The sequence below is a fragment of the Pelodiscus sinensis genome, chromosome 5 (genome assembly GCF_049634645.1).
Source record: "Pelodiscus sinensis isolate JC-2024 chromosome 5, ASM4963464v1, whole genome shotgun sequence".
Lineage (NCBI taxonomy): Eukaryota > Metazoa > Chordata > Testudines > Trionychidae > Pelodiscus > Pelodiscus sinensis.
In genome coordinates this window covers 66801107-66873195 of record NC_134715.1, presented here as the reverse complement: position 1 = coordinate 66873195, position 72089 = coordinate 66801107, and the positions used below count along the sequence as shown (strand labels likewise).

Sequence of the window (72089 nt, the reverse complement as noted above, 5' to 3'; positions counted from 1 at the left end):
TGTAGCCAGAATTCATAAATACATTTCCTATGGCATGGTAAAGCTCTGCTAAAACAAATGGTAAATCAAAATATTGTTCAAAACAAGTCTAACCATATTGTAAACATAAAAATAAAAATCAAAGTTTGCCTCCTTGTGTCAATCTCTTTCCTCTTGAAAGAGTACTCGACTGTCTGAGGCACCATCCTCAAGCTACTACTGACACTCAGCTGGAGAAGGTAGCTGAGAGAAGATAGCTGAGAGTGTGTAGGCCACAACCAATAAGCATGTACATCTTCCCCCTTTGACTCCAAAGATCTCACCAAAAAAAGGTAATAAATCTCTATGTAAGTATGATCTGAAGGAATGCTTCCATTCCAGCAAGTTGGGATGAAAGAGAAACCTTTGATTTATCTATGTAAATGCAGTTTGCTCCTGCTTTGCTAGATTTGTTAGGTATTCAGCAGATGGAGTGGTATTTTGCTCATTGTAATCAACTTAATTTGTGACCCAACACCAGCTATGTTTCTGTTAAATGTAGGTATAGTTAAAATTTGTGACAGATGTTTGTAATTTTGTGGGAATACAGAAAAATAGTACTGTGATAAATTGTAATAAATGAAAGGGCTCACAGTTAGCTGAAAGATTCTTGCAAATATAGGGGATAAACTTTCAGAGCTCTAAGAGGAAAATGGTTGAGGGAAAATTATTCTGGTCAGGAGGCTATCTGGTTGCCTGTACCTGGACTGGTTTGATTTCTTTCCTCCCACTGTTCAAAAAACAGCTAAATAAGCATCATTAGGTGCCTCTTTTCTTATGCTAATTGTGTTGGAGTTATGTTTCTTCTACCCTGTTTGCTAAGAGTTGAAATCACAGGGAGCACTATGACCAGTGTAGTGAGTAAGATGCATCCCATTTCCCCCCACTCAGGATGGGAGATGAACTCTGCAGATGCACCTCTGAACTCTGGGTCTGCCCTGACCCAGGGTAGAGAATGTGAGCAGGGTGAAGAGAAGGGCTAGGCATGTGAAGGAGACATTCGTGGTGTGTCTAGACTACAGGGTTTTGTTGACAAAACTATACCTGAATTCATACTGCCTCTGAATTCTGTCGACATAACATCGACAGAACTCAGCAGTTTTGTCGACGGCTGTAAACCTCATTCCACAAGGAATAACGCCTTTTGTCAGAGTTCTGTCAATAGAAGGCGTTATTGCAGCTACACTGTCCTTTGCGTCTACACTGTCATGCTGACAAAGTGGCTTGCTTTGTCAACAGAACTGGATGTAGTCTAGACGCTCTTTGTCGACCGAAGCTTTGTCAACAGTATCTGTCAACAAAAATTCTGTTGACAAAAGCCTGTAGTCTAGACTTACCCTCTGATTGCTGAAAGGAAAAGGACATTTCCCAATGTACTTGGAGTGGGACTTTTACTCATGGGTTTTGTTTCTGAACCCTCTTTCGGACTTCAGAGGGGTAGCCATGTTAGTCTGTAACTTTAAAAAACAATGAGTAGTCCCGTGGCAACGTAGCAACTAACAAAAATACATATATAGTATCATGAGATTTCATGGCAAAACTCACTTCTTTAAATAAGATGATCTGTTTCCACAAAATAATGGCAAATTACTTCCCTCCCTTTTCTACACACAGTCTCTGTGCTCGAGAGTGGGGAAGCATTGCGTCTCAGAGGAACATAGCTGTGGTGTGTGAATTTCACAGGTTACAGAGTGAGGGCTCAAGGCAGTTCTGTACTGGATGGATGGTGGGGAACCTTGACCAGATAATTTGTGTGAATCTCTATAAAAGCCCTTACTGTGAATTTTAACACTGGGATAGGCAATAACGGCAAAATTAGGTAATGTTTTCAGAAATACCTTAGGGTATGTCTACGCTACAAAGTTAATTCGAACTAACAGCTGTTAGTTCGAGTTAACTTTGATAGGTGCTACACATACAAATTGTTAGTTCAAACTTAATTCGAACTAGCAAAGCGCTTAATTCGAACTAGGTAAACCTCATTCTACGAGGACTAACGCCTAGTTCGAATTAAGTAGTTCCAATTAAGGGCTTTGTAGACACTTAATTCGAACTAGTTGGAGACTAGCCCTTCCCAGCTTGCCCTGGTGGCCACTCTGGGCCAAGCCAAAGAAACTCTTCTGCCCCCCTACCGGCCTTCGAGCCCTTAAAGGGTCATGGCCTGGCTACGGTGCCCGTGTCAGGTGCAAGCCTGCCAGCACCCACCCAGCATGAGCCAGCCAACCGCTACCACCCAGCCCTCTGCCTCTTCCCAGGACCAGGCTGGAAGCTCCCAGGAGCCTGCCCGGGGCTGCAAGAGGCGGGCGCCTGCCTGGTCTAGTGCGGAGATCGTAGACCTCATCTAGGTTTGGAGGGAGGCCTCCAACATCCACAATCTCTGCACTAGGCACAGGAAAGTGACCATCTAAGGCAGGATAGATGCCAGCCTGGCCACCAAAGGCCACATGCGAACCCAGGAGCAGGTTTTTATGAAAATCAAGGTTGTCCAGTGATACCCCCGACCCTGAACCCTGAGCTTAGAACATAAGAACAGCCGTACTGGTCAGACTAAAGGTCCATCTAGCCCAGTCTGCCAACAGCAGCCAACACCAGCTACCACAGAGGGGATGGACAGAAGACCATGACCAAGCCAATTGTCTCATGCCATCCATCTCCAGCCTTCCACAAACAGAGGCTAGGGACACCATTCTTACCCCCTGGCTAATAGCACTCCATGAACCAACCTCCATGACTTTATCTAACTTCTCTTTAAACTCTGTTCTAGTTCTAGCCTTCACAGCCTCCTGTGGCAAGGAGTTCCACAGGTTGACGATCAGCTTTGTGAAGAACTTTCTTTTATTAGTTTGAAGCCTGCTACCCATTCATTTCATTTGGTGTCCTCTAGTCCTTATATTATGGGAACTAATGAAGAACCAGCGTCCAGACCAGCTGTTTGTCGGCTCAGCGCGATAGTCTGGACGCTCCGTTGCCGACATCAAAGGTATTTGTCGACCACCCAGGTAAACCTCATCCCAGGAGGCATACCTGGGTGGTCGACAAATACCTTTGATGTCAGCAGGGGAACGTCCAGACTATCGCGCTGAGCCAACTGCTGATCAGCTGTTTGTCGGCTCAGCGCAGCAGCCATGTAAATTTAAATGAAGTGGCGATTATTTAAATCGCCGCTTCATTTTACTATGTCCGGTAGCCTAATCTACATGCCTCTGTCGCCAGAGGCATGTAGTTTAGATGTACCTTTAGAATCCTAAAGAGATGTCTGGGAAAAATCCTAGGACACTAATCATATCTCTGGTTATTGTGGGTCCACACCCAATCCTCCATATCCATTAAAGGCTATATAACCCTGAACAATTTGTGACCAAACCAGGAGAACCAGGAGGAGGCATTTTGTCTCAGAAACACAAGTCTAAGTCACACATCTTTCCCCATTTCCTCTTTGTTCCTGAAGTGGTTCTTACAAGACGTGCAATGTTGTCAACACTTTTAATTTTCTCCTTATCAAAATGTAGCTGAAATATTTCATTTTAGAAAATACTGACCTTTATGAAATTACTACTCTCAAGCTCAGCTATGCTGATTGGCAAGTATGGAAGGTGATGTCAAATTTCCAATCAGTCTCTGCACACCCTCTGCCCACACACTTTTAGGGACACAATAGGCAGGTTCTATTGCTCACTGCTATCCATGCATCTGGTCCCATCATCTGGATTGCCACATAGGGATAGAGGAATTTTACTCCAGGTACAGGAACTTTATCTAAATCACAAACTTGGCCTTAAATTGCACATTTTCTCCTTCGAGATGGTGTCTTAGCCTCTCTTTACCAGAAGCTGGGAATGGGCAGCAGGAGTTGGATCATTTGATGGTTACCTGCTTTGTTCATTCCTTCTGAAGCACGTTGAAGTGGCTTCTGTCAGAAGACATGATATTGGATTACATGGAACTTTTGTCTGACCATATGGTTTTTATGTTCTTAATTGTTATTGCTTTATAGATAGAAAAAACTGTGATGTTTAGCTTATCTCCAAAATGCTCTCTCTCAAAGGAGTTATAGTTATTATTAGTGCTTAATAATGATACATCGGTGCAACTATTGAAAGTGCATCACATTATATGCATGTCTTCCCCCCTCAAAGTCTTTTAATAGAAATACTTGATACTCAAAGACTTATCATCAACTCCAGCCTCAAGTATACTAGTGCCTTAGGAAAATGAAATTACAGCTATGTAGGGTTGCCAACTATGAGCTATTTCGAGAGATGTTTTTCTAGCATGATGTAATGTCATTTTCTTATAATATCCTATTACCATCTACTGGATTGCTTTCAATAGTCACCAGGAGATCAAAGTTGGCTCCAGGGGACTCCAGGTCACTTCTGGAGGGCTGGCACTCTATAGCTCAGTAACCTTCTTTCCCCGCATCTAATCCAAAAGATAAAAAGAAAAGACAATCTGAACTGAAAATCTATACTCAAGATTTTTAAAGTTAGCAAGCAATTGTGTGTGCCTTAATGTGTGTCTTGAGACTCCCTAGCAGCACCTAGTTTTCAGAATGTACTGATATTACTGGTGATTGATGAGTGTGACTGTCTGAAAATCATAGAATCATAGGACTGGAAGGGACCTCGAGAGGTCATCGAGTCCAGCCCCCCGCCCTCAAGGCAGGACCAAGCTCCGTCTACACCATCCCTGACAGATGTTTATCTAATCTGTTCTTAAATATCTCCAGAGAGGGAGATTCCACCACCTCCCTTGGCAATTTATTCCAATATTTGACCACCCTGACAGTTAGGAATTTTTTCCTAATGTCCAATCTAAACCTCCCTTGCTGCACTTTAAGCCCATTACTCCTTGTCCTGTCCTCAGAAACCAAGAGGAACAAATTTTCTCCTTCCTCCTTGTGACACCCTTTTAGATATTTGAAAACCGCCATCATGTCCCTCCTTAATCTTCTTTTTTCCCAAACTAAACAAGCCCAGTTCATGAAGCCTGGCTTCATAGGTCATGTTCTCTAGACCTTTAATCATTCTTGTCGCTCTTCTCTGTACCCTTTCCAATTTCTCCACATCTTTCTTGAAATGTGGCGCCCAGAACTGGACACAGTACTCCAGCTGAGGCCTAACTAGTGCAGAGTAGCGCGGCAGAATGACTTCACGAGTTTTGCTTACAACACACCTGTTGATACAACCTACAATCATATTTGCTTTTTTTGCAACAGCATCACACTGTTGACTCATATTCAACTTGTGGTCCACTATGACCCCTAGATCCCTTTCCGCCATGCTCCTTCCTAGACAGTCGCTTCCCATCTTGTATGTATGGAATTGTTCCTTCCTAAGTAGAGCACTTTGCATTTCTCTTTATTAAGCCTCATCCTGTTTACCTCTGACCATTTCTCTAACTTGCTATGGTCATTTTGGATTATGTCCCTATCCTCCAAAGAAGTTGCAACCCCACCCAGTTTGGTATCATCTGCAAACTTAATAAGCGTATTCTCTATCCCAATATCTACATCATTGATGAAGATATTGAACAGTACAGGTCCCAAAACAGACCATTGCGGATCTCCACTTGTTATCCCTTTCCAGAAGGATTTAGCACCGTTAACAACAACTATGACTACGGTTATCCAGCCAATTATACACCTACCTTATCGTGGCCCTATCTAAGTTATATTTGCCTAGTTTATCAATAAGAATATCATGCGAGACCGTATCAAATGCCTTACTAAAGTCAAGGTATATGACATCCTGTAGCTAGACAGGAACCCCCCTTGTAACATCCATTTTTGCTTGCCTGGAGCATCCAGGGGACACAGAGCAGAAGGCCCAGGCTGTGTGACCGTGAATGGCTGTAAACAGAGATACGCCAATTGCTGACCAAGAGGCTGCCAAGGAGTGTCCTTGACTTAACCCATATTGATACAAACACACATCCATCCGCGGGGGGAGGAATCTCTCACCCAGTAAAAAAAATGTCTAGTATTCACAATTTAATTCTCTCTCTTGCAAGTGTAAATTAACTTGAAACTTGCTTGTAAGAACTGGCGCCACAAAATGGACCAGTACAATTCGGCATCTTAGATAAGAAAGAAGATACAAGCCCTCAGGGGTATATAGATAGGTCCAGCAGCGCATTTTCTCTGAGTGTCAATCTACCATCTATCTGCTAGTCGGGTTAGGTGTTTGATCTCCCGAGGTTCCAAGGGGACGCCCACCTCGTATTCGTCTTTCCTAGGAATTGAGAGACCAGCCCTAGCCTAACACGCTGGAGTCGAGAGGCACAGAAAGGAGTAAAAATTGTACCTGGATGTGGTCCTTTGCTTAAGTATATATATACACACACACAGTGTTAGAGCTCTTTAAATAGTAAGCTGTCACTTAGTACCATTATTTCTATTTTCTATCTTTACCTTTTTCCTGTAACCATTTTTAAAATCTATATTTATATTTGCTAGCATTTAAGAAATAGAGCAATAGCCATTGTAACCATATGGTTTTATAAGTCTTTTAATAAACCTGTAACAGTTTAAGCTTTAACCTGACTCCTTCAGTTGCTGTAACAGAACCAAGCACAATTTAAAAGAACTTCAGCCGGTCATAAAAAGGACAGACATAGGGAGAGCTTGGGCATTTGGATCTGTGTCACTCCCAGGTGACAAGATCCGTTGAGGCACCTTTTCAGCCTTTCCTAGGCTGCCCGCTGCGAAAGAACTTTGTGTTCTAGCAGCTAAAATCTAAGGTGTAATAAGCTCTTCCTATATAACGAGGCGTCTGTTGGCCTGCTGGCCATCCTCTGTGATGGGACCCCGGTCCTAGCAGTGAAGATATGGACGTTAAACCTTTTCTCAGAAGCACACACACACACACACACACACACACACTGCCCTGACCGTCGGCTGACACATCCACCGCTTCTCCCTTATCCACAAGGCTCATTATCCTATCAAAGAAAGCTATCAGATTAGTTTGGCATGACTTGTTCTTCACAAACCCATGCTGGCTATTCCCTATCATTTTATTACCTTCCAAGTATTTGCATATGATTTCCTTAATTACCTGCTCCATTATCTTCCCTGGGACAGACGTTAAACTGACAGGTCTGTAGTTTCCCGGGTTGTTCTTATTCCCCTTTTTATAGATGGGCACAATATTTGCCCTTTTCCAGTCTTCTGGAATCTCCCCTGTCTGCCATGATTTTTCAAAGATCATAGCTAAAGGCTCAGATACCTCCTATCAGCTCCTTGAGTATCCTGGGATGCATTTCATCAGGACCTGGTGACTTGCTGACATCTAACTTTCCTAAGTGATTAACTTGTTCTTTGTGTATCCTATCTTCTAAACTTACCCTCTCTGCTTGTATTCACTACGTTAGGCACACCTCCAGACTTCTCGGTGAAGACCGAAACAAAGAAGTCATTGAGCATCTCCGCCATTTCCAAGTTTCCTGTTACTGCTTCTCCCTCCTCACTGAGCAGTGGGCCTACCCTGTCCTTGGTCTTCCTCTTGCTTCTAAGGAATAAATAAATAAATACTGTAATTAAGTAATCCTGACAATTCACTCATGTCACTCAATGCACATTCTCCTACCCAATCTAAATTATGCCTCCCTTCTGTATTTCAAAATTTGGGATTTTTACATGCATGTAGAAAAATAACATATAATTTATTTAATTAGAACTAAAGCTTTCAGAAATAATTTAATCCCAGGTCATATTAGCATAAAACAGATCTCCACAGATTTTCTGTTAGATGCTGACTCAGTAGGAAGATTTGTTTTTATAAAGACAAAACATTAATTTTTTGGGGGTAATAGAATGCAACTATTACATTGGGTCCATTTCCCTGTAAGTCAGCAGTAACTGAAATCACCAGTGTAAATCGGAGAAAAAAGATGAGGCCCATTAGGTGAAATCAGGGCTCAAACTTTGTCTGTGTCTACACTGGCATGAATTTCTGGAAATGCTTAAAACGGAATACTATTCCGTTTTCAGTTTTTCTGGAAAAGGAGCGTCTACATTGGCAGGCTGCTTTTCCGGAAAAGCCCCGTTTCCGGAAAAGCGTCCGTGGCCAATGTAGACGTGCTTTTCCGGAAAAGAGCCCCGATTGCCATTTTCGGGATCGGGGCTTTTTTCCCGGAAAAGACTACTGGGCTGTCTACACTGGCCGTTTTCCGGAACAGTGTTCCAGAATAAAGACTTATGCCCGAGCGGGAGCAGAATAGTTTTTCCGGAATAGTGACTGATTTTGTACAGTAGAGCATCGTTGCTTTTCTGGAAATTCAAGGGCTGGTAGTGTAGACAGCTCACAGCTTATTCCGGGAAAGCAGCTGATTTTCCGGAATAAGTGGCCCAGTGTAGACACAGGCTCCAAGTTTCAAGAGATTTCAAAACCAGTGTAAGTTTTGGTATTGACAACCCTGGTGCAATGATTACATCTATGTTCTTTTACATTTCTGTAAGCATATGCAGACTTTGCTAGCTGGTACATTTATCTATATTTGCCAATCATCATTCACACAAATTCTCTAAAAGGAGTAATAGTGTATTATTTGCTTAAACTGCAATACATCGTTAATAGACACCTTAAAGAGGAAATAGGTTTTACAATCCCTGTTTTCTTGGGGGACCATATGTCCCAAAGAGAAATTGAGACACTACCAGCTGGGCTTCTAGGGTAGGAGTTGTCCTGAAATTAAATTCCATTCTGACTGGGATAGTCCCTTTTTTAAGATGTGTCCTAGAGATTCCAACTTTTGGAGAGAAAAAAAATGAGGCATTGGCCCCTTTGCTCTTGTTGACTTGATCAGTTGGCAAGAGCAAGCAGCATTCCAGCATGTGGCTTCTTCAGGTTCTAGCAACAGGGTTCCAATGATGGGCAACTTCTTAGTAGGGAGAGAGCCAGTATTCTAGCAACCAGCAATAGCATCAAGTGGGAGCTCTCAGTGAGTGGCAAGGAGTATCCCCATTTTCTTTCTGGGAAATATGATCACCCTACCTGAAATATTCGCTTAGTGAAAGGTGTGAGGCATAGGTGATGCCTGAAACTAAGGATGATGGAGGCTGAAGTTGTTTCCATTCTATATGGGGTTTATTGGTTAAATGGGTCTCAGCATGCCCTTTCCATATAAACATGTAAAACTAGGATCTTGTGAAATAATTTTCCAAAATGTCCCCTTAAAATCATTATATATTGAGCATATATTGACATTAAATATCTTTGTTTTTAAAAGAAAATCTGCATTCCTTCCCTATACAGAAATTATGTGATACTAAAGGTTAATAGCAATTATTGAAAACTTAAAAGCAAATATTCAAAAGTCAGTAAACTAAAATATTAAAGCTCCTGGAGTAACAAAATTAGCCAGGTTGCACATCTGTATATTTTATTCTATATATTTAGCAACATGGGGCCTCATCATGCAGATTATTACGAACAGATTTCAACAGAACTACTCACAATTCATAAGCACATGCTTAGCATTAAGTCAATGTTTTTAAACAGTGTTTTAAGTAAACATTTATAGAGGAAAAACAGGAACAAAAAAACCAACATGTGCACAACGTTATCCCAAGAATCCTATCATTCTTGTTTCATGAGAAGTATGTGCAAGTAATCTTAGAACCTCAATATTAAATGTTCAACAGATTATCTGTATTGTGTTATTTTGCTTCAGAAAAAAGAATGGCCCAAAATGGATTCAAATTACCAATTATACACCAGTAAAGCTTATAACACTGGCTGCATGTAAAAAAAAAAAAAAAAAAAAAAAAAAAAAAAAGGAATCAAGGTCAAGTGAATATGCAGTCTGATCCCTTTGTGTGTGTGTGTAAGTTGATGCAGTTACTATGGCAACTATCCTTGATTATCAGGAGGAGCAAAGTGTCATGTTTTTTCATTTTTCTTCTTACTGTATAGCCTCCCTCTAAGGAACATGAGTGGCCAAGGAAGATGTATTTGTATGGATGTACAAATTTCTGTTTCAAAGAGCTTTATAGAATTTTATCCATTATGAACTTACTATTCCACACTGAAAAAGTAAGCAGCAAAGTTTACATTTCCTATTTATGCTTGCATAAATAGATGCAAGACCACTGATTTTAAAAGTATTGAATTCTTTTATATCAGTTGTAAACTTGGCCCAGTCCTTGGAGTTTATACAGAAGAGAGGATATAGCAAATTATATCAAATCCATAAGCCTATATTTTCCCCACATGATTTTGAAAAAACCTCCCTTAAGTATGGGACTTCCCAAGATAGGCTGTAGTTGATCTGTGTAATAGAAGCTAAATACGGCTATAAAACTTATTAAATCCAAAGTATGTACCTCCATTTGCTGTGCCTTACTTTATCTCTTTGAGCATTCTCTAGGTGGCAACAGATCAGTATTTTCATTGTGCCACCTAACACCACCTAGCACAGACCAGGAAAGCTAATGAATCTCCTAGCTAACTGAATTCCATAAACTCATATTTGAAGAATCCCAGTTTCACCACTTTTGGTAACCCTAAGAATGTTCAGTCTCATTTTCCCATAGCACTGAGATTACACTTACTCTTACAATTCAAAATTGATCTCTATTGCACTTCTGGTCACAAAGAATCCTATCACTTGGCTCAGTGAAATTATTCTAGACTTCACTGCAACCTCTGGCAAGGAGTTCCACAGGTTGACTGTGTGCTAAGTGAAGAAAAAAATTATTTTTTTTGTTTTAAACCTGCTGCCTATTAATACATGAATGTATTTCAGTACTGACAGATGTTAGGGTAAATACGGTGAACTTTTGATGGAAACAGTTGAAAGTATGTACTAATCCAGAATGTATAGACAGAGTAGGCGGAATTTCTGACTTGCAAAAGTTGCTGCAGTTGATAAAAAGATCAAAGCCCAAGTGAATAATTTGCTTTGCTATAATATTAGACATTGAATCAAAATATGATGCACTTAGTTTCCTACTATCAGAGGGGTAGCCGTGTTAGTCTGAATCTGCAAAAGCAGCAAGGAGTCCTGTGGCACCTTACAGACTAACTGAAGTGTTGGATCATAAGCTTTCGTGGGCAAAGCCCCACTTAGTCAGATGCAAGGAAGATGTCTTGCATCTGACGAAGTGGGTCTTTGGCAATTTAACAAAACTAGATACGAAAACATGTTATATGTAAACAGTTGTACCAAATGCAGTGATTTCAGGCAGAATTTTCTATATCAGCATGAAGCTAAAGCGGCAAGGAGTCCTGTGGCACCTTACAGACTAACTGAAGTGTTGGAGCATAAGCTTTCGTGGGCAAAGCCCCACTTAGTCAGATGCAAGGAAGATGTCTTGCATCTGACGAAGTGGGTCTTTGCCCACGAAAGCTTATGCTCCAACACTTCAGTTAGTCTGTAAGGTGCCACAGGACTCCTTGCCGCTTTAGCTTCATGCTGATATAGAAAATTCTGCCTGAAATCACTGCATTTGGTACAACTGTTTACATATAACATGTTTTCGTATCTAGTTTTGTTAAATTGCCAATCTTTAGTCAAATACCACAATGTACTTGCTGTGACTGAGTTAACCCAGAGAATTCATTCCCAGGTATCTGGCTGGGCTGGTCTTGCTGACATGCTCGTGATCTAACTAATCATATCATTGCCATGTCAGATTGGGGGTGCCTGCCTTTGCAGCATGGGACACAGGTCACTTCCATGTTTAAATTAGAGTAAATGGTGGATTTTCTGTAACTTGAATCCTTTAAATCATGATTTGAGAACTTCTGTAACTCAGAAATTATGGGTATACTATAAGAGAGGGTGAGAGAGGTTCTGAGGTCAGATTAGATTATCACAATGGTGCCTTCTGGCCTTAAAAATCTACGAGTATATGGCAGATTATCATTTTATTCTAAAATAATTACTATTATCTTTGAAAAGTCATGGAATACAGGAGAGATTCCAGAAGGCTGGAAAAGGACAAATACAATACCTATCCTATCTATGAAAAGTGAATAAGGACAACCCAAGAAACTACAGATCAATCATATTAACTTCTGTACTAGGAAAAATAATGGAGCAAATAACTAAGGAAAACATTTGCAAACATCTAGACGATAATAGGGTGTTAGGTATCATTCAACATTGACTTGTAAAAAAGCAATTCACGTCAAACCAGCTTGATAGTTTTCTTTGATAGGATAAGAAACTTTGTGGATAAGGGAGAAGCAGATGATATAGTATATCTAGACTTTAGTAAGACACGTGATGCAGTCTTTCATGAACTTCTCATTAACAAATTAGGGAAATACAAGCTACATGGAGCTACTATAAAGGTGGGTGCATAACTAGTTGGATAACCATTCCTAGGGAATACTTATCAATGGCTCAGAGTCATGCTTGAAGGGCATAACCATTGGGGTTCTGCAGCGATCAGTTTTGGAGACCAGTTCTGTTCAATAGCTTCATCAATTATTTAGATACTGGCATAGAGAATAAGCTTGTAAAATTTGCAGATGATACCAAGCTGGAAGGAGTTGCAAGAGCGTGGGAGGCTAGGTTTATAGTTCAAAATGATCTAGTCAAACTGGAGAAATGGTCTGAAGCAAAGAGGATGAAATGTATTAAGGACAAATGCAAAGAACTCAACTTACAAAGAAATAATCAATTGCATACATACAAAATGAGAAATGATGACCTAGAAAGGAGTACTGTCAGGGGTGGTTAAGACCTGGAATAAATGTCTTAGGTAAATTGTGGAATCTCCATCCTTGGCGATTTTTAAGGGTATGTTAGACGAACACCTCTTGGGGATGATCTAGATGATGCATGGGTCCTGCCATGAGTGCAGAGGACTGGACTTGATGACCTCTCAGTGTTCTTGCCAGTTCTATTATCATATGAATTCTCAATCTACCTCATATACTCTCAATACTTCAGAGATTTTGGTAATTACAAAAAGTTGTACATACCAGTATAGTAAAGGTAGGCCAGTAAAGCCTTACAACACAATGCTCAGGTGCAAAGATGGGTTACTGTTAAGGCTAGAGCCATCACAATAGAGATGGAAAGATCTGATTTCATTATGTCTGTAAATTGTTGCTTACTGTTGGTTGAAAGCAGAGAAGACCTCTACTATAACTCCATAGACTCCTCAATAACATACTTTTGAGATTAGCTGACATTTTGACATTTTCTAGTGTGCAAAACTGATCTTTTTAACATTTTTACAGTAATGATAATAAAGGAAAAATTCCTATTAATTTTAATGAGTTTTAGATTAGATCTTATCTCAGGGCTGGGCATGATGCAGCCCAGGGGCCGGATCCGGCCTGCCTAATACTTTGATCTGGCTGCTTTCTGCTTATAGCCAGCTGCCCATGCCACTGAATTTCTAGGCAGTGGCTCAGGCAGCCAGATCCTATTTAAATGGCTCACAGCTCATGCTTGTGATGCTACCCTGGCAGAAGTCATAGATGCGAGCCTGAGCAGCTGCCAGGCAGTGCAGTAGAAGCAAGGCTAGGAGCCATGAGCTGTTTGCTGTGTTTTTAATTCAAAGCCTGCAGCCCCAGACATCTTGGGGGAGAGTGGGGGAAGGGAGAAGCTAGCACCTGTCCCTGCCCCTTCCCAGGTAGAGCCAACCCTTGACTACCTAACAAAACTCATAAAGTGGCCCCCACAAAGATGATTGCCCTCCCCTGCCTTAACTTCATTATATTTAATAGGTAATATTATTAAAGTGTAATATAATTTCAAGAATCCAGCTGTACCGATCAGCTAAATATTTGTCTTTGGGGAAGTTTAAAATAGTAAAACTAACCTGTTTGAGTTACGCAAATATCAGAAAGTTTCATTTAGGAACAGGAAACCACTGTCATATGTTCAGGGAGAACAGACTATTTCAGTCCAAAAGATGATTTTTTCAGACTGGTATGTAACCGAAAGCAGGAGTTTATAAAGAATGACCCACTCTATACGACCCAATTAGAACGATCACTGACAAATGAAAGCCCTAAATGTGGCCATTAACAATTTCTGTATCTGATGTAACTGGTCAGACTACACTTTCCATTATTTAAATTTGCAGGAAGATTTGAACATCTCAGCTTTGGAAGAACTCCCATTATAAAAGATTATTTCCTGCTAGAGCTATTCTACAGCTCAGGTTTTCAGACAGTTTTTATAAAGTTGTAATCCTTAGGGATTTCCCCTTTGTTTTTCATTTGACAATTCTTCTTTTTTTATAAGGGTCATAAAAGCAACAGCCTGTAAAATCTATTTCAGATTTTCTTGCTCAGTTGTACTAATCTTGGTATCTTTTTCATTTTATAAGAGGCTGATGTCTTCCTTTTTTCAATTAGAATTCTCTGAATGATTCTTCATGATGTGGAAAGTCTTCATCTCTTCAAGGAATCTGATTCAGTTAACCTAATGTGACCTCAATTTTGTGCACAATAGAAATAATTTGTTTTCTTTACCTCTACCTTTTAACACAGTCATGCTTAGATGATCTTTTCCAGTAACCTTACTAGGAATATAAAAAGGGAATTTAGGCAAAACATTATAGGAATGGAAAAGCTAATTGAAATTTCAATAAAAATTAATTGCCACAACCCACTGCAATAAAGAGGCCACACTATCCTCCTTTATCCATAGTGTACATTTCCAGAAATATGCTTAAAAATAGAAAAAATAGAAGAGATAAGTAAAAGCGGTTTATCTTAAAGCAGTTTTTCAATAAAAAATTAATGTGTTAACTCTTTTGTCAGTACAATACAGTAAGTAAATCTAGAAGGCTAGAAAATACACTATTTACTTCAGGCATGTGGATATTTAGGGAGACATGTCCCTACTGGCTGGGAGATATTCACTCTGTCCTCAGCAGGGAGCTGCTTCTGTCACTGAAGGAGGAGTGCTCCTTCTCGAGCCAAGCAACTACATGCATGGAGCCCTGAACCCCTGGCTGGTCAGGGATCGTTAAGCAGCTGCTTCTATGTAGCTTCGAGGGAACTTTGCTTTAGACCAAACTGATTCCTGGGTATACATGGGAGAAGAGAGCCAGCAATGACAGCACTCATGGTCTAGTAACGCCTCCCCTTCCCTGATCATTAGTAGAGCAGCTCTGTTGAAGCCACCATACCCAACCCTTCCCCATCATTGGCTGCTCCGAGAGTTCCTTTATGTTTGGGTCCCAATTCAAAGCAGACTCTATGGGAAAGTTAGCAGCACCACTTTCCTGCTGTCTTTTCTTATCCTTTGCCTGTAAATAATGGGCAGCCAATGACTCAGCCAACTGTGGAGGCTAGTCACTGGCCTCTCTCTTCGGCCCCCGTCTTCAATCCCACTCATCCCTGCAGGAGTCCAAAGCATGCCCACTGTGGCTCATGACCCCAGCACTGCTTGACTGGGGGCAAAGAGGCAAAGCCCCAACCCTGGTATGCCACAGCTTCAGCACCCACAGCTCCTGTGCTGTGTGGCCACTGCCCCAGAGCACTGTGCAAAGGGTCCAATCCCAACTACTTGAGAGAAGTACACTGGCCTGAGGCAGGGGTCACAATGGGCTGTTCGGGGATGGCTTAGCCTCCCCCTGCTTATAATAACTGCTGCCCATTCTAGTCTATCAATATTGTATTAATCCATAAATGAGCCAGACAGATTGCCATTATGTGTCAGTGGGACATGGGGACCTTTGCATGATCTAGTGACTAATTTGCCAATGTCGCAGCATCTACTTAAGATGATATTTTCAACGTATATAAATAAGGTAAAACATTATACAAGTGTAAGGGGACTGTTACCCCTTACTAAAACTCTGTGGGAGTTTTTGGTTTGCCAGCTCGCAGTATCTGAAGGGGAAGAGTTCATGAGACTGACTGACCCCAGAGTCAATGGAAAGCAGCCAACACTCCAGCTCAGCCTGATTGACAGGTTGGACAGGCCAGTGAGGAAGGGGAGAGGCCAGGCCCCGTCCTCCCTGTGAGCTGGGATTGTTCTGGCTCTCTCTCTCTGAACAAACAAGCTGTGTGCAGAAGAGGTCCTGCAAAGACAGAGAGCTGAAAAGAGCAGTGCAAGCTGTATGAAGAAGTCCTGCAAAAGGAACAGAGAGCTGAGACACTGCTAAGAGGCGTGCAAGCTGTGCTGAGGGGCAGTTTTTGCAGCAGCAGAGCCAGGCATACAGAGCACAAGGAATGCAGACCCTGTGTTGAGCAGCAGACTGGCACGGCTCAGAGAGCAAAAAGGAACAGAGAAGCAACACAAGCAGCTGGAACTGGCCAAGCAGCACAGCCTGCAGCTGGATGTGGTGAGCACCTGGGACCAGCAAAGTGTGGGGAGAGGCTCTGGACTGGGAGAGGGGTCTGGCCACTTCGAGCTTGAGACTGTGTGGTCACTACCAGAGCTAGCGTGTCCAGCCTGTAGCCCCCCTGCAGCATATCCAGGGCCTCTAAGAAAGAGACTGTGGACTGTCCTTATACTCTGCAGGCTGCTGTTTTGATGTCCCTGTGCTACAGAGCAGAGCTGTGTGTTCTCATTTAACCACTCTCGTTTTTTTCCTATTCTTTTCTCTTTAATCCGTTGTTGTTTAATAAATTGTATTTGCTTTGAACCTTATGAAGTGATCACTGGGCCAAGAAGGCCTGCAGTGTAAAGAGAGCACCTCGGAGTGGGGACACCCTATCTCCTGCCCCTAGTGACTACAAGGTCAGGGATTAAGCCCCAGGAAACCTGGGCCCAGCCTTGTTGGGGTTTCAAGGGCTCTGCTACTCAGGAGAGTGGAGGGGGAGCCCTCAGGATCAGGGAGCTGTGGAGTAAAGGAAGTGGGAGCGGGGACTCAGATCCTTTCACTGGTTCATTTCACCGGGGTGTATAGAAGCCAGGAAAGTTCCCCACAATAGCGGGACCATTCCCCCGCTTACACAAGCATACTTAGAGGAACCCTATAAGAGTTTCTGTAATCTATCATCTCATTGTATAAGAGTCTCAAAACAGGTCAGAGCCTCTGCTGCCCAGGGAACTGGCAGCAGGTAGGCAAGCAGACCAGCCAAGTTGGGTGGAGGGAGGCGAGGCAGGGTGCCTGCTGAGGCAGCCTGTGGCAGGAGACCTCCTCTGGTTTGGTAAATTCTCTCATTAAGGACCAGTCAGGTCCTGATGGTGCCAGACCAAAGAGGTCCAACCAGTACTCCCCTGAGTAATTCAAACTAATTACTTCCCAATAGTTCCCAGGGCTCTAAGTCAAGGTAGTACATCCACATTAACAGAGCCTGCCTCAGACTAATGTTGAGGCTTCCCCGTAGTGGAGGCACGCTATTTCAATTTTGTAAAATCAGGAGTTAAGTCAAAATTAGTTATTTCAAAATAGTTTCCTAGCATAGACATGGCCTCAGAGTAGTCTCAGGGCTCATCTAAACTATAACCAGGTCCTATGACACCACAGATCAGTTTCAAAAGCTGGGGATTGCCAGAATGAAAGGAGACCTTGGTATCCTTAGTTCCTCTGCCACACTCTCTAGTTCCTGGGTTGGTCTATAGCAGAAGAGCATTCACCTATTTAGCAGTAACTGTGAACCAGATGGGTTAGACTAATTTTAATGGAAATTTTTCTCGAGTAAGCATTGCAGGATTGGTTATTATATACATGTTGGATGAAATCCTAGCTCTGGAGAATTCAATGGAAATGTTGCCATTAACTTCAATGGAGTCAGAATTTTTCCTATTCCCTCCACTTCTCTCACACAATTCTTGTCATAGCATAATCTAGAAAATATAAGTTAAGACAACTGAATATCAGAGAAAAAAAGCCTCAGTCAGTGGAGTCAAAGTCACCAAAAAAAAATTAGTCTGACACTATGTCTCTTAGCATCTAATTCTGGTCTCCTCTCATCTACATCATGTTCTTCATTGTGTATCTTTCAGTTCAGGTAAAGAAGAAACACCTTGCTCTTTCTAATTGGGCCAATTGCCTGTCTAATGTCTATGCCAATAGTAATTCCATTGTCCTCAAGGGCTACTGAAGCCATTCCTGATACATAGCTGGAATGGTTGTGCCATTAATAACCACCCAGACAACAATGGAAATATATGTCCATTCTTATTAGCATTTTCACCAGCTGATACTTCACAGGTTTCCAGGGGAGTTTGTTACAGTTGTTGTTTCACTTGGGTAATGTGTCTAGCAGCTTAATAAACTTGGACCTAAGCTTTGACAGCTGGGTAGAACAGAATATGTACTGAGCCATTTTGCCTGCAGTTTTTTGAATAAGTATGTCATAGCCTCATATTTTTAGCCCATGCTTGTTTAAAAGAAAATTCATTTGTTTATGAGGACTTTCTTCCTTTGCTTTATCCAAAATCCACCTTGCTCATACACGTATCAGAGAAAGGAGTAAACTGAATGCTAAGAATATGTTCAGTTATAATATTTCAGTTCATCATTTTTTTTAAATGTCCCAAAATCTCAAAGATACATTATTGCTGAATTCAAAAGAAGCATAAATTCCTAGAGATAAGTGTATAGACATAATTTACTGATTTCAATTTAACAGTCTTTTAGAAAGTAATTTGTTTACATAAAGGTAGCATTTCCATAAAACATATAGAAGGAAGACACTTGCAAAAGAATACATTTGTTTTTTTAAATAACTGGCTCCATAAAGCCCATTTCCTTTCCCCTTTGAGTTTTACAACAAAATTATCTGTAATGTTCCTCTTCAGATTTCTGTAGCACTCTATTAAGAAGAATTTAAAACTTTAAAGTGCCTTTCACAGGTAATTTTATTTATTTAAGTAGAATTGTGGCAAATTATTTTCCTACTTCTGGATCACCATGTGCCATTAAGGTATCATATGGTGATGTTAAGTGTTTGTTGTACCAAATATCAGAGGTTTTTTTAGTATAAAAGGGTTTTTCTTTCAAATACTGGGAAGCACAAATAAGGTGCACAAAAGGAACTAAAATTCAAGGCTAAGACTTTTAAAGAAGCAAGTAGGTACATAGTAGAGTTTGTTGACATCACTGCAAGGGAGACTTATAAGTATCTGTAAAGATGTAAGGAAAAACTCTGTGTGATCATGAGAGACTTCAATTTGCATGACATACTGGAGGTGTCATGCTGCCAGTGCTAAAGCATCCTTGGAATTCTAAACAGTATAGAGGAAGCCATACATTACAAACTATACTATAGTGTGATTCACACAATCTAGTTTAGAGGCAAAGTGAAAATAGCAGTAAAAATTAAATAAACAGAAGAAATAAAGTTAATAAAAAATATAACTCAGGTAAAAAAAATTGCTCAGGGAAGCCAAAAGCTATGTGGGCGGGGAATCTATGGCTAACCTAATTAAGAAGGAATTTATACAAATTTATTAGCAACAAAGAGAATCCTTATAATATTATTGGCTCATACTTTATAGAAGTGTTAGAATTATAAACATTCTGTAACCACTAGCAATGTCTTGTAAATAAGGCGGACCAGACCTGACCAGTCAAGTTGCACTGCTCTGGGATCAAAGAATGTAAGCCATCCTTACAGAATAGGGGACTCTATCCCAGGAAATTGATGGGGAATTTCTGAAAAAGATTTGGCATGGATAAGCAACTGAACACAAGCTTCCAGTGCAATGCTGTGATTAATGCTGTGCTAATGCAATCCTGGGACTCTCAGGTAGGAATAGAGAAGTTATTTTACCTCTGTATTTGACACTGTTGAGACCACTGCTAGAATACTGAATACCATTCTTGTGGCCCACAAAACAAGAAGAATGTTGATGAAGTGGAGAGAGGTCAGAAGAGAAGCCACAAGAGTGATTAAATTATTAGAAAATGTTCCTTATACAGATAGGCTCAATGAGCTCAATTTATTTAGTTTAACAAAGAGAAGGGTTAAGGGCTGACTTGATTACAGTTCAGAAGATTCTACATTTCCTGAGAGTAATTACTGAAACAAATTAATCATTGGAAAAAATGATGGACAGCCATGGTAGATTCTCCATCTCTGACAATATTTAAATCAAGACTGGATGCTTTTCCTAAAAGCTTTGCTCTCAGAATTATTTGGGGGAAGTTCTATGGCCTCTGCTATACAGGAGGTCAGATGAGAAGATCCTAGTGGTCAGTTCTGTCCTTAGAATCTATGAAAATCCTACTAGTTGCTATCCCTATCTTTAGGCACGTGTGAAATCAGTGAATAGAAACCAGGGCTTTGACCCTTTAAAACAGCTAGCAGCAGTTGTATGTTGCATGCTTGCTCCTACTGAGGTACTCTACAGAATATTACATATAAAGATTTCCTGCCTCTTATGCAAAGAGAGCAAACAGAACAAATAGAAAAAAGACCTTGGATCAGGAGAGGGAGTTTTCCTAGTAGGTAGCAAGGGCTAGCAAATGGAAAGGATTTGTTTTGCCACTTCCCAGCTGGAGAAAGTCCAAAGTGTTTTGCATTATCTTCTTTTAATTAATAGCCCATGCTAAGGAAAGGGCCAGGGACCTAAAACTGAGTGGTGTACTTCCACACTAAACACTTAAAGGTCAAAGTGTTACACTAGGACCAGCATGTAAGGATTAGATAGGACTGTTGTGATAACTGGACCTAGAAATTTGCCTTAATTGTAAATTCCACTGTAAGAAGTGAATGCAAGGTCATACGGTATCACAATAAGCCATCACAAGACATTTTGATAAGAAAAAAAAGAAACACAGAATGTCTGAATTAATCCAACCAAAAGGCCTACTGATATAATTCAAGGAATCTATTAACATCGTACCTGGTAATCAAACCAGTGAAACGCCAAAACAAGTGATCCAAAATTGGCGTGTTGGAAGCGGGTCTAACTGGTGGACAAAATAATGAGAGGATAAGTTACTCCACCAGTCACCCCCTTTTTTGGGATCCATATAAAAGTTAGTGTGAGAGAAATATTAGCTACTGGACCAAGATTTACAGTCCTGGCTGCCACCTATGCATCTCCTTGGTGCCTAGACTTTCTTCATCCTAATCCAGAGAAATATCCTGATCAGACCAGAGAGAGGCATCCATTTGATGTCATCTCCATCAGCACCTTTATCTTTATCCTCATCTGGGACATGAGACTCTGTTTTTCCCCCCCTCCCCCCATCCCTCACCACAATCCTTTGCCTCCCCTACCTTATTTTGTTTCTTTTCGAAGTCTCTCCTTTTTTTAGTTCTGTCTAATAAAATGGCGTATTTTGAAATACTAGTGTAAGCTTGTGACCAAAATAAAACATTAACATGTGATACCTCTGACAGCCAAATACTAGTACAAGTTTTCCATGTCTGAGAGGTTAAGACTATATGATGGGCCTGTGGCTACCTGGCCAGCAGCTGGTATATGGCTCTCCAGGAATGTTAGGGGAGCAGGGACTTCTTCCCTGGCCCTACTGGAGATACAAGGACCTCTTCCCTGGACCAGCAGGGACTACACTGCCCGGCCCATTGGCAACTGATCCATGGCTTCTTCAGGACTGTCAGAGTGACGGGGATGCATACGCTTGCTGCCCCCGTAGTCATTCTGGCATATAACTATCCCTGTTATCACACCCTTCCTTTTCCATTTCACAAGAAGGATCACATTCTGTGAACAGCCCATTATCTTGGCACAACCACAACCTAACCTTGCCTTGCCTTAAGTTATGATAAGATGAAGCGGCATTTCAAATTTGCTAGCACTAGCTCTTACCATTTTGGAGGAGGTCTTGAATAATATACGGTAGAAAACAGGCTGGTATGAGCCCATCATATTCTCATTTCCCTCAAATGTAATTCACCTTATGTACAATTGTGGTTTATTTAGCCAAATTATAATATATACATTATGTCTAATTTAGGGCTGTAGATTAATCACAATTTACTCACCTGGTAACTCAAAAAGTTAATTGTGATTAACAGTCCAATTAAAAGTATGATTAATCACAATTTTTTAAATAGAATACCAGTTGAAATTTACTAAATATTTGGATTTTTTCTATATTTTCAAATATATTGATTTCAACTACAATGCAGAATACAAAGTATACAGTGCCCACTTTATCTTTATTACAGATATGAGGTGAATTAAAAATACTATTATTTTTCATCATTTTTGCAGTGTAAATGAGTACTGGTTGAACCTCTCTCAACCAGGACTCCCTGGTCTGGCAACACCACTATTTCTGGACCAGGGAACACCAGAGGCAGAAGCCCTGTGGGGGCCAGGAACCCAGCCAGGCTGGCTGCAAGAAGGAAAGCAGCTGGGGGCCCTGCCACATGAGTCTAGCTGAGCTGATAGCAGGGCATCCAGATGCCAGTGGGCTCCAGTCTGCTGTGATGGAGCCAATAACCCCAGCAGTGTGACTGCAAGGCTGCTGCAGCAGGGCTAGCAGAGCCAGGAGCCCTACCAACAGGTCTGGTACTGCCTGGGTAGGGCTGGCAGGGTCGAGAACCCTAGCGGCAGAGCAGCAGTCTGTCATGGGGAGAAGGAGGAGTGTGGGAGTCCCAGCAGTGGGACTGTGGGCTGGTGGGACCAGTGCTGCCGAGCAGGGATGGTGGGGCAATGATCTGCCATGGTGAAGCTAAGAGCCCCAGCGGCAGGACCGTGGATTGCTGTGGCAGGGCAGCAGTACTGCTCACATGTGGGGAGCCTGCCATGAGGCCAGGAATGGAACCAGCTGGGGCACCAGTGGCAGGGAGCAGAAATGACCTCTCCTGGTCTGGCAAATTCTCTCCTTCTGAATCACTCAGGTCCCCAGGGTACCTATACTGTAATGCAATCTCTTTATGATGAAAGTAGAAGTTATAAATGTAGATTTTTTGTTATATTTTTACATAACTTCATTCAAAACCAAAATATAAAAATTTAGTATTTAAAAATCAACTCAGTCCTACTTCTCCTTCAGCCAATTGTTAAGAGATAATGCTGTCCACTTCTTATTTGCATCATCTGAGAGAGAGAGAGAGAGAGAGAACACACAGGCATTTGCATGGCACTTTTGTAGTGCCATTGCAAGATATCTTCTTGCCAGATATTCCTTTTCATGCTTTGACCACTATTCCAGAGCACATGGTTCCATGGTGATGGGCTCATAAAAAATAATGCATTAATTAATTATGAAATAATGTATTAAAATTACAAAACTCCTTGTGGGAGAATTGTGTGTTTCCTTCTGTTTTACCTGAATTATGCCATATATTTCATGCTAGAGAAGTCTCAGATGATGACCCAGCAGATGATGTTCATTTTAAGAATACTTTTATTGCAAATTTGAAAAAATGCAAAGATATCAGTGTGAAATTTCTAAAGATAACTACAGCACTCAATGCAAGGTTTAAGAATCTTAAGTGCTTTTCAAAAATTTGATAGCAACAAAGTATGGAGCATGCTTTTAGATCTTCAGTTTCTATATATTACATATAATTTTCTATTAAGAATAAAGTATTTTTTAAATTCTCCTCTGTAGGTCTCTTATCACTTCCTTACCTTCATTATCTTGTGTGTCATATGTCCTGTAGTATTCAGATGGGGTATATGGACCCATCTAAATACAACAGGACACAGAACATAAGACCCAAGAATCTTGAATAAACTAGTGCTACAGTAGCACAATACATTACAAGATATATTATCAACCAAAATTTCTAAAATGAACACCTTAATTACAAATGACTGAAATTTAATAGATTCTGGAGGATTTTTATATACCCATATATTGTAATTGCATAGATTTGTAATTAGCAGAACATGTCTCATAATATAACATGACAAGTTTAGGGGCACAGAAAGCATTTGATCACTGACTTAGTTATATGCTGTCCATTGTTAAAAGCATACTGTACTATTGTTCAGTTACATATGAAATCTAGTGAAGTCTATAACAAGAATGGTCTTACTGTGTCATAACAATGATTCACCTATCCAGTATCCTGTCTCTGATAGCGGCCAGTATCAGATGTTTCTGGCATTTGGAAGTTTAAGGATACCTGGTGCAACCATCCCATTAATAGCCAAGTAACAATAATTTGTTTATGTCTGCTGCCGATTCACTTTCTTCTCTATTCACTTGCTCCACACCATTCACAAGTCTATCAACTTCTCTTAACTCTCTGTTTTCTAAGTTGAACATCCCAATCTTTTTGATTTCTCCTCACCTGAACAATGTTCTATACACTATGCAAGGTCCTTGCCCTGGCTACCCTTCTTCAGCCACTAATCACCAGAAAATCCTTGCTCATGCAATCTCCCATGCCTTTTTATTGCTTGTGCTATGTTCCCATCACCTTCTATTTACAAAGCTGTGTTTTCCCAGCAGCTTACCACTCCTCCTTCTCCTTCTCCTTCTCCTTCTCCTTGGAAGCACACACAGCCACTCTCTGATTTCTCCCTCTCCATTTCCCCTCTGGCTGCCTTTTATAGCCCTCTGGTTACTGAGGCCCACAGCTGCTTCCATTTGCCCTTCAGGCATGGGCTTGCTCAGATGTCTGTAATTGGCCTTTTCAGCCAGCTTATCCTGGCAGAGCTCTGGCTTAGCCAGGAGTCTGTCGTGACACCTAATAATTTTTGTTCCCTGTGTTACCTTTCCCAATTTCAATTTATCTTTTTTGTGATGAAGTGACCAGAGCTACACATAATATGCAAGGTGCACAGATACCTGGATATATACAGTGTTTTATTTTCTATCCCTTTCCTAATGATTCCTAACATTCTTTTAGCCAATAAGCAGATGTTTTCAGAGAAATATCCACAATGACTCCAATAACTTCGAGTGTAATAGCTCATTAAGGCCCATTATTATGTACGCATCATTGGCATCATGTTTTCCAATGTGCATTATTTTGCATTTATCAGCATTCAATTTTATCTGTCATTTTATCAGGCAGTTTTTTGTGATCTCTTTGTAATTCTTCAAAGTCAGCTTTGGACTTAACTATCTTGAGTAATTTTGTATTGCCTGAAAAAAAATTCACCTCAGTTTTCACTCCCTTTTCCGGATCATTTATGAGTATGTTGTACAGCACAGGTCCCAGTATACTTCCTTGGGGAAACCCATTATTTACCTCTCTGCACTGTGAAAATTGATAATTTTTCCCACCCTTTCTTTTGTACGTTTCAATCAGTCTACAAAAGAGGAATGTATTTCCAATACACAAATCCTTTACTGTGTTAATAAACATGGTTAGCTTAGAATTATTGAGAGAATTAGCAAATTTTAATATTTTGGAGGTAAGTTTAGAATGTACTAGCACTGAAAGATGAAGGAAACATTTTGTTTAAAAACAGTTTATCTTGTCATAGAATTCTTCATTTCTGCCCCTTCAGTTCAGTGATGTTCTGATAAGGGACATCTGCCACAGTGGAAAAAAAATAAAATGTATTGTTACTTTAAAGTCCTTGCTTGTACTGAATTTTTGTCCTATTATAAGCTGCAGACTTTTGTAACTACATGCACTCATGTATTGGAGAAGAACTAGTGCTAACTTTTCTAATTCTGTGTATTTCCTAGCTTAAAAGAATATCTATCTATCTATCTATTCTTAACCTGATAGCTGATGTAGTAACCAACCATGGAAAATATAATTTTACATTGATATTTATTTAAATAAGGAAATAACCTGTTATCTTTCTCACAATTTCTAGTGGGGAATAAATGTCAGAAAGTTTGCCTCATGTTCCAAATATTTAGTTTTGCAAGCTACTCTTATGTAGAAATCAGTATCATTTTTATATTTCCATACTAAATTCAAAGGAGATCACAAATTTCACAAGAATATTTTCTGTGGTATTCAGATACTTCCAATTTTAGTACTGTTATAAACCAGGAAATTCAGAAGTAGTATCTGAAAAGGGACAGAAAAGTAAGCTTACCAATTATTTTCAAGCCTCTAACAATAAACAGATTGGTCAGTGCAAGTTTAGGGCAAAGAGCTGGGATTTCTGGTTTTTAATTTATCTAGTTTGAGTCACTCATCTCTAACTACATCCCATGATGAGGCTTCTTTATGGTCTTAATAAGGGGTGAATGGTGCCACAATGGGCATGGATTCTTAGAGTATATAGTAGTTAATTGGAAATGCAATTAAATGATACAATTTTTATATCATGAAGACTCACATTTCTGATTTATGTAACATTTTTAAGCCATTGAAACCATAATTGTTCTTCAATTGAGTTTCTTATGAGTCATTATGATCTCAATAATGGTGTATGAAACACTCATATAGAAATCCATGTCAGGTCTTTGGATGCGATACAACATTAAAACAACTGCTGTGGGTTTTCCAGTGAGACCATAATGGAATAAAACACTCTTCTTTCAGAATAACTGCATTTGTTTTATACACACAAGTAACACTTAAACCACCTTTCACTGATAGCTGTGTTCAGGTGGCAGATGCTACTTAACATATGACATGCATTTTAGAGGATGTAATTTCACAATGTGGACTAACAGCCTTTTAAATTTTATAATAGAAATAATATTTCAACACTTAGTAAAAATTCTACCACTCTGACTCATGTGTATTAACCAGGAAACCAATGGGATTATCTGCATCACTATGTAAATAATAATCTAAGTATTTCATAAACTGCCTTCTTAGAAATAACTTACCTTTTACCCTGAAGAAATATATAAATATGAAAATATGTAGGTTAACCTAACTCTTGGAAAAGGTCAACAGCCAAGACTAAATCCTGAGCTATTTACTTAATCCTTATTTATAAGGGAAATACCATAGATCAGCTTTTACTGAAAGGCAAGCACTAATCATGCAAGTCAAATACACAATCTCTTGAATGCAGGTGTGCATTCATACATGCACAAATTTCACTGTTGCATGTTTCAGTAGGAAAAAGGAAGGCTGCACCCCACTGCTCCTGCAGATCAATTCCTATATTTTTCCAGGTACTGTAATGGAAATACAAATGTTTTTTAATACTCAAAAGCAGATAAACACTCAGAATCAACATAGAAAGCAAGAAGAATGAGAGGAGCGTTAAAATGTTCCATTTCTATTAGATAATTTAATTGGTTGTATTCCCTTCCCTACAGTGGTATAGTATGGGAGATATCTGTTCGGGTCTGTGTCTGACCAAGACAGACATATTTGTGACTAGGGCTGTGTCCAGACTCAGGGTTTTTTTCGAAAAAAGTAGCTTTTTTTGAAAAAACTTCACCTGCGTCTAGACTGCAGCCGCATTCTTTCGAAATTAAATCGAAAGAACGCGGCTTTTCTTTTGACGGCGGTAAACCTCATTGCACGAGGAAGAATGCCTTTTTTCGAAAGTGCTCTTTCAAAAAAAGGCGTTCTTGAATGCAAACAGGGTTTTTTCGAAAGAGAGCATCCAGACTGCCTGGGTGCTCTCTTTCGAAAAAGCGGCTTGCTTTTTTGAAAGTTCAGCTTGCAGTCTAGATGCTCTTTTTCGAAAGAGGCTTGCAGCCTAGACATAGCCTAGGTGAAGTAAAAACAGCTTCTGCCTTTCTCTTCCCCAAATATTCCTTTAAATATCTTTTAATAATTTCACATGACTTTCAGATTTCTCTGTATTCCATCTTTTATTTAAAGTTTGTTGTTGGTGGGAAAAGAAAGGATCTATATCCCTCATCTACTTAAAAAAAAAGTTTAGGCTTCTTTTCCTGCCCCCACCCCTGAAATATTAAAGTTCCAGCTCCACTTATATCACTAGTGCTGTAGTCTTATCACATCTCATCCTGTCCCACTGGCTTTTCCAGTTCTACTGTTTCCTTTATATCCTTCTTCTATGTTCATTCTTGTGCTTTTTTTCTCTGAGTCAGCAGTTTTCCTGGAACACTTTCTTATCCCACTCTGCCAGACACATACCTTTTCCCTATGTACACTCCTCACCCTTCTGAAAAGTTCCCGTCCTGAGAGTCCTACAAAACCACAACAACAACAATAACCACCTCTACCAATAGTTGAAAAGTCATCCCCCACCTGAGGTGCTTTCCAGAAACAAGCATTAGCATGATAGGCTTTGCACACCCCACTTTACCTTTTGCTCACCTATGAAAGGTGAGCTATCCAAGACAAAGCATGCCTCTATGCATCATTTTTCTCTACATACATTAGAGATTTGTGTGTGAATCTGTGAGTCCATCCGTGCATGAGTCTGATCAAGAACTCCTCCTTAACAGTAAGGGTACATCTACAGAGCAGGGCTAAAGTCAAATTAAGCTACACAACTTCAGCTACGTGAATTTCATAGCTAAAGTCGATATAGCTTCATTCAGCTTTTGGTGCTGTTTACACAGCAGGAAGTCAAAGGAAGAACACACTTCCTTCAACTTCCCTTACTCCTTGTGAAATGAGGGTTACCATGACTCAGCCTGTGTCCAGACAAAGTAGCCTTTTTCCGAAAAAACTTCTCCCGCGTCTAGACTGCAGCCGCGTTTTCGAAATTAAATCGAAAGAACGCGGCTTTTCTTTCGACGGCGGTAAACCTCATTGCACGAGGAAGAACGCCTTTTTCGACGGAGTGTGTAACTAACAATTTACTGGTGTGAGTGTACACACACACACACAGACTCCCTTTGAGTGTGTGTGTGTGTACATAAATGCATAACAGTTTAACCCCTGAACCAACAGTAAATATTGTCAAAAACGTTTTAAAGATAACATAATTGGGGGCAATCCCCAAGGATTTGTTACTATCAGAGGTACAAATGCAACAGAATCTTGCTCATGCACACTGTGGCAAAGTTTTGCTGTGCCCCACGGGTCCTGTGATCCTTAGGCGGTTATTATATGCTTCAGAGGTTCACTGTGACCCTCCATGCTGCCTGTCATGTTTTTCTAGAAATCGGGGTTACAGCTTATTTAACTATTTTCATCACTGGCAAAGTCAATGAATGGGGAGAGGGAGATCCTGCCCTAATTCTTGGACCTCCTTTTCCCAGAATTAGTTCTTTCTCTGGTGCAGGGAAGTTGGAGGGAACACAGGCCTCCCCACTACTCTGGGTTCCAGCCAGGGACCCTAGGCAGCAACAACTGCTCAGGTTTTTCCCTCTAGCCCCAAGACAGCAGCCTTTTCCTGTGGCACTTCCCCAATCACTCCCCTAGTACTTTTTATCTGGTACCTAACTGAATGTTTGCCTTCTCTGCAAACATACTTCCTCCTTCCTTATCTGAGGAAAACCTTTTATAGCAGTGCCCCCAGGCTTTAATTGGCTGCAAGTGTCTGATTAGCCTGCATCTTCAGGCCAGCTATTAACTAGCCTCAGGTGTCTGCCTGCCGTAGTTATGGGGCAACAGACACTGGGAGTTTAATCAGAGAATAGAAAACTGTTTATCCAGCACTCTGTATACCTGTCTTCCATTAGACTGCAGCAGCCTGGGTCTGTCATAACACATACACACAATCCCCCAGAGCTTTACTCTGAGAGGATTTACCCCTTTCAATTTCTGTGGAATGATGTCCAAATCCTCTGTAGAACACATTAGCCCTTTAGAGATGGGAAACACAAATTGTCTCAGTTTCCTTCAAGCTCTTTACAACATCCACCCACAATTTATATAACATGCAGCAAATTCTAATTCTCTTCTCCTCTGGGGTAAGAGAACCTGTGGACTAAATCCACCAAAACTAGCATTACCCCTGGAACACAGTCCTTACAAAAGACCCTTCTTCTCCTTGTACTAGTCTAGTGCAGTATTCTTCAGTCTGATTTCCATTCCTCCCATTTATAAATTCCTCCTCCACCTACGTTTCCAGTACTTCTACTCTCAGGCTACATCTACACTACAGGGTTTTTGTGCAAAAATGGCTGGTTTTGCACAAAAAACTGGAGCATCCACACCTCAAGCGTGTTTTTGCACAAGTAAATTTACAGTAAAATGGCAGAACGGAGGGCTTTTTGTGGTGTAGGTATTTCTCCTTTTATGAGGAATAACTCCTTTTTGCGTAAGAGTTCTTGAGCAAAAAGCTGTGTGTGGATGCTCATCAGGGGTTTCTTGTGCAAAAAGAGCCTAACAGAAAAAGCACAGGTGCTCTGATGGCCATTCTGTTAATGGCAATCAGAGCTTACTTGTGCAAGAGCATCCATGCAGTGTGGAACCTCTCTTGCGCAAAAGTGCATTACTTTTGCGATGTGCTTTTGTAGTGTGGATGCACTTTTGTGCAAGAAGCTTTTGCGAAAGATCTCTTCCTGCAGTGTAGACGTAGACTCAGAGAAATACTTTCCTCCCAGGCTACTTGCTCACAATGGAAATAGCCTAAATAGTTTCAAACAAATACTGAGCATGGCTAATTTACATCTCATCCAACTTCTGGGATACTCTAGCCCATCAAGCAGCCATGCCACACAGCTCCCACAAGTCTGTATCAGCCACAGTACACAAAATAAAAAACAAGAAATAATGTACCCTTACCACTGTTTCATACCTTATTTCCACCACTTGCTACAGTGAAAACCTGTGGGCTATACAAATGTAAACATTTAAAAAACATCTGACAAAGTCAAAGACAACTGTATGAATGAATTTCCTGCTAAATTGCAATAGATGAAGAATTCCTTAAAGATAACATGGTATGTATATGGAAACAGGGAACACTTCTATTCTGTTTCAGATTCTGATCCAACCAAGATGTGGATCTTCTGAAATTGTCCTCCTTCTTCAGGAAAAGAGAAAGGAAAAAGTGAATGTTGCCTAGGTTACCTTTTCCTTGGCATGGAAATGGTAACCTAGGCAACCTTGCATGTACACATTGTGCACATACATACACACTCACATCTGGGGTCCTGTAGATAGGTGGGATAATGTGTCTTCACTCCCTTCAATCAGTTCTGAAGCATCTTTAATATTGCTTACATAAATGGTAAACAAAGCCACATAATTTAAATACACGTAAATGCAATTGTCTTGAATGGGCTGAGATTCCTTTGGAGTATACCAGACTAATACATTTTTTTTCCATATTGGATGCAGCTTCTCAGTCCCTCTCACTAGTGTAACTGCTCAGTACACCACAACCCTAGCAATGGCAGGTGCATTGCAACTCAAAGACAAGCACCGTAGATGCTTCAGCAGCTAGCCTTCTGGCTCCCCATAACCACTAAGACTCATAGCTAAGGAAGAGTATTTTACTAGAGCTGGTAATAAAGGGAAAGTTGCAGATACTCTAGGTACAGAAGCTTAGACCGTTACAGTTCAAAATGAGCAATAGTGATTGTTTGGGCTCTGGGGGCAGACCCAATCAAGCATCCGGGCTCTTTGGACCTAGTACATGGGGGCAGCTTCTCCAGTCCAGGCTCTATTCCAGTAAACTGAGGCTTGCAGGGTCCCAGGCCAGACCTTTCTTATTGGGGCCCATCTATGTATATGCCCTGCACATCCCCACCTGCTCACCCATAGTACCCCACAGACTTACATCCAGCTTTACCATCTGACAGTTCCATGTGCAGATCTCACCACTGTTCCTCAAGCTTCTCTCCAGCTCCCTGCTGCCACTCAGCTACCACCCACAAAGAGCTGGCCAGTTCCTGGTTCAGGATTTTTCCTTTCACAATGCTGGCAGAAAGGATAGTACTGTGGGAAAGAGCTGATAGCAAATGTAACCTCCTTCTTTAGAAATCGATCACATTAGACTCTTGCTAACCAAAATCTCTGTTTCCTGAGTGTACTTTCTTAAAGGACTTTTAAGCGAGCAAACCAACCAACCAAAAGATAAGACCCACATCAGAACTTCTTGGGCACGTGTACACGGCAGCTGGGAGCATGGTTTGTAACTGGAACAGATGGTCTAACACCTACTCCACTTACGCTACTGCTCTAAAAAATAGCAATGTGGATGTTGTTGCACAGACTACAGCTTGGGCTAGAGTCCAAGCTCACCTGACCCCTGAATCTGAGTGAGTGGCTAAAAAGAGCAGCTGCCTGAGTTATAAAATCCACACGGCAATTTTAGACACTAACTGGAGCAGAGCTGGCAAGCATCTGTCTACCCAGACCGGTAGGTATGGTCCCAGTTTGCAGTGTAGACAAACCCTTTATTTCATGTCCCTCCAACCTGCTGTTTCTTTGTAGTTGTGAACAGCATCAATAATAAAAAAACATCTGGTCAAAAGCCTAGAAAGAGACCCTTTCCCTGCTCTCTGTGGCAGCAGTCTGCCTGATCTCAGTATTCTACCAGGCAGAGCCAGCATATTAGATACTTTCAGATTTAAAAAGATAGCTCACAAAGCCAAACCACTTGTTTAAACTTGCTGGTCCTGGCTAAACTTCCATAGCAGAGGCCAGGCTATTTCGTTTCTTTACAGGGATGAATTTGGAATGTGATTTTGTCAACTCAAAAGGGTTCCACTCTTTAGCATTGAGACCGTCAGTACACTTTGTCACCCAGGAGTATGGTAATATAGAAAAACTGTGATTGATAAAAGGTGCAGGTTGCACCTCCCTTAGCTCACAGACATTTACCTCCCCCCCCCATTTCCCCTCTGTTCTGAAATTTGATTGGTCCTTTTTATATGTGTTCACTTTTTTTTTATTGTATCCCTTTGGTATATATGGTCATGCCTATTTTCTTCCACAATTTGATCTGAGAAAGTGGGTCTGGCCCACGAAAGCTCATCATCTAATAAACCATCTTGTTAGTCTTTAAAGTGCTACATAGTCCTGTATTTTGTTTCTCCCTTGGTCTGGCACTCTCAGGATCTGACTGGTACCAAATGAGGGACTTTGGCAGAGGTCAATTCCAGCCCCTTCCACCCAGCTCCATCCCAGCTCCAACTGCTGGTCCCCAGTCACTGGCCTCTTGGACTGGCCACTGCTGCCTGCCCCACTCAGGCTGCCAGTCCCGCTGCCGCAGGACTCAGTCTGACTGCTGACCTCGGGCTACTGCCAGCCCTAGCTGGATTGCTGGCCTGCTGCCTGAGCTGCCTGCTCCACTGCCGCTGGCCCCAGCTAGACTGCCATCCCCAGGCTGTCGGCCCTGGCATCCTGCTGCAGCCACCTGCCCTGGCCAGGCTACTGCCCCCTCTGTGTCTGCTGCCAGCCCCTGTGGGGCTGATATTGGACACGCTGCAGCTGCCACGGGGCCCTGCCAGGCTGCTAATGTCCACCCTTAGCTGGTCTGCTGTCGCTGGCCAAACTCCCAGCCCCAGCTTTGCTGACTGAGTCCCAGCCCCCAGAGCTCTCTGGCCTGGAAACATCCGTGGTCCTGCTGGATCACAGATCTTGCTGGATCAGAGAGACTCGTTTTTAAAGGATTGGCCTGTACTCTCTTTGCATTGAATGCTTGTTCTTGGATCAAACAATGCTTCCACTGAACAGCTAGGGATTGCACTCAGAGCCAGACACTTCAGTCTTCAAAGTAGCTGGGTCACCCAATGCTAAAATGTTATCATTTTAAGGAGAGCCATATCTTTTTAAATTTGCACTCATACAATGGTTATTTAGATGATGGATGTGATTAAATATTTAAGTACTCTCTTACTGTGGATTACTTTTTAGCCAAATAGATCTAACAAGGCAGCCTACGCATATCACTCATTCCTGGTATTCTTCAATTATTTTCCTAATTTATCAAAAATACATAATACTGCCAGTTAGACAAGGATGGAGTTATAGCAGTGCAGGGGTTATACGTTAAAGGCCTTGAGCTAAGTCAGCCAGCTGCATATTTGACATCGAATGAGATACTCTGGCATTTAGACATTAAATATTGAGTATATGACATTTTAAAAGGCAAAAGCACTTAACCCACATATAATATAATTAAGTTTTTCAAGTCACTATTGCCCATGCCAGCTAAGCCAAAATAGCAGCAAAAATTTGTCGAATAGAGGCTATAAAATCACCTAGTCAGTCCATTGATCTGTATAGTTGCCATATTCACATAAGTTTCTCGTGCTTCATTCTGAAAGGTCAAAAGTTCCATGGAATGGTTTATGAATTTAGCTATACTTGTCCATGCATATTTCTGCTTGCACTTTTAGACCTAAGCACTTCATACTTATTTTACACTGTGATTTTTTTAATAATATAAAAATGTCTATATTTAGTCATACATACTCTTGGAATTTATTCTTCTACTCAAGCAGAAATTAATGCATGAACTATGAAAACTCTCAAGTATCTTGGAATTTGGACAAGCCAAGTCATTCCGAGTCCTGTCTTGGCCTCTCAAAATTAAAATCTATATATTTGCCAGAAAGTCAAAGACTATATATGAATCAACCAGGGAAAATGGATCACAAATTATTATAGAAGGACAAAATGTGATTTATTACAGGGTAAATGTATCACAAATAATTTATTCTGGAACTGTAATTGATTATTCTTATCCTCTAATATTTTGCAGGGATCAAAGTTCAAGTCTGAGATTCAGTTCTGCTTGTATGGACAAATGCTTTTTAATTGACAAAGGCCATGTGGTAAGAAGTTACAGGGTTGCTAACTGACTACTTGGGTTTGAGATTGAGAATACTTGTTTTTATTTTAGATTCTGGAGTGATTCAGAGATTGGACAACTTTTTTTACTGAGTGATAAATAAAACAGAAACTAAGAGAAAGGAATGTTGAGAGTAGTTTTCTACTTCAAGTAAGTATCACTATGGGAAATTAAAGGAGGGACTGAAATAGAAATCCTTGAAAGCACCTCTTAGTGATGTGGATAGGAGCCTATTTGGACCAACCTTCCAGAGCTTTCAAACTACTCAAGGCAAAAAGGGGTAGAAAAGCAGAATTACCTTCCTTTGAATTCCATTCCTTTATCTCTTTTCTAATCCCTAAAGTCTTCCATTTAATAAGAAAGTGAGCAAAAATACATTCACATTTAAAATGACATTAAGAACAGTATTTAATTCTACAGTTTTTCTAGCTAGACTATAACATTACCTATTCATTGCTGTCACTGACAATTTAAGAGCTGATCATCAAAAACAAGCCTGATAGAAACATTACATAGGAGAGTCTCCAGTCTCATTTAACCTTCTCCCAATTACTACAATTTATCATTGTCCACCAGGCATTGCAAAAATATTAACAGATCTTGTAGGAAGATTAAGTTCCCAATAATAAATTTAGTCTCCACATCACAGATAAAATTAAATAAGAAGTTTCCACATGAGACCAATAACATTATTCAAACTCTTACAAAATGATGGTTTTAGTGTTTCCATTCAGTGAAATTTTCATTTCAGCTTTATGGGAGAATATATTTGAACAGGGACTATCTTCATATCTACAAATATTGTGAATAAACCAGCAATCCAATGGCATTGTTGCCAAATAATAAAGGACATGCAAGTTTGCTTCTGGTACAGGCTGGATCCTGTTTAGGTTGAATGTGTGTGTTTTCAGAAGTTCTTGCAGTTATGGGAGTACTTGGTCTCTGAATGTTTTTTAAAAAAGTCAGTAGATGTCTGATTTGTTTTGGAAGGTTGAGTCCAACTAGATTGCTGGTCAGGGTCTATCTTCAACCTCTCCCTGATGAGGTCAGTTTGTACCTGGTTTGTCAGGTCTTTGTGTCTGACAAAGGTTTATGCTGTCTTCCTCCCAGCATAGTCAGCTAGCTAACTTTGGGGAAGGGCAGCCTTCTTTCTGGTTGGTAACCCTTTTTGTGACAGACTCCTCTGTAAGCTTACTTCCTCCAAGTGAAGCAGGTTTCACGGATGTGCCTATTTAGTAGTCACTAGGCCCTAAGAGCTTCCAGTACTGGTCCCTCATTCTTCAGGTCAGCTAGGGCATGGAGTGCTGATAGGAGAAAATGCTTAGTGTTCCAAGAGGTTATTTAAAGGTAGTGCTTGTAGTCCTTTTCCTCATTTAATGTGTTTCTCTGAGAAACTTGTAATGTTGACACGTGAGTGAAATTTTACTTCTTTGCATAAGGACAATGCCATGACTGCCAGTAGAAAAAGCCTTATTGGTCACCCTTTAAATTCATAATACAGAAGATACTGACTTATTCAGTAGACTCTCTCACTGAAATCAATAGGAGGATTATTTAACATTAGCAGCTGCTACAGTGCTTAGCATCTCAAGATTTAGCTGTGAATTACTAATTAACCACCAGATAGTATGTCCTAGACTGAGAAAAACTGAAGATTTATATCTTGCTGCTAAACTCCTGTCACTTCCTGTTATCAGCAGCCTGCTATACTATCAATCTTTTATTATAATCCTGCTTGACTGATTTTTAATAAAATTAAAAATACTAATATTCCACCGATATTGCAGTTTTCTTCTGAGCTTACCAAAATGATAAAGTTTTGAATGTAGGAGTTTTGTTAAATATAAGCTTCTGGAAAAGCATTAAACAAAGATATAGAAGAAATTCCCATGACATGCCAGTGAAGTCAAGCATTTCTTATCCAGGAAGACTTTTGAATAAAGAATTGAAAGAGAATGCAAGGCATATATTCACCTAGCTTTGTTCTTCTTGCTTTTTTTTTTCAGAGTTGTAGTTCTGCCCCAACATCCCAGGTGAGGCAAACACTGAAGCTGAGCAAAGAGTTTTACAAATAAATTATTTCACCTCTTTTTAAAAAAATTGAAAAACATTTACAGTTTTCTTACTTTTGAATGTATTCACTAGGTCATGTCTCCAAATAAATCATAATATGTTTATGAGCATGTGTACATATTCAGTATCCAAATTCAAGCTGGGTTGTTTAGATTTGACGGGGTACAGAGGTCAGGGCACTGTTTCTGTTCCCAACTGGATGAGTGAAATTCTTCAGCTCAGGCTTCTAGTATGGATATAAGTTCAAAATTATTCTTTGAGAATATGTTTGTTTCATCCAGCTCTATTTGGATACCTTCAGTAGATACCTACACACTGAATGGCTATGTCTAGACTACGCCCATTTGGCGCAAGAAATATGCAAATGAGGTGAAGCACGGAATATCGCCATGCCTCATTTGCATAATTAATGAGGCCCCATTTTTGCACAAAACCCCCCTCTTGCGCAAGAGCCATTCTTCCTGAAAAAAATGCAGGTGCGGTGATATTCCACGCTTCATGTAAAAAATACATTTTATACCGTTCTCTTTTCTCATTTTAAAGATGTATGTTAACACATTTGTGAGGCCCTGATGAAGTAAAATCTAATATATAAAGGAGAATGTTTGTAAGTTTGTGCACTAATAACTTAGCCACTATAAGAGCTACAGCAACCAAACTTTGCATGGAATAACCTTTCATCCAGGAGAAATTTTAAGGTGCTTTTGGGCCTGAACTCAAGCTGCAAAAATCAAAAAGTAACCTGCCACACTGCACTGCAGGGGCCAACCCACCCACTTGTACCTACCACGTGTGGCCCCCAGCGCCGTCCAGGACTTGCCCCCTCCTGCTCGTGAGGTTACATAAGCAACCCTCTTGTTGACTATATGTAAGACACTAAAATAAAGGACATTAAAACCAGATAGATACTAAAATCAAAATGGAATCTGTGGACTGAGACACAAATCAAAATGGAGTTGTGGTGCATGATAGGAATTCTAAAATGGCATCCATGATTGACTTGAGACTTTAACTGCCAAAATCCATCGTTTGCACACAGCATCATGGCAATGCACCAGAGACTCTAGTTTTGCACCCAGCACTACACCTCTGCACTAGAGACACTCCTGATGTTTTCCCACCTTGGAACCTTTAAAAGCACACACCCCTGAGAGGATCAGGTTCATTTGGTTGGTTCACTCCCGTTTGTCCGCAGCTTCCACCAGGAAGAGGTGCTGTTCTTGAAGACCATGGCGAAGGCCAGGACCTACTTCAGGACAGACCAGACCCAATTCCATCGCTGCTTACAGGGTGCTCTAGTTCACTACTGTGGCAACTGCCCAGTGTTGTGGGCTCTAGCTACCTGCATCACCGATCCGAGCCCACCACCTAGTTCTACTCTGATTATTGTGGCGAAGGCCCTTTTCCCGGAGCCAAGAACCATTTATACTGGGTGTGTGTGCAATTTACCTACTGTCACACCATCGACAGAAGAACATCTACATTTGGACTCCCCAGTGTTTCTCCCCTGAGGCTACCCAAGCCAACGGGTTGAAGGTCCTGAACCTCGTGCAGTCATCTGGCAGCAGACAGGCTGAGTATTATACTCCCCTGTGTTACTTTGCTGTTCTATCTCCTTTTACATCTGGGGCATGTGGTTGGTTTACACAGTGTTATCCTATGTTTTATAGTTTTATGTTGTGTTATCTGTTGTATTCATAATATATTCTTTAAATTTGACATATGTGTCCATGTTTATTTGGACTTGAGCCTACAAATCCGCCGGTGACAGATACGGTGGTTTCCAGGTTAGACCATCTTCTGGGACAAAGGCATTTAACATCATTTAAGATCAGTAAATTTAGTTTACTAGTGCACCTTTGCTGGTTACACTTTTCTCCTCTCCCGCCCTCCACGCCGGCACACAATGCCCCAACCCCATCACGCACAATGTCTTGAGCACCTGCCCTGCCCCCCGTGGCACCTGGAGCCCCAGTCGCTGGGGCGCCCCTCCCTCGTGTAACCATCTCTCCGGGGATGACGCGGACCTATATTTTAATCCCTATAGAAATCAGTACAACTTTTCTACCATTCCAAAAAAGATAATAGACTACTGTTTTTCTACATTTTGTTCCTCCAGTTTCCCAAGCAACGCCGGGTAACTTCAGCTAGTATTAAAATAAAAAGAGGATCTGGCCTACCTACATAATCAGAGTACAATAAGCAAACATGGGGAAATCTGAGATTTGACCCTAGTCCTCACACCAGGATCTGGAAGAATCAATTCCTGAAAAAGAATTCTCTCTGGGTACGTCTACACTACAGCGCTAGTTCGAACTAACTTAGTTCGAATTAGTTAATTCGAACTAAGCTAGTTCGAACTAACGCGTCTAGAACTAAAAACTAGTTCGAACTAGCGTTTTGCTAGTTCGAACTAGTAAGTCCACATTTTGTGGACTCTGAACAGGGCTTAAGGATGGCCGGAAGCAGTGCCGGCAGGGCATAAAAGGAGGACTTAGAGCATGGAGATGCTGTCTCAGGCTAGCCGAGGGCTGCGCTTAAAGGGTCCCGACCCCCACCCCGGACACACAGTTCTAAGGGGTGCCCCGCTTCCAAAGAAGTTCTGGCTTGGAGTGCCCACACTGGGCACATCACACCACTCGGCCATCAGCCCGGCTGCACTTGCCGCAGGCTGCCATCTGGGGAGAGGGAGTAATTGGGGGGCTGCAGGAGAGCTTCCACCCCCAGAAGCCCGCAGAGCCAGCCCAGTCCTCCCCATCGGGGGCTCGTACCCCATTCCTCCCTCACCTCCTTCCACTTACCCTTCCCTAGCCCCTCTTCTTATTGATGTACAAAATAAAGATAACGTTTCTTCCAACATTGACTCTGTCTTTATTGAAAAAAACTGGGGGACACTGGGAAAAGGAGGTGGGAGAGGGGAAGAGAAAGGCTGGGAGAGGGGAGGGCAACTAACATGATCAGGGGTTGGGAACAGGTCCCAGATGAAGAAAGGCTACAGAGACTGGGACTGTTCAGCTTAGAAAAGAGGAGACGGAGGGGGGACAGGATAGAGGTCTCTAAAAGCAGGGGTTGGGTGGAGAGGGTGCATTCAGAAAAGTTCTTCCTGAGTTCCCATAAAGAAGGACTAGAGGACACCAAAGGAAAGGAATGGGTAGCAGGCTTGAAACTAGTAAGAGAAAGTTGTTGTTGTTGACAAAGCAAATAGTTAACCTGTGGAACTCCTTGCTGCAGGAGGCTGTGAAGGCTACAACTAGAACAGAGTTGAAAGGGAAGTGAGATAAAGTGATGGAGGTTGGGTCCATGGAGTCCTATTAGCCAGAGGGTAGGAGTGGTGTCCCTGCCCAAAGTTTGTGGAAGGCTGGAGAGGGATGGCACGAGACAAATGGCTTGGTCATTGTCTTCGGTCCATCCCCTCCAGGGTCCCTAGGGTTGGCCGCTGTTGGCAGACAGGCTACTGGGCTAGATGGACCTTTGGTCTGACCCAGTACGGCCATTGTAAGCTCAGGGCTCAGTGTCGGGGGTCTCAGTGGACCCCCTTGATTTTCATGCACACCTGGTCCTGGGTGGCCAGGCTGGCAGCTCTCCTGCCCTAGACAGCCACTTTCCTGTGCCTAGTGCGGAGATCGTGGACGAGGTCCACGATGTCCGCACTAGCCCAGGAAGGTGCCCGCCTCTTGCGGTCCAGGGCAAGCTCCCGGGAGCCGCCAGCCTGGTCCCGGCAAGAGGGGGTGGGCTGGGGGGCATCGGGTGGGTGGCTCTGTGCCGTGCCAGGTGCAGGGTCTGCTAGCTGGGTGCTGGCAGGCTTGCACCTGGCACGGGCACCGTAGCCAGCCCGTGCCCCTTTAAGGGGTCCGGGGCCGGGAGGGGGGCATAGAGTTTCCCTGGTGTTGGCCAGAGTGGCCACCAGGGAAACCTGGGGAGGGCTAGCCTCCCACTAGTTCGAACTAAAGGGCTACACAGCCCTTAGTTCGAACTAGCTAGTTCGAACTAGGCGTTAGTCCTCGTAAAATGAGGTTTACCTAGTTCGAACTAAGCGCTCCGCTAGTTCGATTCAAATTCGAACTAGCGGAGCGCTAGTGTAGCACCTATTAAAGTTAGTTCGAACTAACGTCCGTTAGTTCGAACTAACTTTGTAGTGTAGACATACCCTCTGTCCTTAAATAGGCATGTGTCTGCCTAGTTCTTGCATTAGAATTTGATATATTGGTCCTCATATATGTTGTACTAGTCATGCTTGATCCTTCTACTATGCATCTGCTGGTATGAGAACTAGCAGGAGGCCTAACTGTATAAAAGGGGAACCTTGTTTCACTCTGGAATTGGCACCCAATTTCTTGGCTCAGGGTAGAAGTAGCACTGATAATCTCTAGAGAAAACTGCATGTGGTCCTACTAAGTATGGTAATCTTTTCTTTTCTTCTTTTTACAGGCCTGGAAGGGGGGGGGCACAAATAATGAGGAAAATGGCAGGAATTTAAGCATTCAGAAGAGGAGAAAAACATAGTAAATTAATTTCAATTTAGGTCTGACAACTGAGAAAACATATTCTGCACAGCCAATTAAAATGAGGGACACTTTCAGATAGCACTGAAAGATACTTGAGCATTTACTTATAATAGGATGGAAAGGATTAAGCTACCATAGCAACATATCTTGATAACTTCCATTAAAATAAGTTATTAAGCTCTGCACCATTTTGACTCATATCTGGAACTCCAACTGCAGTAAAGAATAAAGGAAATCCAAAAGCTTTTTTGGTAGCCAAAAGGAGTCAAACCGTGAGGGTCTTATTGAAATAACCACCTTGTTCCTTTTCTATTCTGACAGACTGAGTGTCCAGATCACTACAGACCAAAGCACATGAACTTCGTAAATACTTAGTAAACAAAAACTTTCTCTGGAAGACAAAGTCAAGACTTTTTCTAGATGGGCATTTGACCCAGGTGGAACTGCAACTGAAGGCAGAGCTTCCCTGTGAATGAAAGGAAAATTAAACCAGCATTTAAAAACAACAGCAGAGTATCAGACAGAAGTTATATAAAACCAAAATGCAAGACACCTCCATAAACAGCATTTTGTTACATGCTACAGGATCCCTACTAAATGGATTTCTCCAATGAACCAAACTACAAAAAACAAATATTTCAGATCTTGGAAAAAGTCATCCCAAAAAGGAACTCACTTGTTACATCTCGGCTACGTCTACACTGGCATGAATTTCCGGAAATGCTTAAAACGGAATACATTCCGTTTTCAGCTTTTCCGGAAAAGGAGCGTCTACATTGGCCACGGAGTTTCCGCGATAACGATGCGCTTTTCCGGAAAAGCGCGTCTACATTGGCGGCGCGCTTTTCCGGAAAAGCAAAAAGCCCGGAACCATTTTGAAAAGGGCAAAGGCCACCAGACCTTTCCGGGGGCGGGGCCGGAGCTCCGTCCAGACGCGTGGTTAAAGGGGTCTCGCCGGGCAGCCGTTTGTCTCGTGCTCCCGTGCCTTGGGACCTCTGCCAGAGACTGGCACCCTTCACAGGGTCGGTGGCTGCCCTGTGAGTTTTGGGGACACCACCCTTTGGCCCCCCCACCAGCTTTTCCTGGCATTTTATTTTTTCTGCTCTGCACTGTCTGCTATGGAGCCGTGGATGGCCATGTACCTGCTCGGGCCCCTGTTAGACCTGTACAGGTGCCTGGAGCTCGTGCTGCAGGCTGGTGCCCTGCTGTACACATACCAGGAGGCAGAGATTGCCTTGGACTCCCTCACCAGGGAGGTCCTGGCAACCGCGTGGCATCAGCACCCAACGATAGACCGGCCCATTTGGACTTTGGAAACGAGCACCGACTGGTGGGACCGTGTGGTCCTCGGACGATGGGACGACTACCAGTGGGTCCGGAATTTCCGAATGAGAAAGCGGACCTTTTTGATGCTGTGCACCTGGCTGACCCCCGCGCTGCAGAGAACCGCCACCCGGCTGCGGGCACCCATCCCCGTCAACAAGAGGGTTGCCATCGCGCTGTGGAAGCTGGCCACACCAGACAGCTACCGCTCGGTGGCACACCAGTTCGGGGTGGGAAGATCCACCGTTGGTGTTATCGTCATCCAGGTAAGTCCCAGGGGGAGTGAGATAGGGGAGGGTGCTCCACTCCAGGCCCAGGGACACCCAAGACTCCAGGCTGGGTCGCTCAGGGGTTTCGACCGTCCCTCCCTTGCACCGGCCCACTGGTGGGGGGGGGGCGTGGGGCGAGGGGGGCCCTGTGTGTGTGTGTGTGTGTGTGTGTGTGTGTACAGAGGGAATCAAGGGGGGGACCCAAGGGAGCGCACACTCACCCCTGGCTGTATGTAATGTGTTCCCTTGTGTTTCTCTGCACCCTTCTGCAGGTCGTCCACGCCATCAACGATGTCCTGCTGCCAAGAATCATCCGCCTGCGCGATGTCGATGAGACCATGGCCGGCTTCGCTGCCCTCGGGTTCCCCAACTGCGGGGGAGCCCTGGACGCCACCCACATCGCCATCCGGGCCCCGGAGCATCGAGCGGGCCATTTCATGAACCGCAAGGGGTACTGCTCCATCGTCCTGCAAGCCCTCGTGGATCACCGGGGTCGCTTCCTGGACATCTACGGCGGCTGGTCCGGCCGGGCACACGACGCCCGCATCCTCCGGAACTCAGGACTGTTTCAGAGGTTGGAGGCGGGCACCTACTTCCCCCGGCGGGACTTGACTGTCGGGAATGTGCCGATGCCCATCTGCATCGTCGGGGATGCGGCCTACCCCCTGATGCCCTGGCTCATGCGGCCCTACACGGGGCAGCCGGACCAGAACCGGGCCCGGTTCAACGACCGCCTCAACCGGGCCCGAAACCCAGTGGAGCTGGCGTTTGGACGGTTAAAAGCCCGCTTCCGTTGTTTGCTCACCCGTCTCGACATGGGTGAGCAGAATGCAACAGAAGTGCTGGCCGCGTGCTGCGTGCTCCACAATATTGTGGAGCGCAGTGGGGAGGCCTTCCTCCCTGCATGGGTGGCAGCTGAGGCACAGACCTTGGACCAGCCCGACACAGCTGCCATCCGCCAGGCGCGCCAGGAGGCGGTGCGCATTAGAGAGGCCCTGGTGGACATGTTTGCCCAAGCCCCGTAGCAGGGTCGCTTGGGTCACCCCAGAGTACTCCGTCCCAGCTCCTACCCTTCCCCACCTCCTCCCCTTACCTCCCCCCTCCCCATAGTATAGTAAAGCGTCGGGTCACAGCACATCGCGGCCGTCATCGAGTCTGTTCGTCGGGTGCGTCGGGTGTAGTTAGGGTTTTTCTTTTAAGTTAGGCTAGGGTTTAGGCCACCATCGCCGTCCTGAGGAACAGCCAACAGGATTTGGGACTTGTGTCGAAGGCTTACATCAGTGCCATCTTCAATGGATCTCCTGGCTGTTCCTCTCCTGAGGCCCGGAAGGCCCAAAGGACTGACATGGCCAGGAACACCACAGTCATCCGTCGAGGGATCTCCTGGCTGTTCCTCTCCTGAGGCCCGGAAGGACCAAAGGATCGAGGTGGCCAGCAACACCACAGTCATCCGTCGAGGGATCTCCTGGCTGTTCCTCTCCTGAGGCCCGGAAGGACCAAAGGATCGAGGTGGCCAGCAACACCACAGTCATCCGTCGAGGGATCTCCTGGCTGTTCCTCTCCTGAGGCCCGGAAGGACCAAAGGATCGAGGTGGCCAGCAACACCACAGTCATCCGTCGAGGGATCTCCTGGCTGTTCCTCTCCTGAGGCCCGGAAGGACCAAAGGATCGAGGTGGCCAGCAACACCACAATCGTCCTCCCTGCGCCTAACTTATGTTTTTGAATGTGTACTGTACTGCATATTGTAACCATTTTTTTCTGCTTGTTTGTTGCTATGTAAATATAGTTTCTGGTTTACATCTTTACTGAAAAGTCTCAAGTATTTCTTTATGCGCCGCGAACCAATGACCACTGAAAAAGCCCCCCCCCCCCGGTGATAGAGTCATGAATTTGTTGTCCACAGTTGTAACCCTCTTTAAATTGAAGTGGCTAATTGGCATCTCACATAATTTCTGTACAGTTACTAGAGGAACACAATAACCACACAAGATTGAAATGAAAACAGAACTTTTTATTTACAAAGGAGGGGGGGGGGAGCTTTAACTGTGAGAAGGAGGGGGGGACCTTTAACTGCGAGAAGGAGGGGGGGGAGCTTTAACTGCGAGAAGGAGGGGGGGACCTTTAACTGCGAGAAGGAGGGGGGGGAGCTTTAACTGCGAGAAGGAGGGGGGGGCAGTTACTGGGACGGGTGGCCCCTGCGAGCGCCCCTCTGGGGGCGGACCTGCCCACGCTGGGCAGACCGCGTTGGGGCAGCCTGCACGCTGAGGTGCCCACGAGTAGGAGCACGAGTAGGAGCACGAGTAGGAGCACGAGTAGAAGCACGAGTAGGAGCACGAGTAGGAGCACGGTCTTCAGGGTCAGGAGCAGGACCATGAGCAGGGTCAGGGTCAGGAGCATGAGCAGGGTCAGGGTCAGGAGCATGAGCAGGGTCAGGGTCAGGAGCATGAGCAGGGTCAGGGTCAGGAGCATGAGCAGGAGCAGGAGCAGGGAGAGGAGCAGGAGCTGGGAGAGGAGCAGGGATAGGAGGGGGCATGGGCTGTGCTCCCGGAGGGATGGCGGGGGCATGCGGTCCGGCCATGCCATAGTGGATGGCATGTATTAAATGTGCCGTCAGGGTGCCCATTGTGGCACGCATCTCGCGGCATTCCTCCAGGAACGCAGCCCATCCCTCCTGCCGCCACTCCTGGTCCCCCTGCACACGCTCCGCAATGGAGGTCTGGATCCCCTCCACCGCGGTGACATGACGCCGAAGCAGCTGGTCCCGGTGTCGGAGCCTGGTCCTCCGGGCTTGGGCAGCTGGGGGTGCCGCTGCTGCTGGAGTCGCTGGTCTGGTGCTGGGTCCCGCTGCAGGGAAGAGAAGAAAGGACGGGTCAGTTAGGTAGGCCATCCACTGTCCCCACACTTCCATGCCCTCCACCCCAGAGCCCCAGGTGACCGCACAGTTGTGGCTTGGGCCCACTCAGTTCCCCTCCTGCTCCCGGGGGGTGTTGTATGTTGGCAAGAAGGACCACCCCTGGGAGTAGGGTCCTCCTTGCAGTATTGTAAGCACCGGTCTGTATCCTGGCTCCGTGCAGGGCAGGAGGGTGCTTGTGCTGCGTTCACCTGTGGAACTCCCTGCCGGTGGACACTGTGAAAAGCTTAGGGCTAATCACTGGTGTTTGACAGGGAGCGAGATGCATCCCCACGCAGTGCCTGGGAGCACACCTGTCAGTGGCGGTCTGGGCTCTCAGATCCCATTGCGTGCGATATCTCCTGGTCAGAACCAGAAAGGGTGACTGGGTGGGGGGATGTCCCATCCTTGCAGCAAAACTCAGGGGCCCATCTCCCTCCCACTATCCCTCCCGCAAGCCTGGTAGCCCAGGGACAGGTGTGGCCGCAGTGGGGACTTCCCTCGGGGAACCTGCCAAGGCACTGGGAGCAGGTGAGCGGCTCGGTGGCGGTCCACGGTCACAGGACTGTGACGCTGCACTTATCCCAGGAGCAGCTGGCTGTGCCTCACAGCCAGGCCTGGGACAGTGTGCCATTCCCTGTGCTGCACCCCTTGGTGGAGCAGCAGGCTCTGGGCTGAGTCCCTCGGGCCCTGGCCGGTTCCAGCCGGCATCCACCCTTCCCCCTGATCCCGCTGAAATGTGTGTGAGAAGCACGGTCCCAGCCGTGCCCGCAGCTGCCTGCCACGGCCACCTGCCGCTCAGTCACCAGGCTGCACGTGGTTGCACGTGCTGCTAACTGCCGCATGCTATGCAGCGTGCAGCTCACGTGGCCTGAGTGACATGCTCTCCCCTTCCCCCCTCCGGACACTTGGGTCTCGCTCCCCCCCGCCCTCCGCCCCCCGCCCTTTGGGAGTGTAACCTTCAAAGACTCACCAGTGGGTTCCTCCCCGGCCACAGAGGAGCTGCTGGAGGGGGCCTGCTGGGTGGCAACGCTGGCCTCCTCTCCCGAAGCGCCGCCGCTGTCGTCTTCCTCCTCCGGTTCGGTGGGACGAATGATCGGGGGGTGCTGGCAGGTGTCAACGGGGACAGCTGGGCCTTGCGGGGCTGGCTCGCCCAAAAATGAGTTCAGCCGCTCAAAATAGGGGCAGGCATCAGGCCCTGCTCCCCTCCCCTCCGTGGCCCGCACGTACCCCAGCCGCAACTCCTTAACCTTCGAGCGGACCTGCTCGCAGTTGCGGCTGGGGTGCCCTTGCTGGGCGAGGTTCCGGGCCATCCGGGTGTACAGCTCAGCATTCCGGCGGCGGGACTGGAGGTCATGGAGACCCTCCTCCTCCTCCCACAGGTCCAGGAGGGCCTCCAGCTCCCTGGGGGTCCAGGATGGGGCCCTGCGCTTCCGGCCCCTGGGGGCTTCCTCCTCTGCCCCGGGTGACGGTGGCTGACCACCTCGAGCTGCCATGCCTCCGCTGAGGTGGCTGGGCAGCACACTTGCCACGTCGCAGAGCTGGGAAGGGAGGTCTCTGAGGGCCTCCTGCCACGTGCGGCCAGTAGCGTGCTGGCTCTTTAAGCCCTCGGGTAATGCGGAAGTCCGTGGCTTCTACGGGGTCTCCCGCCGTCCAAACCGCTTTTTTACGTTTCTTCTGCTTTTCCGGAAAAGCTGTCTACACTGGCCCTTTTCCGGAAAAGCTTTTCCGGAAAAAGGACTTATGCCCGAGCGGGAGCATCGTACGGTTTCCGGAATAGCGGCTGATTTTGTACAGTACAGCATCGTTGCTTTTCCGGAAATTCAAGGGCCAGTGTAGACAGCTCGCGGCTTATTCCGGAAAAGCGGCTGATTCTCCGGAATAAGTGGCCCAGTGTAGACACACCCCTCAGGTGCTAGGAGGATAAATGAAATATGATAATTAAGCAGAGAACTGACAATAGTTACAGATGACCTGCAGCGTAGTTTTAATGCTTTGCTACCATATGAGTTCTCATATTTTAGTTACAGTTTTGCTTTGAACTATCATACTTCAACTGGAAAATAAATACAAAGCCCAGTTCAGCACCGATAGCAACCTAATGAATCATCTACAATTCAAAATACAAACATAGTCTGGAAAATGACTAAACCAATAAGAATATATTGAATGATTGCAAAAAAAAATCATAGATTCCAAGGCTAGCAGGGACTGCTGTGATAATCCGTGTACCCTGTAGTATACAAACCAGAGAATTTCTACAAAATAATTCATAGGGCAGAGCTTTTACAAAAATATCCCCTCTTCATAAATTGTCAGTGATGGAGAATCCACTTTGACCTTTTGTAAATTGTACCAGTACTTAATTACCCTCTCTCGTGCACATTTATGTCTTATTTCCAGTCTGATTTTGTCTAGCTTCAACTAACACCACTGATTATGCTATATCTTTCTCTGCCAAATGGAAGAACATATTTTAAAATATTTGTTGCCTCATGTAACACTTCTAGACTGTAATCAAGTCACTCCTTAATGTTCTCTTTGTTAAACTAAGTAGCTTTAGCTCCTTGAGTCTAACTATGACTCTAGTTCTTAATCATTCTTGGGGCTCTCCTCTGAACCCTCTCCAATTTATCAACATTGTTCCTGAATTGTGGGCCACCAAAACTGTGCACAGTATTCCAGCAGTAGTTATATCAGTGCTGGATACCTTGTAAAAAAACCTCTTTCTTCATACTAAAGAATGTCCTGTTTATTTATCCCAGGATTAACTTATTCATCCACAATGACTTCCAAATTTTTTTCAGAGTCACGGCTTCCTAGGACAGAGTTCTCCATTGTGTAAGTATGGCTTATATTCCTTGTTCTACATATATAAATACACATTTACCAGTATTAAAAACATAAATTGTTTGCTTGTGCCCAGTTTACCAAGTGCTACAGATCGCTATGTATCACTAACCTTTCCTCTTTATTATTTATCATTCCCTAAATTCTTCTATCCTCTGCAAACTTTATCAGTGATGATTTCATAATTTTATATTTTCTTCCACATCACTTATAAAAATGTTAAATTATATAGGGCTATGAGCCAATTCTAGCAGGATTGCACCGGAAACACACCTGCTTGATGACTTGTCTCCAATCACAATTACATTGATATTTAACAGATCAGTCAGTTTTTAATCCATTTTATGTGTGCCAAGTTAATTTTACATCATTCTTGTTTTAAGTTAAAATGTTGTACAAGTCCAAGCTGAACACTATATAGAAAACAAAGTATAGTATGCCAATACTATTATCTTTAGTAACAAAACTTAAAATTTCATTTAAAAAATTATCCAAGTTAGTCTAACAGGATATATGTTTAATAAACCTGTGTTAATTTAGTTATTACCTTCTTTTATTTCTTTATTAAATTGAGTTCTGTTTCAGCTGCTTCATTTCTTGACCGAGGTCAATGTTAGGCTGACAGGACTATAATTACTTGGACTATCCTGTTTGCCCTTTTTAAAAATAGGCAAATGTTAGTCATCTAACAAGCACTCAACCAGCTCTTTTAAAACTTTTACAGGTTATCTTGACCTGCTGATTTGAAAATGTTTAACTTTAGTAGCTTTTGTGTAACATCCTCCAAAAATACTAGTAAATTGGAAAGAGTATTTTCAGCATCATATGATAAAACTATATTAAATCCACCCCAGAAATATATAACAAATATATATTGTACACTTCCTCCTTTTCTGCATTATTATTGATAATTCTATCATTTCTATTTAGTAATGGACCAAATACTATTGTCATGATTCTTTTTGTTTCTAATATTTTTTAAAACTGCTTATTGTCATTAGTTGTTCTGGCCATAGAGTTAATTGACAAGAGAAGCAAAGGGTCCCAAGATTTTCAACAATTCCAGATTTCTGATTTATATGCATTACTATAATTCATTATTCCCCTTTCTTCCTATTTTTATATTCTAGGGGGCTGCGCCCTCTGCTCGATATGTTCACCTCCCGCCCTTTCTCTGGCCTCTTTAGCTTCACTGAGAGACCCTGTTGATGTTGAAAACACTGATGACATGATGATGTCATTTTGTCACCCAGCAGGAAAAATTTTTTTATATGTGGAGAGAGATTGTTTTCTGTAGTTGCCTTCACTTTTCCTCGAAAGCATGCCATTGTTTTAAACCAGCAGTCTTCTCCAATTACTTAAAATGTGGCAGGAATGCTCTATAAAAGAGATATGTGTACATGTGTGTAAATAGATACATACATTCAGGAATTGTATATAGGACCAATGAAATTGTGACTGCTGGGCATTGAAAATGGTTTCTTGTATTGTGCTTTTAATTTGCTGTTAGAGTATTTAAAAAAAAATACTTTAATTCTTCATTGTGGCTGACCAGAAATGTTGAGATCTACATATAGAAAAGGTATCTAGATGCCTCTAGAAGATGTAGGTAAGTGTCTAGATGCTTTTGTAAATCCCATGATACAGGTTAAGTACCTAACTCCCATTGGCTTTATTGAAAATTAGGTTCCTAACTTGTTTAGATAATAATATAAGGCCCACTAGGCACCTCTCTGCATCTTTAGTTACTTAAATACTTTTGAAAATCTGGAAAAGGTTACTTAAGTAATGGCTGTAAACAACATTCTACTCCAAGCTAAGATGCAAAAACATGCAGACATCTCAAGTCTACCATGAATGTACTTCCCTCCAAATTCTGCCATCTTCCATAGTTTGGAAACTGCTACTGAAACATCATCCCCTGTCTCAGAGAACATCTGTTCTGCTTCATAGATTACTTAGTCACAAAGAGAAACAGTTTATCAAATAAAGTTAGATCCATGATTTGAATCCAGCTATAAAAGACAATAATAAGGAGTGTTCAGATCCTCATCAAAAATGTTTTCGAAGACTAAACCTCTTTTGGCAGATTAAAGGTCTAAGAAGGACAGACACATTCTCCCACAATATATTGTGAACAAAATCCTAGAATGTCTCCAATTAGTGAGGTATTAGGATTTCTGGAGCAGTATCCCAGAGCTCTTGTCATAGAACTCTTGCCACTACAGTGCCTGTGTGGATATGTCTACAAAGACAAGTTGTGTGAAGCTCTGCAGTGTGGATGTTCTGCATTGTGGATGCTGACTCGGTTAGCACATGCCTTCATGCAGGTCAGCTAGGATTGGGTACACACTGCAATGAAGACATGCCCTTTGGGTATTGGAGATAAGGCCTTATGGACAAACTAAAGTGGCTGCAAGTCCAGAAAAGAAACATGGCACTTGAAGTGATTACATTGAATAAACAATGTGTAAGGACTTCCTAAGTTGTCAGCACTTCAGCTAGCTGATGAAAAAAAAAAGCTAAAACTTTAGATATCGGCTACACCTCTTGTTAGTTTCTTTATGCAAATTTAACACACTTATAAATAAATTGATTAGAGACTGTGCAGTATTAGGCACCAAAGATAATGAAGAAAGAGCACACAGTTGGAAATTAAGCCGCAGCTGGAAACTAAACATGCTGTTGATATCTGCAGCGGTGGCAAAGAAACAAAAGCACGGCTACAAAAAGTTTAAAACATTAAAAATCATGGAAAAGCAGCAACGTTGTAATTTCAAAGGTAAGAAAACTTAATACATTTACTTTACTGAACGAGATATATTTATAAACAGTTTCATAATAGATAAGGGGATGGTAGAGGCTGGTGTACTAATCACAGTTTTGAGAAAGAGCACAAAGACAGACCCTGCCCCAGAAAGCTCCTATTTTGATAGCTACACAAACTTATCAAAGGAATAATTTCCCCAGAAGCCAGGGGAGGTGAATGAGAACTCAGAGAAGTTGGGGAACATAAGACCTCTGTGCAAATGTCCACTCTGTACTTATTGTTTTTTATTATTATTGGAACTATTATTATTTGCATTGTGGGGTTTCAGTGAGAGCCCTAGAGCTCTAAGTGTTGCATAAATACATTACTAAAACACAACCCCTGCCTCACAGAGCTTAAATTGAACTCAGGGTCTCTTTCCCAGGGAAGGGAGGGCAAGGAGATGATGGGAATTCTATTCCGATATGTCTACACTTGCACCCTCTTTCGAGAGAGGGATGCAAATGAAGCCAAGATTTAAATATCCCTCATCTCATTTGCATAATCGAATTATGATGCTATTTCGAAATACAAAACACAGTGTAGGTGCAGTTATTTCAGGAGAAGGGTATTCTCCAGAAATAAGTGCATCTACACTGTGTTTTGTATTTCAAAATAGCATCATAACCCACTTATGTAAATCAAGCGCTGGATATTTAAATCCCGGCTTCATTTGCAATTTCGAATGTCTTCATTTACATCCCTCTCTCGAAAGAGGGTGCGAGTGTAGACATACCCTTCCTCTTTGAACAAAACTGTAAAAGAGCTTCATGGATTTTTCCTCGCCCCAGCCTAGCCTGCCACTTTTCTACTTTAGGGACTTATTTGAGCCAATATTTGTTTGCTTCATTTGCATACCATATTTGATTCAAGATCAAAAGGGATATAGTAATTTTCCCTGGACAAATTTCAAATTCTTAACATTTAGGTGCATCATGAAAGGGCCTATTGTTTGAAGGGTCTTTTAAATTATTGGAATTTCAGCCTGTGCAATAAGAATGGACTTGACAACAAGACTTCTTCAGTGGTAATATTAACAGAATGAGTGGTGACAATGGCAGCACACTATAACGAGACAGCTGCATAAAATGGATTCCCTGCTAAGTTGATGGTAAGCTGACACTGAATGACTAATACGGACACAAACTGTCAAGAAGGGAGCAAACACACAAGGTCCTCATTAAATAAAGCAATGGTGATACGGATTGCTCCTTATAGTGACTCCTCATATAGATAAATGACCAGATCTAGGGGAGGGGTGGCAGATGGTGAATGACAGTTATATACTTGAAAGTCAGCTGGAAGCTTACTAAGAATGTTCCAGTAGTGGTTTTATGGTTTCAGCCAGATTGGGGGAACCTGTGAGTTTTATTTTCCATAAAGTTCAGGTTTTGTTTTTCACTTAGCCCTCACCTCAAAGTATATTGCATTTACTATTTGTTAATGAAATTACGTTACATGTTGCATTTTCTGGAATTTTCATCACAATATCCTTTTTGAAGCATAAGTCCTTGCAAATCCCACCATTCTAAATGAAGCATCAAAATAAATGAGAACAAATTGAAATTAACACCACAATTCCCTTAAGATCATCCATTGTCTGTTCCCATAAACATTTTGTCAAGCATTTGAAAAATAAAGCCAGCTGAGCCAGAGCTTTTCTAATCAACTACATAAGAAAAGCAGTGCTAGACATTCAGCTTAGAGCAGCTGAACAAATCGATATCACTGTATCAAAGATTCTTGGATCTAATTGCCTTCTCACTGAAATGTATTTAAATATTAAAATGCTTGCTTACAGAAGCTCTTAAAATTGTAATTTAGCTTTTATCCCCAATGAAATTATTTATGCAATTACAGCCTGCAGTGAAAAATCCTTATTAGAGCAGCAAAGGGGACTGAATATGAGTAAAGAAAAGATGAAGAGTAAATGACTCAACCTACTTTATGCCTGATAAAGGATATATTTTAGGATTATATGGAATGGACGTATATCAAATGAGCTGAGCTTTCAGTTTGTAGAGGAAGGCAAAATGCAAGGATAAACAGGTAATTACACTGAGAACAATCCCTTAATACTATTTTGGCTTAGTGTGAAGTAAATGGGAGTCTTTCCATTGACTTCAGTGAGCTCTGGATCAAGATCTATGTTCATATTTTATTTATCTATTTTATTATTGACAATAAAAAAATCCATGGTTAAAGTTAGGAGTCATTCCAAAAATATGTATACCTTTCTCTACCCAACTCATTAATTCACAGTTTATTATTCTTATTAATTTAGCATGTTAGAAACTCCTGAGCAATTTTTTGCAAAACTAGTATTAAAAACATAAGACTTAAGCAATTTTTTTTAAGTCTCAAACTTTAGATAAGCTTCACATGCTTTTTCTTCTACTGATGCATCTGACTGATGATTACTATCCATCAGCGTATTCCGCTGCCCACATCATTGGCCTATATGGCTCATGCCTGTGAGTTTTCTGAATTTGTGTATGCAGCAGAAATCTAGTGAGACAGACTTTAATGAAACTGGAATAGTTGCATTTTCTCAGAGGCAATTACAACTTGTATGCTCCACTGAAGTCACTGAGTTGGTCTGTACTCAAATCACAGACATTATACAGTTAGGATTGGCCATTTGGGATCTGTGGAGGGGAGAAAAGACTATAATAGCAGTTTAGAGACCATGTGGTTCTCTTGTGGTGTTTTTTTTCCCACTTTCTGGCTGTTGGTGATGGACTGTGTGAGGTGTATCCTCCAATCTTAAAAACTCCCACTCATCCACTTACCCAGAGATGAACAACTGGACAGATCACTAATGGACAGTACTGCTAGTTGGGATGCCCTAAGTATGATTTTCTAAAAAAATTTAGGCATTTTTGATCAGTTTAAATGGAGAATTTTAATAATTAGACACGGGATAAAAGTCAAAGTACTCTTTACAGCTTTAAACAGGGAAGATTGTGCTTCTGGTAAATACCTGAGGGATCAGTGTGACTTATAACAAGAATTACTGGCTTGAATCAAAGACCTAACTGAAGTCTATAAAGAGTGCTGAATGTGGCTTATTAAATTCAACCACTTTCTCTAAAAGCTGTCTCATGCTAAAGAACTGCTCAGCAGTGGAGACAACAAGCCTAAGCCTCTCTAAGGAACCCAATCATTGCCATCTTTGATACAAAACAGTAACATGTAAATAAAGACTGTCCCTGGGACCGACAACAGTGTAAAATCTCTATAGTTTCTACATTCAGCCTTATTGCCCTTTTTGAACAAAAGCAGAATAACGCTCCTCCAGTAAGACTGTGGCATCTACTGAGACAACTCAGCATCCAGAGAAGATAGTCATTTTGATAGAAGAGCTCTAAATTGGAACAGAAAACTCTGTTTCAGTCAAGAGAAGATACACCTGGTTTTCTGTACCCAAGCAAGTTCAGAAAGGCTGCTGTATCACCAAAGTTGTTCAGTAAAAGCATTGTTTGATTGATGGATATTCTTGAGGAGGTGTCTGCCAGTGGCATTTATCTGAACAGTATTCTGCTTTGAGATCTCAAATACGCCAATGATATTGCCTCCTTGGCCCAGTTTGGTATATCACTGCATCTGATGGCCAGTTTTGCCAGGTCTAAAGCTATACACATTGGTCCAATTATTAATATGAATAAAACTAAGTCCCTGATCATTACTATCAACCTGTTCTGTTTGTTCCCTCTGGAGCATCTGGCATCAGTCATTGTCAGAAGACAAGATACTGGGTTCAATGGCCCTTTGGACCGATCCAGTACTGCCATTCTTATAGAATCCTAGAACCAGAAGGGACCTTGAGAGGTCATTGAGTCCAGACCCCTGCCCTCAGGGCAGGATCAAGCACCATGTAGATCATCCCTGACAGGTGTCTATCCAACCTGCTCTTAAATATCTTCAGTGATAGAAATTCCACAACCTCCTTGGGCAATTACATCTCTGTTTAGTAATGAGACAAAAAGTTAGGATATTTAGCTCATTTAACTATTCTAAACAGATTATTTGAATTTTATAGAAATATATTACATAGGATATATTTACAGCTCTAAATCTTCTAAACTCAGGCTTTCACTTGCATTTTCAAGTACTGCATGCTTCTGACAAGCTACCATAATATCCCTTCCCTCTGTCCCTCACTTTACCCTACACTCATTCCCAGTCAGGACATGACCAGTATGTCAAGCTTCTGTGTGCATGGATGGCCAAGTGACTCCACACTGCCTGTGCCCACAGGCTCTACCTCCCACAGTTCCCATTGCCCATTGTTCCCAACTAATGGGAGTTGTGGGGGCAGTGCTGATGTGAGCCAGGCAGCACACAGAGATCCCCTGATTGCCCCTGTGCCTATAGGCCAGAGGGACTTGCTGAAGCTACATGGTCACTTCCGGGAGTTATGTGGAGCCAGGGCAGGCAAGGATCTGCCTTAGCCCCACTACCATGCTGATCCTTTTCAACCAGATGTTCCAGTCAAAAGCCAAATGTCTGGCAACTCTACTCTGTTTAGATCAGTTGGCCCAGAGGAATATTCAGCTGGGCCCAGGTCAGGTCCCATGGGGAGGGAACACCATCCAGTCCTGCTCTGCCCCCCAGCTCTGCTCCAGTCCTATCCCAAGCCACAGCTGAAGCTCCTGACCCCAAACACATGCACAGCAGTCACAGAGTTGACCCCTGACTCCCTGCTCCTGGCCCCAGTCATGTCCTTAGCAGCATATCCTAGCTTCATCCTTTGGCCTTTGCTTTGATCATGGCCCCAGCCCTTCCCCTCTACACAAAACCAACCCCAGACCCAGCCTAGCCCCCAGACCCAAGATTACAACTTGTATGAAGCCCTGCTCTTGGCCCTAATTCCTAGGGGAGTTGTGAGCAGATCACATTATGAATAAGGGGGGCAATGACATAGAAAGTTCGGGGACCATGGATTGAGAGAGTGAGCTTTTTAGATCGGGGAATATCTGTTAATACATGTACACACAGCACCAATGTAGTAATGTTCTTCAGGAGACTAGGTACTACTAGAGCACAAATAATGAATAAGTTAAGAATTGGTCAAACTGTTACAAGCTTAACCCCCCACCTACTTGTGATTAACACTTCATTCATGGACCAATTGTGGCTGTGCAGATTGATGCTATTTGATTGGTCACCTACATTAAATACTATTTTTTCCATCTCCCAGATTGGGTGACATTCAGTTTAAGGAGGAAGATAACTAATGAATAGAAAATAATGAGGAGAATAATCCACTCAATACAGATTTTTAGACAAGTAATGATTTGTGGTAGAATTCATAAAAAGTGTCACAATTACTGAACATTTTTATGAATACCTAGTGATTGTCCAAATTCTCACACCTAACTAATCTTACAAATAATTATTCACAAAATACACAGATGAGGGTAGTTTTTTAAAATCATTTGACAAGCTGTACTTGTGAAAAAGAATAAATGAGGAAGAGCAATGCAATACAGGCAGTCCCCGGGTTACATGGATCCGACTTACATCGGATCCCTACTTACAAACGGGGTGAGGCAACTCCGCACTAGCTGCTTCCCCCCAGCAGACAAGGGAGATGCGAAGCTAGCGCCCCCCCCCCCCTTCCAGCAGACCAGGGAGACACGGAGCGGCTTCTCTCAGCAGAGAATAAAGGACTGAGGGAAGTGAGGTGTGGGAGAATAAAACTGAGCTCTGGAGAAATGTTTGGCTAGAGTTTCCCCTACAATATGTACCAGTTCCGACTTACATACAAATTCAACTTAAGAACAAACCTACAGTCCCTATGTTGTACGTAACCCGGGGACTGCCTGTATATAATGATGTAAGTAATTAATGCTCCTGGCTTGGAGATGACAAAAACAGATAAATGTACACTAATGAGTCTTGGAACCAAAAATAAAGAGGGTGTTACAGCTAAGTGTGGGGGGGGGGGGGGAACAGCAGCCTATTGATTAAAAAGAGATTTGGGTGCTATTATAGACAAACTCTTCAATCCTTTAGCCCACTAGATTGCTTGACTGAAAACAATTAATAAAATCTTGGAACAATTGTTAAAGGCATGCAGTAGACATCAGAATAGGTGGTAACCTGTATTTTGTTTAATAAGGCTTCATTCAAATTCTCAGTTACAAATTGCTCACTACTAGAGATAACCTGAAATCAAAACCCCAGGGTCCACATTTTCAAAAATGGGTGATTAAGATTAGCTTCCTAAATTCATATTCAGGCAGAAAAATGACAGGCCTGAGTTTCAAGAGTGATAGGCACCCAACTGCGCCTATTGAATTAAATTTCTGATGTGCTAGGCAATGCACAAACAGAGACAGACTTAATCCATGCCCATATAAGTCCTTTCCCAGAGTCTATCCAAATTTTTATATAGACAACCATATTCTGACTACTTTATATATAGTTTCAAATAGACATAGCATACCAATTTAAATTTGGAATAGTCCCATTATTGTACTTAGCATGAAAATACTTTATAGATTTAGAAAGATATGTGTGAGAGAGCAGTCTGACCTGATATAATATGTTTGCTGTCTGTAGTGTGCAATGTTATATTTGAATTTATTAATTTTTACCTCAAACTCAATTTAAAGGTAGCTGAATATCAGTGGTAAACATATGCTAAAATGGTTTCTGTAAGTTGCATATAGGCTGTATTTTGACAAATTTCTAAAGAGGAATTTATTTTCTTAAATTAATGGGATACTTCTTTAAAATCAATAGCCTAATATGGCACAGATCATAAAACACTTCAGTTCTTTTGGGATTAAATGAACAGTTAGTCACATGGTATTAATTAACACAAATATTCTGTGAGATTAGTCCTCCTATTGTGGTTAATAACAGTTGATGAATAAAACCATAATAATTAGATAAGTTATTTGGACAAGTAATTTTTGTAATTGAGAATTTTTTGTAAACTGTTTACTCTGAAATTTTGTGACACGGGATTAGTCACATACTATATTTTCAGTTTGATGTTTGTATATCTGAAATGTATTAAGAAATTGAATAATAAAATGTCAAACAGAACTTCTGCACTTCTTCTACAAAAGAGGAAAAAAATGGTTTTCATTGATTTATTATTATATTGAACATTTCATCCAGTAAACATATACATGAGAGATTTTAAATCATTTCCCTTAATACACATAGCCACACTAATATGATGATTCCACAAATAGCATAGAACTGAATTCAAGGTGTTTATTTGTGAATCTGTCTTCCAATTATTTGAATCGGTATAACCAAAAGATTAAAAGTCTCAGAGGGATAGTCATGTTAGTCTGTAACTTCAAAAACGAATAGTTTATAGCACTTTATAGACTAACAAAAAAGATATAGTATCATGATGTATCGTGGGAAAATCCCACTTCCTCTGCTGATGCTGGAATGTGGACTATGTCTTGTGCCCAACAGCTGTTGAATTCTAGTGAGGATGAAGCAGGCTGACTTAGAGCTGCATTAGTGGAATGGATCCTGGTCCACTGCTGCTGTGTGAGATTTCCTAGAACTGAATCTGACAAAATATTTTAAAATAAGAGAAGGCTAATTAGCATTTCACAGTCACAGTAAAAGTTGTACAAAATAAGTTATGAATAGATCTGCACAGTCACCATAAAAAGTTGTGTGTGTAGATTCCAAATGGTATGCTAATGTCCTCCAACATAAACTCTGCTTCATTTTTTCCCATCTAGAAATGTCACTGTATATTATTCATTGATACTGAAAGCAGCTATTGTATCTCTGATAGAAAATCTGACACAGCAGACAGGATGGCATTCTTTTATTCAGTCACTGAGGTCTTCAACAAATTATATCTGAAGCTCATGATTTAAAAGCTACTTTTGTCTAAATATAGTCTTTTTCTGTAGTGATAACTGAAATGTAATAAATACAATGTCATCAGATACAAAGAAGGAGGTGAATCATATTGTGTGGAAAAAGGAAAATGAAATGTATTCATCTCTGAATGTTGCTTAGCTACAAAGCTTGGTTAAGACACAAGAAAAGCCCCTTTGGAAACAAATTAGTTATTGTCATATTAGAAACACATTACAAGGCAGTGTAGAAAGCCACAAAACCACAGTATAGCTATACCAACCCAGCAATGATTAGTTAACTCTAACCATGGCTAATCAGTAGCAATCACAGTGCGCTCTTCCTATTTTATTTCTAAGTGGAGTACAGGATCTAGTCTGAGAGGTGACTATGTCTGAACTGTTCAATAATAATGACTCTGTTATAATTAAATTTAACTTCTTTTCAGAAAGAACATACCAATGAAACCCACTACAGTAGTGTGGTGGGCTCACCAGTCCCACCCTCTTCTCCCCAAGGTCCGGTCCCTTTAATGCAGCCTCCCCCTCCCGCCCCGCCCCCGTCAATTCCCGCCCCCCCCCCCAAAGTTTTGCTGCTGGTTTTTCCCCCTCCCGCCCCGCCCCAGTCAATTCCTGCCCCTCCCCCCCCCAAAGTTTTGCTGCTGGTTTTTTTCGGCCCCGTTCAGTTCCTTTTTGGGTACCACTGAACTAGAGAGAAAATCTGCAGAACTAGCCATCATGGGAAAAATAGATGCTATCTCGCACTATCTGAACAAAGACACAAACTGGATGGGCCATTATATTCAACAGCCAAATGACATCAAAGGCTAACTATCAGGCACTTACAGCCTACTCTTTTAGCCTCATTTAGCACTGACACTTTGACAGGGTTTTTTTCCTTTCTCTTCCCCCTCTACCCTCTTTTTCTGATGTATATTTCAACCACTGTGCTCCTTGCTCCATATTTGTCATCTGAAGGAGTGGGTCATGCCACAAAAATTCATGATACTATTTGTATATTTTTGTTAGTCTATAACTAAAAAACCTTAAAAAAACAACAGTGGTCCTATAGCACCTTAAAGACTGACACAGCTACCCTTCTGAGAATCAACACTTCGTTTTGGCATCTAACTTTGACTTTGATTCTGACCTCCAGCCTTGATCTATAGTTCTGTTTCTGATTTTATGTTGGGTTCTGGCATTCAGACAATAGGCCTTATTCCTGTTTGACTGCTTACAACCCAGTTTCCTTGGAATAGCCAGTCGAGTCACAGAAAACTTGCAAAATATTACAGAACTAAATTATTCAGTTGAAATATCTGTAGAAGAAATATATATATATATATATATATATATATATATATATATATATATATATATATATTATAACTAGGGAAATGTGCAAGTATGTGTCAACCAGGTGTTCATCTGCTTTTTAAAAATATGATCTGGTGCAGAAAAGCTTTTCATAGATTCATAGACTTTAAGGTCAGAAGGGACCATTATGATCATCTAGTCTGACCCCCTGCACAGTACAGGCCATAGAATCTCACCCACCCCTCTTAGAATAATCCTCTCACCTAGATCTCCGATATTGAAGCCTTCAAATACTTTGAAGGTCCCAAAATGCAGAGAGTCCTCCAGCTGTGATCTGCGCCCCATGCTACAGAGGAAGGCGAAAAACCTCCAGGGTCTCTGCCAATCTACCCTGGAGGAAAATTCCTTCCCAACCCCACATATGGCGATCAGCTAAACCCTGAGCATGTGGGCAAGACTCACCAGCCAGACACCCAGAAATTCTCTACAGTAACTCCTATCATCCCTCCATTGACATATTTCCCACTGAAAATGAATGGTCAATTAGTTACCAAGATCATATTCTCTCATCAACCCATCCCCTTATCATAGAATCATAGAACTGGAAGAGATCTCAGAAGGTCATCAAGTCCAGCCCCCTGCTCTAGGCATATACAGGTTGAACCTCCCAAATCCAGGACTTTCTGGCCCAGCAGTGGGATAGCAGGGCCAGGGATTGTGCTGAACCGAAGAGCCCAGGAGCAATGCAGGCACTGGGGAGTCCTGGCTGGGCCAGGCAGCGTTTGCAGGGCCATGTGGCCCAGAGCCTGCCAGGAACCCCCAGATGCAGCTGGCCTGCCTGTGGCCAGGCAGACCTGGCCAGGAACCCCAAGAAACTCCTGGTAGCAGCGGGGCAGAGATGACCAGGCAGCCTCTGCTGGGGAACCCCCAGCTGAAGCATGGCTGGTGGATTTGGGCAGCCAGAATCCCCAGCGGCAGCAGGGTGGCCCCAGCACCAAGACAGGATGCCTGGGTGGCTCCAGCTGGTGAACCCCCAGCAGCAACAAAATGGCAGCACTTGGTGGCCCCAGGAAGGAACCCCAGAGGATACCTTGCAGCAGTGAGACCAGCATCAGACAAGAGGTCCCCGCTGGGAATCCCAGGAGACCCTGGAGCAGTGGGCAGACATCATGGTGGGGAGTCCTGGTAGACCAGCTATAGTGGGGACAGCAGCAGAGCAGGGAGCCCCAGGGAGAGAAGCCCGGGAGCAAGGCAGCCAGCAGGGGAGCACTGACCTTCCCTGGTCTGGGAAACTCTCTGGCCCAGGACAGCTCAGGTCACAAGGGTACTCCGGACCAGGGAGGTCCAACCTGTATTTAACTTCCAACATATGAGCAGTTCCACTGATTGGTTTCAATAAGACTCCTTATAAGCTAAAGATAAACATGTGTGCATGTGCTTTGTCCAACAGTCTTCACTACAAAAATGAAAAAATATAAATTGCACAATAAATATTAAAAGCAGGAATCTGATACAACTTCTATTAATGTCAGTTGAATAGACTTCACTTGAGGCATCCCAAAATGAGAGAGAAATACAGAAAATGTAGATGGGTCTATACGTTTTAGGCAAATTTCTATTCTGAAATCTATGAAGTGATATAGGGCATAAAATAGTATAGAACATAACTTGCTTAATTTAAAGTAATGAAAATTATTCAGACTTGCATGATATCCATCTGCTATTGATTTTGTCATTGCCATATTTTAACATCAATTATATTTTCTGGCAAGATTTTTTTCTCTCTCAGCGTCTAAATTGATGCTTCTTGATTAATCAACAAGAAAAATTAATTCTCTATGTATTCATTCTAAAGCTATAATTCAATTACAATCTGTGATCTCACCAACAGTTGATATTTTTGTATCAGTAACAGGAACTCAGTTTTATAATTCCACAATCTTTCTTTGTCATTAAAGGTTAAATTTTCAGTTCATATATCACATGCCTATCTCCATATTGAAATAAAAAAGGAATATCTGCTTTTGACATGAATTTCATTGAATTCAAAATAGAAAAGACTTAAGTCATATTATCAATGCTCTAGCACTCATACCTTACCCTTAAAAATGTTTCCTATAATATGTTCCCATATAGGGTTCCAGGTGTCTGGTTTTCTACCAAACAATCCGGTATTTCCACCATCTGTCCAGTAGAAAAATTCAGAAAATACCGGACACGTGCAATGTCCGGAATTTTGTGAATTCCCGGTTGGGCGCCGGATGGAAGCCTGGCTAGGGCAGGGGAGCGACTGGGAGGGGGGCGCGATTGGCTTTGGGAGCCTTGTGGTCGTGCGCAAAAGCCAGGTGGGGTGGGGCGAGGCTGGGGCTCAGACTCTCAGCCACTCCCCCGCCCAACTTCTGCACACAACCAGAGGCTCCCAGTGCCAATCGTGGCCCTGCCTCCCAGCTGGGAGCCTCTGGTTGCGAGCAGAAGCCAGGTTGGGGGAGAGGTTCCCAGTCCCACCCCCACCTGGCTTCTGCTTGCAAGTAAAGGGAGCACCTGCCGGGGGCACGGCCAGAAGGACTCTGGCTGCAAACAGTGGCTGCACCCCCTCTCCCCATCACCAGGTCTGCTTCCCTCCCCTCTTCCTTTGCCCCCCCCATCCGCCCCTCCAGCCTCACGGGTCCTGGACACCCCCTGCCAGCCCCGCCTCCCGCCCCCCTTTCTCCGGGCCCCTCTTTCCTGCAGGCCAGCCCCCGGAGGCCCCCCCATCAGCTCTGCTTCCTGCCCCCCTTCCTCCGGGCCCCCCATCTTCCCCTCCAGCCCCACGGCCCCCGATCCCTCCCCAGATCTGCTTCCCACCCCCTCTTCCTGCCGGCCAGTCCCACGGCCCCCGGACATCCTCCCACCTCCGCCAGCTCTGCTTCCTGCCTCCCCTCCTTCCGTCTGGCCCCTGGACTCTCCCCCCACCACTAGCTCTGCTTCCCGCCCCTCTCTCGGCCGGTTCTTTCCCCCTCCGCACCCCGGACAAGCGTGTCCGGTTTTTTACCGGGGTCTACCTGGCAACCCTAGTTCCCAAGTGCTTTTCCAAATCCATTTATAATTTTGGAACCCAGAGAAACCCCTGGTGAAAGTGATTATGAAATCATAGCGTTGATGACTTTAAGGAATGGTAGAAGGGAGAACAGCAAAACAGAGACAATGGATTTCAGGCAGGCAGATTCTGGTAAGCTAAGAGAGCTGGTAGGCAAGGTCCCATGGGAAGCAAGACTAAGGAAAAACAACTGAAGAGAGTTGGCAGTTTTTCAAAGGGACATTAATAAGGGCACAAAAACAAGCTATTACTCTGTGTAGGAAAGATAGAAAGTATGGCAAAAGATCACTATGGCTTAACCAGGAGATCTTGCATGATCTAAACATCAAAAAGGAGTCATATAACAAGTGGAAACTAGGTCAAATTACAAAGGATGATGTCACAGGGTGCTCCCCTCCCCCACATGGTATCAACCTGCCTGTTTAGTATCCCTTGCTCAAGGAAGGTATGGCCCACAGGCCTCTTGCAAAGGGTTCAGTGCCCCTACCTTAGGGGAAATCCGGCCTACTCCAAGGTTCCATGCCCCTGACTCAGGGGAAATACGGCCCACCAGCCTAAGCCAAAAAGGTCTGTAGTCTGAAAGGCTTTCTGGCCTGGAGCTCCACACCTCTGGTACATCTCCCCTGGCATTGTAGGGCAGGGGACTAGAGGGACCCAGACGCTCCCACTCCTCCGGGTGCCTGGGCAGCTTCCTACCATCCCTGGTGTCGGGGCTGTTGCTGGGGCTGTGGCGGCTGCTGCCGGGGCTGCTGGGGCGGCGGTGGGGGCTGCTGCCTGGGTGGCAACTCCTGGGGTTGCTTGGGGGCTCCGGCCTGAGCTCCTGTCCTGCTGGCCATCCCCCCAGACTGAGCTGCTCCCCTGGCTTTTATACAGCTCCAGCAGTTGGAGCATGCCCAGTCTGGAAAGAAGGGGCTTCCTCTGCCCACAGATTCTTAGTCCCCTCCCCTTCAGTGCAGGGCATATCCGCCCCGTCACAGATGAGTATAAGCAAACAATACAGATATGCAGGGGCAAGATTGGAAAGGCAAAGGCACAAAATGAGCTTGTCATAACCAGGAGAGCTGACCAGCTCCTGGGGACTAAGGGATTAACTAATGTCTTCAGCACTTAGGTAGGTATCGGGTGGTCAGCCAATAACAATGCAGGTAGGAATTTCAAACTGGGAAAGAGGAGTTTTTATTTTTCCCTCCTTTGTCTTAAAAGCAGAGCATGAGAGATTCCAGAAAACTGGAAAAGGGCAAATATAGTGCCCATCTATAAAAAGAGAAATAAGAAAAACCCAGAAAGCTACAGACCAGTCAGTTTAACTTCTGTTCAAGAAAAGATAATGGAGCAAGTAATTAAGGAATTCATCTGCAAACACCTGGGAAATAATAAGGTGCTAGGTAACAGCCAGCACGGATGTCTAAAGAACAAATGTCAAATAAATCCCATAGCTTTTTTTGATAGGATAAGGGAGAAACAGTGGATGTGATATGCCTAGGCATTTGATCTTATCAATAAAGTAGGCAACTACAGCTTAGAATGGGCTACTGTAAGGTGGATGCATAACTGGCTGGATAACCGTTCTTAGAGAGTAGTTATTAACAGTTCACAATCCTGCTGGATGGGCATAACAAGGGTGGTTCTGCAGGGGTCTGTTCTGGGACTGGTTTTGTTCGATATCTTCATCAACGATATAGATATTGGCATAGAGAGTACGCTTATTAAATTTGTAGATGATACCAAGCTGGGAGGGGTTGCAAGTGCTTTGGAGGATAGGATCATAGTTCAAAATGATCTGGACAAACCAGAGAAATGGTGTGAGGTAAATAGGATGAAGTTTAAAAGGACAAATGCAAAGTACTCCACTTAGGAAGGAACAATCAGTTGTACACATACAGAATGGGAAGTGACTGTCTAGGAAGGAATACTGCAGAAAAGGATCTAGGGCTCATAGTGGACCACAAGCTAAATGAGTCAACAGTGAGACACTGTTACAAAAAAAGCAAATATGATTCTGGAATGCAATAATAGGAGTTTTGTGAGCAAGACATGAGAAGTCATTCTTCCACTCTACTCTGTGCTGATTAGGCCTCAGTTGGTGTATTGTGTCCAGTTCTGGGCACCACATTTCAAGAAAGATGTGGAGAAATTGGAGAAGCTCCAGAGAAGAGCAACAAGAATTATTAAAGGTCTAGAGAACATGACCTATGAAGGAAGACTGAAAGACTTGGGCTTGTTTAATTTGGAAAGGAGAAGACTGAGAAGGGACATGATAATGGTTTTCAGTTATCTAAAAGGGTGTCACAAGGAGGAGGGAGAAATATTATTCTCCTTGGCCTCTGAGGATAGTGCAAGAAGCAAAGGGCTTAAACTGCAGCAAGGGAGGTTTAGATTGGACATTAGGAAAAACTTCCTAAGTGTCAACGTGGTTAAACATTGGAATAAGTTGTCTAGGGAGATTGTGGAATCTCCATTTCTGGAGATATTTAAGAGCAGGTTGGATAGACATCTATCAGGGATGGTCTAGACAGTACTGGGTCCTGCCGTGAAGGCGGGGTCCTGGACTTGATGACCTCTCGAAGTCCCCACCAGTTTTAGTGCTCTATGAGTCTGATTCAGCTAGTGGAAAACAACTATTTTGCTTAAAAGTTTTCATTGTCAGAAGGTTCTATCGTCATTCTTGATGTTTTTTCCCATCAAATGCTATTAACGTGTTCCCTCTGCCCTTATTAGTGGTTCATCTGACTAATATCACCTTTCAGTTAATTATGTTTTAAAATTAAACCCTACTATTTGAATAACATTTTTTTCTTCCATGATCTCCCTTTAATCAGCTTTCAACTATCTACATCATTCTGGTGTGTGGGCATATCATTTCTGTTACCTCTCATGTCCTTTCCAGTTGGGCAATGTCTACACCAGTAATCTATTTTGAAATAACTAAATTTGATTTAACTCCTGATTTTACAAAACCGAAATAGCATGTCCCCCTATGGGAAAGCCTCAAAATTAGTCTGTGGCAGGCTTCATTAATGTGGATGCAATACCTCAACTTAGAGCCTCAGAAAGTACTGGGAAGTCATTAGTGTGAATTTCTCTGAGAAGTAGTTATTTTGAAATAGCAGCACTGGAGCATCCACACTACTATTCTGAAATAACCATTTAAAAATCATCATTATTCCCAGAGAAAAGCAGAAGTACAGATTTTGAAATAAGCAGTCCCTTATTTCAAAATAATGGGCCTGGTATTGTGAACACTTCTCTTATAGAGACCGAACGCTCCAAACCTAAGGAGGTGTTATTTCAAAATAATGCCCTAGTGTAGACCACGGCTTAGTAGCACCATTGGCATCAGGTAATTGAATGGCCACTTATCGTATAAGCCCTTGTTTCCCTGTCTGAACCCTCCATCCCCATCAGATCTTTCACACCTCTTTATAGTCTGGATCACATATTTTGCTTCAAATTCAAATTTTTTCTAAATAATTTAGATAAGGTTGTATGGTATTGCTTTCACCTAATTTAGCTTATCTTCACATCTTTCTAGTCTACATTGCTAAAAATAGATATTCAAGTTACAACCACAAACACACATACTTTTGCACATAGATAATGATGATTGCAGTATATATGTGTGTGTGATACTCAAAATAAGTAGTAGCAGTGAAACATGTTTTTGCAGTTTCAAGAGCTTGTGTGTTATTACTTTTCCTTTACATTATATTGAGAAAAAGTTTCTTCATATTTCTTTCAATAAATGAGCATTATATGAGTACTCCTGATAGGACTTAGAGCTACCTAAATAGGTAGGAAAAGTTTGGCACAAATTCATAACTACAAGGAGGTCAATTCTCTCTTCAGAGGCTTAACAGTCTAATCTTTTATACATGGGAAAGAAGGAAGCATTGAGTATAGAATCCAAGGAGTTAAACAGAATAATTCAAGTTCCTGATCACTTTATTCTGTATTCTCCTCATTGTAACTCATTTGTAATGACCCTGCCTCTTGAGTTATTCCTTATCAAATGTATGCTTCAAATAAATATATTGTTTTAGGAGTAACAATGTTACTCCTTGGCAAACAAGTCACTTGGTTAAAGATATTTGTAGAATAATAATTAGCTCTATACATCCCCCAGTTCAGACAATCAGCCCTATTCATGACAGCAGATAAATCTATAATTAAAACATGCTAGAAGTCAAGTGTGTTCTTAAATGTTGTCATGAATAAGGTTGTATTTAAACCCATGTTTAAATGTTTTTATAAACTGAGGTCTATAGTAGGAATAGTCAAAATATATCTAGTTAAATAATCTAGATGGAATCTTCTTTCAAAATTAAAAGCAATCCCTTTCTGAGACTAAAGTTTGGCTAACAATTTTTTTTGTTTGGGTAGCTATTATGGTTCAGCGAATGTGTCACTGACTAGGGTATTAAAGGTACATCTACACAGCAATATTATTTCGAAATAACTTAGTCTGCTTCTAAGAAGTTATTTCAAAATAATGTCAGGTTGGAGGACTTCTTACTCCGACTCTTGTTACCCTCATTGTACGAGGAGTAAGGGAAGTCGGAGGAAGAGAGCTCTAGTTCAAAATAAGTGCTGTGTAGACGCTCCCAATTTTGAAATAAGCTATTTTGAAATAAGCTACGCAATTGACATAGTTCAATTTGCGTTACTTGTTTTAAGGTAAGCCCTGCAGTGTAGACATACCCTAGGAGACTTGGGATCTATTCCCTTCTCTGCCAGTGACTTATAGGGTATGTCTAGACTATAGGGTTTTGTTGACAAAAGTGGACTTTTGTTGACAAAACTATACCTGCGTCTACACTACCACCGAGTTCCGTTGACAGTAAGTCGACAGAACGAGGCAGTTTTGTCGATGGCAGTAAACCTAATTCTATGAGGAATAACGCCTTTTGTCGACAAAAGCCTGCAGTCTAGATGTACCCTTAATGTGGTCTGAGTTGAAAAGTCCTTCATCTAAAGTGAGCCCAGTCCTAGCCATGTTTTTCTAAAAAATGTCCTATTCAAGTGAAAGGTGCAGAAATCATGATTCCCCACATAATATGTCTATGGGTTACAAACCTTTTTATGTGGAATTTCTAATTAGTATGTCACTGTGCTGGGTTTTTCTGTGATAGCAGGTTTTCTCTTCTTTTATTCTATAATTCTGTGGCATCAACATAAGTTACTTGTTTCAACATTTTGTAAATCATTGTAGGAAATTTTCATTTAAATTGTTTGGGTTTTTCAGTTAAAATGAACAGTTACTCAGTGCCTTTAGGGGTATTTTTGTTTTTGTTGTTATTGGATTTTTAAAATAATACCTATCACTGATCTCTGTGTTTATAACACTTCTAACAGAATTAGTGGTATAGAAGATTCAAAAAATGTCCTTCTATTACTGATACTAATAATGAGATTGCTGCTGCTATAATTTCTAAGCTAGCCCAATACTCACCACCTGCCAGGCAGCTTAAACAAATTACTACAAACAAATGTTATTTTAACTCGTGGGTTTGGACTCCAACATAGAATTATATTGCATATTTTATTAGCTCATTTACCACCTACTATGTTATATTATTAGCTAATTCATTGTATATGGTATGTTTTTAGGTGGCTTTGGTTACTATTTAAAAGTGTGTTTTGTCTGGTTGCTAGTCTACATTCCAGTGGAAAACGTCAAATTGAGTTTTTCTGGTAGACTTCTACTCAAAATCTAAGAATTTTAGAAAATAATAATATTATCTAGGGCTCGAATCAGTGACATGCTGAATATTTTATTCTGGAAACAGTTTGTTTGTACCTGTGTTACAAAGCTTCTTGTCATTGTATACTTATACTCAATTAACTAAAGTTTTATATATATACACACACACACACACAAGAAAATACTTTGTAGTATAATATTTTGCCATATTTTAAACAATTTTAATGTAATTCTATACTGACTTTTTATGGAAGCCTTCAAATACCTTATTACAATTATAAATCCTAGGTAAAATTCAGGCCCCCTTGAAATCAATGGGATTAGGATTTCAGTTTATATGTATAACATCATAGATTGGTATAGTGCCATAGAAAATTTCAGATACCTTGTTTGCTGTGAAGGGTTATTTTATCTAAGAATAAGAAAAGAAGCAAAGGAAGACATGGGACAGTTGTTCTGGGAAGGGAAAGTGAGCAAAGATTATAGAAAATAATAAAAGAAAGAGAATCATAGAAGATGACTGTTATGAAGAGGAACTTGAAGGGGGAAAAGGTTGGGGGAAACACATTTCTACCATAGGAGCAGGGCTGGATTACCCAATAGGCAGACTAAGCACGTGCTTAGGGCACCAGCAAAGCAGGGGCACCAAAAAAAAAGAAAGAGATGTTATGGTATAATATTGTTTTTATTTTGAATTACATATGGGGGGGGCACCATAATCTTTTCAGTGCTTAGGGCCTCTAAAGGTCTTAATCCGGCCCTGCATGGGAGGCTACATGATAAATGTTGTGAAGAGAATACTGAGATAAAGGGATACAGATAGGAGGCTGATAGGCTAAAGATCATGAAAGAAACAGGATGGAGAAAGTCAGGGACTTGTGAAATGCTGGCTATCAAAGAGTGGTCATAGTGACAGGATTTGGTGACAACAAAATGGAAAGTAATGGTGAAAGGCACGTTTGTGTAGACTTTGGAGGTTAGGCAAGGCTGTTAAGCCAGAAATGAGAACAAAGACAAATCAGATGGGTCAGCAACTTGGAAAGTGAAGTGGCCTGTGATGAGGGAAGGAGCATCAAATTCAGAGTAGGGGCTGTTCTGATATTGGTGTTGGTAATAAAGTTATGGAAAACAGGCTGGTGTAATATATTCCTAGAGTTTTTTTACCTCTGGACATCACCTCAGTAGTTGATTTTTATATCACATTTTAAGAAAACCCTCACACATTTTATAAATGATTAGCTTCTGTTGGGGCTCACTCAATCATATTTGTTTCCTGTGCAGACAACACAGTGCTTCATTCTCATAATATTGCCATACAGCTACCTGGTCATCAGTACATTCTTCTAGCTATCGTTTTTAAAATAGATTCATTATCTGATGCAGCTTTTGGAGAAAGTATTGTCCATGCTCTATTAGTTTTCCTTCAATAAAACCTTTGTTATGGTGGGATCGGGAAGAAGAAAAGCAAAACAGGAAGAAAAAACAAAGCAACTCAATCAAATAAGAGCACCTTCAAATAAGACTTGTTTTTTCCTGATGTTTTATGTTTACCTCCTGATGGTGGAGATTTATTTTACAACTTGTAGTCCACTATAACTCCCAAATTCCTTTCCTCAGTATTCCTTCTTGTCTGGAAGTTATTTTCATTGAAACAACTGGCTTGAAATGAGTTCCTTCCTGCTATGAGGTATGGAAATTTTAGTACTGATCATGGCCATATTATTCCATATACACAGATACAGTCTGAATACATCTCATACTGTAGCTTTCTGAAGTAGGTGGTCAAACTTTCATAAAAGGCCTTACTTGGCATATTTTATATACAAAAACATATACAACCTCCTGAGTCAGTTGTTTATTCTTTAGGGCTCCAGAAGCCCCGGTTCTCCCTTTGGAATATCTGGACCCTCAATATCACAGTGGAGATCTGCCATTAAGTCCCTGCTCTAACTTACACAGAGCAGGGACTTGAACATGGATCTCCACATCCCAGGTGAGTAGCCCAAAAGGCTACTGAGGTGGCTGATCTCTCTTTCTTTCTTTCTCTCCTAAATAATACTTGAGAATACTTGGTTTCAACAAACTGGCATTTTCTGACTAAAAACAATTTAAAATATCTGACTAACTCTATTAATGGCATACAACAAAATACTATTAACTTTTAGAACCTTTAATTTAGAAAATTTGTTTTCACATGTAGAAAATACACAAACCTGCCAGTTAGAATGTGCCACCAATTTTCTTTTTCTTTAGTTTCCTTTTATTTAAACATAATTGAGAGACTTGAAAAATCTCCCCATTGAGATGATCTTAAATAAATAAAAGTTAAAGGGGCTATCCTATCAGGTCATTGATGCTATAAAGAGGCAGACAGGGATATCAGCAACAAAGAGAAAGCATAAAATACTCTTCAGTTTTCACTGGCATAAATTGCACTCAGCTATGCTTCCCTAGTGTCTCACCCACTTTCCCAGTGAAGTTTTCGAATAGCAAGAGTTGAATTTTAAAATCTTTAATGACAGGAATGGTATTTATAGACTGGCACAGTGTCATGGTGACAAGGCTAGCTGCATCTCTGTCATCATTCTAGTCTCATATAATTCTAACTCCTCAGCTGCCAAGAGTGGTGTTTTTGTTTCTCCTGGGGTCCAGTTTGGCATCTTTTCCACTCTTACACTAGTCTACAGGGCTGCCTGTATCGTTTGTGCTTATCCAGGAAGACAAAATGAGTTTGAGCACCTGCAGTCTTCCATTCAAGAACCAGTACCTGTGGTAAGCAGTGACGAAATGACCTTATTAAGATAGGGTAGCTTGTTTTGCAGGAGGAACAAAGCATTTAGCGATCAAAAGGATTTTAAGGCTACACACATGAATCATTTATCTAGTCAGAACACAGCCTGCTGCTAGCCTAGATAGTCTTAACTTCTTTTGGTAATCCAGTAGGTGCGTAAGTCTCACTCTGGATCTCCCAAACTATTACTAGTCCTCTCTCTTGAAAGAACATTTCTATATTAACTATCAGGGTTCTTCTTACTTCCTATGTTCCCA

The 72089-nt window shown here is 42.3% G+C and overlaps 1 protein-coding gene across 1 annotated transcript; it reads right to left on the bottom strand.

The window, feature by feature from the left end:
- Nucleotides 1-44635: 44635 nt before the first annotated feature.
- LOC142829622 (uncharacterized) lies at nucleotides 44636-47336 on the bottom strand. Its single transcript, XM_075930201.1, has 2 exons — nucleotides 46412-47336; nucleotides 44636-45392 (listed from the first exon to the last, which is right to left on the bottom strand). Exons 1-2 carry the CDS (start codon nucleotides 46932-46934, stop codon nucleotides 44725-44727), a joined length of 1191 nt encoding a protein of 396 aa, XP_075786316.1. The 5' UTR covers nucleotides 46935-47336; the 3' UTR covers nucleotides 44636-44724.
- Nucleotides 47337-72089: the final 24753 nt, after the last annotated feature.

What these genes read in the sequence shown, in the direction of transcription:
- LOC142829622 (XM_075930201.1), bottom strand. Translation starts at nt 46,934, where the DNA reads ATGGCAGCTCGAGGTGGTCAGCCACCGTCACCCGGGGCAGAGGAGGAA. An exon ending in GGCCGGGGAGGAACCCACTG is followed by an intron (nt 45,393 to 46,411) that starts GTGAGTCTTTGA and finishes TCTTCCCTGCAG; the next exon opens with CGGGACCCAGCACCAGACCA.